At 49.3% G+C, this 69,625-nt stretch overlaps 1 long non-coding RNA gene across 1 annotated transcript; it reads right to left on the minus strand.

Annotated features, from left to right (window-relative positions):
• Window positions 1–4,292: 4,292 nt before the first annotated feature.
• On the minus strand, window positions 4,293–52,697 carry LOC131815143 (uncharacterized). The gene is made up of 5 exons (XR_009347590.1): window positions 52,472–52,697; window positions 12,231–12,404; window positions 9,122–10,141; window positions 8,551–8,741; window positions 4,293–6,486 (listed from the first exon to the last, which is right to left on the minus strand). It is a non-coding gene; the product is annotated as an uncharacterized LOC131815143 (long non-coding RNA).
• Window positions 52,698–69,625: the final 16,928 nt, after the last annotated feature.

The following is a 69,625-nucleotide window of genomic DNA, read 5'->3' on the forward strand; positions in this document are numbered from 1 at the left end:
TTGTGGTTCTGAAAATGTCAAGACCAGTTGGGAGCTTTTTTTTTTTTTTTTTTTTTCCCTCCTCTGGAATGAAGGATGGAGAAGAGCCCCAGAGAGGCATAGTTTTAGGGAAATTGTGAGCCTTAGGGGAAAAGTCTAGAGGACTTCCCTAAGAACAGAGAGGCTTCTGAGTTTTTATGATAGCTCCATTGATTCTGAAGGACCCAAATGTCAGAAGAGAATGAGTGGTCTCGTGTAAGGAACACTGGCTTGGGTGACCCGGGGGAGGAGGGAAGGAAAAGAGGTTGGCAGGGGGCTCCTGGGAGGGGGAGATGTTCTCATCCTTGACCTAGATGGTGGTTATATGGGAGTTGCTTTCCTCAAGGTTTCCATTTGTATTTTGTGCATTTTTATAGATGTGCATTATAACACTTTAAAATAAAGAAGTTTAAAGAGAAAGAATCCGGCCTCAGGGTCAGAATATCTGGCTTCTGTCTTGGCTCTTCTGCTTATTTGTTATGACGTCACAGGGTGATCAATTTCATCTCTCTGGTCCTCAGTCTCTGCATCTATAAAATGGGGTCAACAGATCAAAACGCTCAGGAAGGCTGTGAGGACAGACTTGAGATGTTGGATGTTTTTGGTGCCTTATAAACTGTAATAAACTGTAAAGCATGATTTTGTGTAAAATATTGTTTTGGTTTAGGAAGAGCCAGATCAAGGCAGATATCCCCAGGAAAGCAGGGGCTGCTAATGGGAACGGGGCCAAGGAAAGGTCAGTGACCGTGCTCTGGATTTGGGTGAAGGTTGGGGTGCTAGTTTCCTAAGGCTGCTGGTACATATTACCAAAAGTGCGGTGGCTTAAAACGACAGAGATTTATTCTTCCACAGTTTCTAGAGGCCTGAAATCCAAAATCAAAGTATCAGAGGGACCACGCTTCCTTTGAAGACTCCAGAGAAGGATCCTTCCCCGCCTCTCCCAACTTTCTGGCGGCCCCCAGCATTCCTTGGCACTCCTTGGCTTAGAATTTATCACTCCTATCTCTGCCTCCAACTTTCCATGGTCTCCTTCTTTGTGTGTCTCTGTCATAGGCTTTAGGACTCACTCAAGTCCAATGACTTCATTCTAACTTAGTTATATGTGCAAAGATCCTATTTCCAAATAAGTTCATGTTCACGGGCCATAGGGGTTAGGACCTCAACATATGTTTTTGAGGAACACAATTCAACTCACTGCAGAGGTATTCTGGGTGGAGAGAGAGAGAATCTGGACCCAGGCCCCATATCCACCATTTTGTGGCTTTGAGTGTTGGCTTCTCCAGTCTAAAGGAGAAAGGAAGTAGGAAATGAGAATTGATTGAATGCCTTGTAATGTGCTATAAGGGCATGGTGAGGTTGATGGTGTCATCCCTACTTTGCAGAGGAGGTGGAGGCTGGAGAAAGACATGAAGGTTACTTAACCCCACTGTAATAAGAAAGGTTTCCAGGAATATGAGAGGGGATGGAGTGTGTGTTGACCCCTTTGGGGTTCAAATGCAATACAGTCAAAGTCTTATGATTTCATAAAATACCAGAGAGTTGATTCCTGTCCCCTAGTGAATTAAAGGATAGGAGATTAAAAAAATAAACTGCCGTTGAAACCAGAAACCAGGACTCATACTGCCTTGTGGAAAAGATGAAGTGTGCTAGATCTAAGACAGGATGCACAGCGATGTACCTCCCTCTGGGCAGGGGCCCATGGCAGCGGCCAGGGCTCAGAGCCCCGCTTTGGTTATGTCACATGGACACCAGGAACAGGACAGAGTCAAATCTCTACAGAGGTCCCTCGCTCCAGCCCTGAAGTGTTCTGACCCTTCAGAGCTATGACATCGGTTCCCATCTTGGTGTTTAGTGTTGCTATTGGATTATCTGTGGGTGGTCAGCCTGTCCATGTGTCCCCCTCCGACTGAGAGATCCACAGAGACCATCTGGGAAGCCTTCAGCCCAGCCCACTATTTAGGCACCTTCTAAATGCAAGCACTGTGCTCAGGGTGTAGAAGAGAGATGGGTTTTCCCCACTGGAAGGAATCGGCCCTATTTCCGGAAGACATTTCCTCTCTCCAACCCACTGGCCAGCTCTGTCCCTGGGGCCCAGCTCCCCAGCAGGTGAGAATTGATCTCTTGCTCTGACCCTTTCCTGGGGCCACTGTTGGAGCTGCCAACCATTCTGGTCAGAGCCCCAGGTGCAGGGGAAAGGAAAAAAGCAGTGATATTTACTCATCTAACAACTCTGAATAGAACCTTTCAGAAGGCCTTTGGGCCAGGCAGCCTGCAGAAATTGCCGCTCGGTACACCAACAGCCTCGGAGAAGCTGTCCATGGCAGCAGCTCCCTTCCAACAGATCGTTCTCCAGGGAAGGCTAGCGATGTCCCGGTCTTTGCTCCCCACTGCTCTGGTTGCATTGGACGGGCCCAAAGGAGCCACAGCTGGATTTGGAATTCCAGAGGGCCTCTTGGATCAGTGGCTCCCGAACTTAGATCTGTCTCAGAATCACCTAGGACAGGGCTTCTCCGACTTCTCTGTGCGTCAGTATCAGCTGGAGGGTTGTTAAAACCAGATTGCGGGGGTGGTGGTGGGGGCGCCTGAGTGGCTCAGTCAGTCAGGCATCGGGTTCTTGATTTCGGTTCAGGTCATGATCTCAGGGTTGTGAGATAGAGCCCCATGGTGGGCTCTAAGCTCAGCAGAGAGTCTGCTTGTCTCCCTCTCCCTCTGCCTCTCCCCCTACTGTCTCTCTCTCTCTTTCTCTGAAATAAATAAATCTTTGGGGATGAAAAAAAACAGGATTATGTGGTCCCATCTCCCGCATCTCTAATTTAATGAGTCTGGGGCAGAGGGAGAATTTGCATTAATAAGAAGTTTCCAGGTGTTGATGGCAGCGGTCTGCAGAGTAAGGACACCTGTCTAGAGCCAGGGTCTCAGGCCCTGAAAGGCAGGGGATTCTTAGAATAGAGCAGGGCCCAGGAATCTGCCTGTTTAAGAGGCTTGCAGGTGAGGTGAGGCACAAGGATTAGGAAACCCATGCTTTAGATCTGCATTGTTATATTGGACCCCCAATGACACAATCAGGGATGCTGAGGAGATGGGTTTTGAACCCAGTTACAGCAAGGACAGTGACATAGAGAGAGACATCACTGTCCTTGGCAGCAAGAGGATAAAAGGCCTGTGAAATGAGAGTTCATTGCTGAGAGCCAGCTGGGGCCCTCCGAGGTAAGTGACCATCAGGTGCTTTGCTTTTTTAATGGGGTCAACCTCGGATAAAGCTGGTGGTCCTGCTTATATGCTGGGACTTTGCTCAGCCTGATTAAGGGGTGCTACCCCCTTCCCTTGCCTTTGAGTTCAGAACCAGATAAGACTCCTATATCTTCTTTCTCCCCATGGTTCCCCTCTTCCTGCAATGGCTGATGTCAATTTCCCTCTGAGATTAGGAGGGAAAGGAGCTGGACTCCTTATTAGCTGCTTGGAGCATCTTACCCTATCTGGGGCTTGGCCCGGCAAACTCCCACAGGACAGGGAGACAGAAAAGAGCCACGCTCTGCCCCTGGCATGGCTCAGGCACTTGCTAGGGGAGCCCACCATGGGGACCTGCAGGGGTCTATACTGGCAGGCAGAACATAGAGGGGATACAGCAGGTGATGGGCCAGGGACCCTTAGACCTGGGGGTACCAAGGCAAAAGGACTAGGTTGTCCCTGCAGGTGGGGCACAGGAGACATGGGCTACACAGATAGATGAGGAAGTCATGGCAGCCCATTCGGTTGAGGGGCTTTAGCTGCTCTTGGGACTCTAGGTCTTGAGGAAGAAATGGAAAAAGCAGAGAGGATAAATTGGTGTCTGCTCCCATGCTAGGTCTAGTGGACGGTGGTCACTAACTGGAGTGCTGGGCCAAGGGGGATTTGAGCTCTGGGTTCAGCAGAAAAAGTAGGCAAGAGTGGTGTGCTTGACCAACAACGGCTACCATGGGGGCCTCGGGGCAACATGGCATCTCTGGGCAGGAACACACAGCTCTGTGTAGACTGGTGGAGAGGGGGGTGCCTGGGTGGCTCAGGAGGTGAAGTGTCTGCCTTCAGCTCAGGTCATGATCCCAGGGTCCAGGTATTTAGCCCCACATCTGGCTCCCTGCTCAGCAAGGGGCCTGCTTCTCCCTCTCCCTCCACCTCTCCTCCAGTTGTGTGTGTTCTCTCTCTCTCTCTCTCTCTCTCTCTCAAATAAATAAAATCTTTTTAAAAAAATGCACTGATGGAGACGCTTAGGTCTTCAGGATAGAAGAAAAGGGATCTCAAAGGCAAGGCAGAAAGCTTCTTGTCACAAGCCTGGCCGAGGTCAGGCAAATGAACAGCCAGGGCCTTGATGCACAGACGCAGGGGTCTGGGCTCCAGTGGCTTTAATCCCTCCTGCCCCGGGGCCCAGACCCGGGACCCAAGACTGTGCGTGGCCCCTGCTGAAGTGGAGACCAGGCGAGGCCACCTGTTGAGCCAACCTGGTTGATATATGACACATTCCAGAAAGCAGACAAATGGGTTCCTTGGGGCTCCCAAGTCCTGTTGGTAGTTTTGGCCTCTCAGCCCTAACCTTATCTGCCTAGGCTCTGCTGAGGGACTGGCTGGGCCTGGACAAGTCATTTGGGAAGCGTCTGAGATCAGAAGAAAAATAACAGAGCCAGGATCTGGGAGACACATTAATTTTTCCATCCTGTGTCCTGACACCAGTTTTTCCATAGGGGAAATTGAGGCCATGCTTCTGCCTCCTTCTTGACCTCTGTGGCCCTGGCTGGGCCTCCTGACCTTGGTGCCTCATCTCAACCTTCAGAAGACAGTGTGCATCCGCTCAGGCCAGGCTTAACCCCGAGATCTCCCACCCGTGCTGCCCTTGGGCGTCTGGTTCCTCTGCAACCCTGGGCTGCTGCTTCAGGCCCGTGCACATTCCTATCTGAGGACAGAAGGGGTCGTGATGGGCTCACAGTTCAGTCCTGGAGCTGCAGCCTGGAGCTCGGCAACATGGAGGGCCCAAACGGATGTCGTGCGGCAGCCTGGGGGACATGTCTGGTCTCAGGGTTCCTGGGGTCTGAGCAGGAGGAAGACAGCTCCTTCCATTCACAGCCCCCTCAACCCCAGCAAATAGCAAAGCTGTGGAGAGCAGCCTTGGACCTGCACCCAGACTAAAAATCGCCCATTGGGAGCACTGCCTCTTCCCAGGCTGGTTCCCTGAGAAGCCCCGCATTTCTTCATCAGGGGCACAGGGCCCTGGTCAGATTTTCTCTCCTCCTCCATGGGCCACCGCCTACCCTACCCCAGAGAAGCTTGGGAAGTGGCCTTTCCAGCTCCTCCTCCCTGGCTCCCCCACCCACCCATCTCCAAACTTGGAGGACCTAGGTCTTTCTATTTAAAGATGTCTGCATGCAGAACACACTGGTGGTCCCCAGAGTGGGGGTGGGTGGGCGGACAGGTGAGATGGGTTAAAGGGATCGAGAGCACATGTACCGAGATGGGCACTGAGCACCTGATCTGAACAGAACACTATATGTTAACTCTACTGGAATGAAAATTTTAAAAAACGGGTGCCAATCAGCCAAAGCAGCCATAAGGACCTTATCTGCTATAAAACTGTACAACTGAGATTGTGATCACCCACCTCAAAAATATGGGTAGAAAAAAAGAAAATATCTCTGTGGAAATGGACAGGAGGAAACAGGATCACATATCACATATCACATATCCCCAGCGGCTTTTAAGCCCTTTCTACCAGGATAAAAATAAAAGCCGGGCAGTGGCCGACTCACAGGACAGAGCAGACAAGTGATGCCTCTAGTTCCAACTCATCTGGTGGGAGCAGTGGGGGGCGGTGGCATCTGTGCCTCTTAACCGGACCGGGCATTTCTTGTGATCAGGAACAATGTCCTCACAGCCTGATAGATCCACAGGGTCTAGGGGTGTCAGTCTCATGGTAGAGGTCAATAAGCATTTCACTCCCTCATTCATCTGTTTCAGCAACATTTGCTGAGTGTCCTGATGGGCCGCGTATGGGGACTACAATGACAGGACAGTGGAGTCCCTGCTTTCTAGGAGCACATGACGAGAGAAAGATATGAACATATAAAGTTACAAAAGAGTGTCAAAAATTCCCTGTCAGCTCTGCTGGAGTGGACAGCTAGCCAAGACTTCCCAGGGAGCCTCGAAGGTTCCAGAGGTCAGGTGTTGATGCAGAGAAGGATGGGGCAGGCAGAGAAGGCCGACTGTGCCGTTCCTCAGAAGCAGAAAGGTATTCCCTGGGTGGCTGGACTGAAATAGAGGTGGAGGAGCCATCTCCTTCTTGTCACCCCTCTCTGATCCCTTCACTGTCACCTCTGGGTAGTGTGGCAGGGGCTGGTGGCATCTGTCTCTGGTCCTTCCCTGGGAGAGACGGAGCTCAACGGTCCTTCCACCTTCGTCTTGTTGGCTTTTGTCCGGCCTCCTCCTCTTTCAACCCCATGCTTACTGGAGAAACAGAAAGGTCCAGTTAGGACAGGGCGAATATTTGGTATCATGGCTGAGCGCAGAGACTTTGGGGCAAGACTTTCTGAGGTCGCTTAGCAGCTCTGTGATCAGAGGAAACTCCTCTCTATGCCTCAGTCTCCTAATCTGTAAAATGGGGAAAACAGTAGTGCCTACTTCATAGGGTTCCTGTGAAAAGGAAATCAGATGTGAAACCCTCAGCAATAGCAGGCGGCACGTGGGGAAGAGCCAGCAGGTGCTCAGGCCATCGCCACGCCCACTGCTGCTCCTCTGGTTGTGGAAGTCTGTGGAAGTCTGAGGGTGCTCTCTGCGAGGCGCTCGCAGCATCTCTCCTCACAGACTGTAGAACAGACTGCCCTCAGGCAGTTGTTCTCAGACTTCTGTGCACACCTCGATTCTCTGGGGGAGCTGTCCAGGCAGCCAAGGGGTTGCTATGACAGGAGATTTGAATCCAGGGGCTCTGGCTTGGGGTCCAGGACTTTGTAATTATAACCACCTCTCCAGGGGTTTCTCATGGACATCAAGGACTGAGAGCTTTGCGGAGGCCAAGCGTGTCCCCTTTCAGGTTCCAGGACGTGCCCTTCTGGGTCTATCACTCCTGCCACTCGGGGCTGGATTAACTGGGGCTCTGTTCCCTAACAGAAGCAGACCTGCGGGAGGGACTTACACGGTTTTTTTTGCATTTTTTTGGCCATTGGGGAGGGATGGATCCAATTTGTGGTGATGGGGAGGGTCAAGGCAAATGATCTCCATCAATGTGAACTGGACGCCATGACCTCAGCTTTCTGTGCTCCAGTCTCGGTGGAGGGGGTGGCCGAGGGAGAAGCGGAGGCCCCTGACCAGATTTCTTTATCACTTTGATAAGACCCCTACCGCCTTCTGGCTGTACTCCTTGCCCTCAGCAGCCATGACAGCCCCGGCCCCCCGTAGCAGGCTGCTTCCTAAAACATAGCTGTCACCCACGTCACCCTTCAAGCCTCAGTGTTGCCTAGGTCACAAGGCTGCCTTGTGGAGCCTTTTATGGTCTGCTCCTTCTCCCTGATCTTACAGAGGACAGCTCTGCTCTACAAATCAACCAGTATCAGCTAGGTGAGTAGAAGCTGAGCGCAGAGGGGTAAAGTGGACAGGGAAGGGGGACCAACATCCCAAGGGCGACAGCGCTGGCCTTTGAGACACAGGCTCACTAGGGAAATAAACATAAAATGATGCCGTGGGGCGGTCAATAAACGAACTAATGCCACCTGCTCGCACCTGTGAGCTGGTCCCGGCACTCAAGAGCCCTCAAGGCCTCAGCATACTTCTCAAGAGAGCCACGCCCACATCCTTAGAAGTGACCTGGAGGGGACATCTCATGTCTCTCCTGTCTAGAGAAGTGAGTGAAGCAGTTGAGGTTCTCTGAACAGCAGACCCTGCCTTAACTGGGAGCCAGTAATGATGTGGCAAGCAAAATATTAAAGTGAGGGGTGCAGGGATGGGAGACAGCTCCCTACCCATGCCAGCCTCCCTGGGGAGGCCCCATGGCCACGTGACTGGGTTCCAGCCAATGCAGTGAGGAGAAGCACTACTTGGGGGTCTGGCCCGTAAAGGTCTCTGGTGCCTAGACCTGTGTGACTTTCCTCTGGTCCCTAGAGAGGCGGGGGCCGGAGGTGGTGGGATTGTAGGATGGAAGGAACCTGGATGCCAGCCACGGCTCAGAGGAGGCCTTCCTGCTAGTCCAGAAGGCCCTTTTTGGACTTTACATGAACAAGAAATATATTTCCACCAATTGGAGCCATATGTATTTTTAGGTTTATTTGTGATAGCACTTAGTGTTATCTTATGCAATGCAGGGAGTGAGGGTAGGACTTCCAGGGGCCCCAGCCTGAGAGACTTAAAGGTAAAAAGAGGATGCAGCAAGGTCTAGGTTGTGGGGGGATGTCCCTCCTCATCCAGGAGTCTTGGAAGAAGGGGAGGAGCGGGACTGTTAGGGTGGGAACGGAGTAGCGGTATAGGCTGGCCCAGAGCAGGACAGGGGAGGGGAAGAAGTGAGAGAGAGAGATAACACACCTGGGGAGGCTGAGATACGGGTCCTGGGAGGGACAGGGCGGCCCTTCCACTGGCTTGTCGGAACTCCCTTTTTCTCTGCAACCTCTCCATTTGTCCCCTTGTTTGGCTCCTGAATTTCCTCCCCCCCTCTGAGAGGACAAGCTTGCCTCTTCTGTGGAGGACCAGAAAAGTCCTTCAAGAAATGCCAACCCCTAGAAAGCAATAACATCAATGGATTCAAATGTTAGCTAATTCAAATATTTGCACCAACAAATGTTAAAAAGCCAGTCAGTCACCCTCAAAGTTACTCCTAGGGGTGGAGGGGCGGGGCGGGGGGCCTGTGATCTAAGGCCAGGAGGTTTAGCTGAGAGTTTGGAGCATTTCTGGGAGGAGAAAACGTTTCGTTAAAAGCCTAGTGCTGATCTGAAAGGAAACAGCCTAGGAAACTACAAAGTCACTTCTGACCTTGGGAAAACAGAAGGCAAATCGCAGCCAGCCCCCCCCTCCCCACGGCCCAGAGGGAGCACTGAGCTCATCGCCTGCAAGGTTCTGTTCACTCCAGTAAGATGGTATTTAAAGGTTCAGTGTTTACCAAGTGGTGGGCTCTTAGGAGCCTGGAAGTTTTCTAGAAGGGACTTTGGGGGCCTTTGTGGTATGTTCCGTGACTGCCTCCCTCTGCTTGGCTTGAGCTCCTTCTCAGTCCCAGACTGTTGGGAGGAGGGTTCCCCAGCGAAGCCTTGGCTTCCTTGGAGCCTTTCCTGACAGAAAATTCCCCCAGGCTTTAGGCCAGGCCCTCCCTCAAAAACAAGCACACGCGTGTTCTCTTCACGAACGTGCTCGGACCTCAGGAGAAATAGCTAAGGCAGGAGGACATAGAAGAATCAAGAACAATGGCCGGGAAGGGAATTCTTGAAGTACGATGGTAGATCTGGAAGTAGCTGAGAACTACCAGTAATAATCCAGAGGAAGAAGCATGAACCCTGGAGTCTGACTTCTGAAAATGTCTTTATTTCACCCTCGACTGGGAATAATATTTCTGTGTGTGCGATTGCAGGTTGAGAGGGTTTTTCCCCTCAAGATGACTCCACTGCCTATGGCTTCCATCATTGTTGTTGGGAAGTCTGAGGTAGTCTACGTGTCACGCCTTCACTGGTGATTTCGCTTCTCTCTGTTCTTGGTGGCAAGATCCTCTCCTGGCCTTTCTTATTCCTTGAAATGGGTCTAGTGTGAGTTTCTGTGTGTTCATTCTGCCTGGTACATGTTGTAATCCTCTCTGGATTCATGTTGTTCCTCGGTTCTGGAAAATTCTCTTCAAATGTTCTCTTTCCTCCATTCACTCTCCTTTCTCCTGGGATTCTTGTTAATGTTTATTCAGTTTTTTCATTCTATCCTCCATTCTTGCTTAATGCTTTTCATATGTTCTCTCTCTTTGTTCTGTATTTACACTTCACTTGTTCTCTCCACAGCGATTTCTCATTTCCTGTTTAAACTCTTTAGGGTGTTTTACCAAGGGGTGCCTGGAGGGTTCCATCAGTAGAGACGGAGTTGATCTCAGAGTTGTAAGTTCAAGCCCCATGTTGGGTGTAGAGATTACTTCAAAAGAAAATATTTCCTAAAAAAAAATAAATTATATATATATATATATATACATATATATATATGGTGTATATGTATGTATATAATATATATATATATATGGTGTATATATGGTGTGTGTGTGTGTGTGTTTATATATATATATATATATATATATATATATATATATATAGTGTTTCACCTACAAAATATTTTTTTGGTTCTTTTCTCAAACATGCCTGGTCACTTCTGGTGGTATGTAATTCCCTCCTTTGTCACTCCTTTTTCAATTTCTTTTAATGTTTTTTATACCATGACTTTCTATTCTGTATCTGATTGTTTCAATACCTGAAGCCCTTGTGGGGAGGCAGGGGTCTATGCTTGCTGTGGTGGTTTATTGCTTATGTGTTTGGTGATCTTTGATTGTGATCTCCTAGTTGGCTGATTTAATTTCTGGAAAACCTGCAGAACTAACCTGAAGATGCTTTCCTTAGTGAGAATTTGCATTTATTCCTGCTGGAAGCAAGGGCACTCCTGACCAGGGTTTCTGTTATCCCCGGGGTCCTTCACTTAACCTCAGCATCTTGGGTTCAGCTCCCTAATTTGTTGATGGCCCAAGGCTTGGTCTTCTACAGTTCTATTGTTCATCTGGACAATCTTCACCTTTAACTTATGCTCAACATTCCCAGTACTGGTTTTAGCTCATGGCTTTTAAGGCCTTTTTCAGTCCTTATAGAATCATTTACTATGAACCTGGCATTGAAATAATAATTATATTTTGTGCAAGATTGGTTGTGTAGTTGCAGAAGCCTTCAGAATTTCTAGCCCATCAAACTCCTGGAAGGTAAAGTCAAGATCTAAATTTTTATCCTGTTTCTGACATGTTCCAATTGCGAATCTTCGGCAGGGGTGGGTCTTAGCATTTTGTGTCTCTGTCAGACTCCCTGTGAAACCACCTATAAGAATATCCACTGTGATTCTCATCTGTTTCCCACTGCCACGTGCTGCACTTCGCAATAGAGGGCATTCACATGAATGACATGCCAGATTTTTATCATACCCAAGTCAATGTGGCAGGTAAGTAAAACACTACTGTAAGGGCCTACTTAATAAGAGGGAGCCATTTTGTTGTTTATGCAGTAAACTTAGATTGACCTTATACAGTAAACTTAGATTGACCCTGCCCCTCCCAAAGGAACTTACTTGCAAAGCCCAGATACAAGGGCGGGTCAGGCCAGATAGAGACATCCAATCAGTGGGGCACGCATATATCTACTAGGGTGAACTGTAATTCAATTGGCCGCCTATGTGTGACCTTACATGACTGTGCAGTTTTCTTTGTGTATTGCAATCTCATTGGCCACCGGTGTATAGCCCGGCTAAACTACCTCTATAAAAGTTAGTCTGTGAGGCTGGGAGGGGTTGCCTCTTTGCAAGAGACGGCCCTTGACCGGTCAGTTTGATTCTCGATGCTTGGTACAAAATAAAGCTTTGCTTGACCTTCACTTTGTATCAGTCTCGCTCCTTTGATTATGGACCCTAAATACTACAATAATCTGTGTTTGTCACAACTCTTAATGCATGTGAGATGTGGTTGTTGCAGACATAGGTAAGATACAGCTCGTGTTCTGTGACATTTTCCTACTTTCCTAATATTTTCCCCCACTCAAAATGGCATTTTAAAACACAAATCAACCAAAGACTTATTATGGGATAACATCAATTCTGAATTCTAACGATATAAAAAATATGGACAATTTGAAAACTTCGGAATTCTAAGCAGGCCTTTAGGTTGCAAAGAGATCACTTAAGCTGCTTGAGGATAGGGGCTTATGGTGGTTCTGAAACCAGAAGGCCATTGGGATTCAGCCACATTCTGTTTCTGTGTCTCTCCATCGTCATCATCATCATCATCATCTCTCTCTCTTTCTCTCCCCCTTATAGCCGTTGTTCACTCCCAGTTTCTGCTCCCTTGTAATCTCAGTTTGCACATGACCTTCATGGCCATTCCCTTCTTGGTATATCCTAATCTTTCCACCTTAACTTGCATGGTTAACCCCTTCCTTTTTCTAATAGTCACTAGCTTGGATTCCTGAAAGCGACCTTAAATGAGTATCTCAGTTCACCTTGTTAGCCTGGGCTGGCCCTTCTGTGAATTGGCTGCCACTGGGTCACCTTTGCCTCAAGGCAACTGTATCCAGGGAGACTGAACCACAAGCTTACAGGGGCTGGAGGCAGGGCAGTTTTCCTTAGAAGAAGTCCGTGTCTTGGGAGGCTTTCATGTAAGACAGACTTTTCAGCTGTGGGGGAAACAACAAACAAAGGGTTTGTTACTAAGGGTTTATGGCAAGACCTGGTGACTGAGAGATGCTGGTCATTGAGAAAGACGAGGAGCTGAACAGCTGTTAGATACTAGGGGTTCCGTACATGTTAGTTTCCTGCCTGCATAAACTTCCCAACCTCAACCCATGAGGACAGGTGACTTGCCAAGGTTCCCTTCCAACTTAGGGTTTTCATGGCATGAACGCACACATCTGAAAGCTCTCCTGGTAGTTGGGAACCTTTGATGTCTGCCTGGTTTAGCCTTACGCTTCTGGATGTGAGCACTAAGAAGAGATGGGGACTTCTCTGAAGTGACACAGAGCCATGGAGCTGAGTTGGCAGGACTAAGGTGGCCTAATGGCTACCAGCATAGACTCTGGAGCCAGACCACCCGGGTGTGAACCTTGGATCCATCGTGTAATCCATTGTTAACTCCATGACCTTGGCCACATGTCTACCTCTTTGCGTCTCATTTCCTCTTGTGTGAACTAGAGGTAATAATTACCTTTATACAGTTGTGGTGATTGAATGACTTGATACACACAAAACCTTCACTCCATGCTGCCGTAACAAAGGCCCAATAGACAGAACTTATTGTACTGTTCAAACTTCCAGAGGCCATCCTCCTGATCGCATGCCTCTCCGTGACCCTCCTTGTAATTCACATCATAGAGCAATGAGTCTCCTCTTAGAATCTTCTGGAGGAGATGCCACAAACACTGCAGAAAATCTCATGGCCCTTAAGAAGTAGACATTCTTCCCTGGTTCTAACCTCATTCTGCTGCAACATGATTTCAGGTCGTCTTTGTGTTTCCTTGTCCTCAAAAGGAAGAAGGGTATGGACCCCTGATCCCTTGCCCATGTGCCAAATGGATCTACAGCTGGAGACCAGTTCCTTATCTTTACAGTGGGAGGAGGCCCAAAATACTTCAGAAACAGCTGGTAACAGCTGGAAAGAAGCAAGGGAAGCCTGCTACATTGAAACCTGCCCCTTCAGGGGCCGTGGCCTCTCCTCCTTCCCCTTAGGACTGACCCTCTAAAGAACTTCCAGCTTAAAATGATGAAATCTGTCCCTGGAAAAGATCAAATACCAAATATTTGGTATTTTCTAATAATACATGCGGAGTCTTTAAAAAGAAATATGTTTGGGTGGGTTTTGTTTGTTTGTTTTTAAGATCTTATTTATTTATTTGACAAAGAGAGAAACAGTGAGAGAAGGAAACAAGCAGGGAGAGTGGGAGAGGGAGAAGCAGGCTTCCCGCCGAGCAGGGAGCCTGGTGTACGGCTCCATCCTAGGACCCTTGGGACCATGACTTGAGCAGAAGGCAGAAGCTTAACGACTGAGACACCCAGACGTCCCTGGGTGTGTTTTTATTAAAAGAAATCCTTTCTTCAAAATGTTACAGTTCCTCTATTTTTAGAAGATGGTGGCATTCTCCAAGCATTTGAACGAGGTTTGTGGATGTCACTGGGCTTCCTGCCACACACACACGTGATCATGTCTGCATACACAGAGGTGCGGGCAGAGGAACTCACAGCTGCACACGTTGTTCTGGACACGTTTAAACACCAACACCTACCACATGGTCCTCACATATGCTCATCTACACACATACCCCTGTCTACCTGTAGATATTTGGGTTCATGATGATGACTGCCCTACACACTAACACGTACATACGAACGAGTAGAAGCTAGTAAATCAAGCTTTTTCTGCAGGTCGTTGGCATGTCCTAGCATGGAGCACATGTCCATAGGGTGTCTTTAGTGTGGCTAATTCACCAACAGGTTTTGGGGTAGAAAAGACAGCTGTGTATTTATTTTCCGGGACGATCAGAAATCAGAATTCCCAACTTGCTAGGTTGCCCCATCTCTTCCCTGTCCTATACTTGGCCCTTGAGTGAAATGACTGAGCTTTGCATGGAACTGGGGCTGGAGGGTTGTTCTAATTCAGAGCAATGGGTTCTGGAACGTGGGCCCTTGAAAGAGTCCCATGGTGCCTAAGCCATGTCCACGACGGAAGGAGAAGTAAAGAGCTCACTACTGGAAACACGTGTCCAGAAGAGAGCAAGTTTCTCCTGTCCTAGAGCCAAGGAACAACCAGGTGCCGGTGGCGTCCCTGGGGAAGAGGGAGGGCAGTGCAGGCACAGACCGTGTCCTGTGAGAGGAAAGAGCCGGGAGGGCAGGATGGGAGGAAAATCTGAATTTATAAGTTTGTTTTTTACACAAACCAGACTCATAAGTTTGCTTTATTTCGGCTGGAACTCACATCACAGCCACCCTATTTACTGACCTACCGGCTGCATTCCTTAGAACTGATTTTGTTCCCATTCAAAAGGAAACCAGGCAGAGCTGGGAAAATATTTCCTCAGCCAGCTCCTCAGAGCACTGCTGTCTGAGGGAGACCATCTGGCCGAGATGCCCTCCAAGTAAATGCAGCTTTGTCCCCTCCCTGCAGAGAGGAGGGAGTGGGGAAAGGGCAGAAAAAAATGGCAGGGCGGTGTGGCAGTCATTCTAAGGGCGCTTCCTCGGGTCCCTGGGGCCCCTGGAGGCCAGCAGTGCGACTCCAGCTCTCTGGGGACCAGGGGTGTGAGCGCTGTTCCCCACTGCCCCTTTGGAGCTGCCAAAACTGAAATCACTGAACACGGAGTTAGGGGGGAGATGCTCAGTGGGGCTCCAACTTCCAGTATTTCTGCCATAGACATACAACCCATGTATATAAACTCAAGAGCACAGATAATAATAAAACACAGTAAAATAATCAGTGCATGATGAATTTTCATTATTTCTTATCTTTGTTACTATCTCTCAGGATTTATTATCTTTGTTTTTTAATGTGATATTGTCACATTAAACTCCTATAACTTAATTCCAAATGATGTATGCCTTTAACAAGCAGCTCACAAGGTCCTGAAAATTGGACAGTTCAATCTTGTGAGCCAGTGTGGGCTGGCTTCAGAGTACGGGGCCAGAGCTCCTTTTTCACTTAGAGTCTGGGGATAAATGCACTGGTGTTAGAACCGCTCCCATTAAAAGCCATGGCCACACCACCAAGGGAGGCTTAGAATGGGCTCCATTTCCTTAAGGAGATTGTCTTCGGACGGTGGAATAGACACCCACTTGAGAGAGAAAAGAGGTTGAAAAACGCTTTTGGAGGGCGCCTGGGTGGCCTAGTTGGTTAAGCAACTGTCTTCCTTTCAGGTCATGATCCTGGAGTCCCGGGATCGAGTCAAGCATTGGGCTCCCAGCTCCATGGGGAGTCTGCTTCTCCCTCTGATCTTCTCCCTTATGCTCTCTCTCACTGTCACTCTCTCAAATAAATCAATAAAATCTTTTAAAAAAAGAAAAAAGAAAAACACTCTTGAGGTGGGGGGGAGGTGGGGGGGAGGGTAGTCTACTTACCACGTGTAGTTGACCAGCATAGCTCAACACACAGATCAGGAGTCTCCACCTTCCCCAGCCAGCTCTAAATCCTATGTGCTTCAGCTGACGCCATCAAGATTACATGACAACTACTGGTTTTGTTCCCTCGAAACCCTTGTACTCTAAGGATGGTTCTCCACTGATCTCGGAAGCTAAGTAGGGTCGGGCCTGGTTAGTACTTGGATGGGAGGATGGTTCTCTGGTGGGAGCTCCCTGATGTCTCAACACTTTGCTCCCTGGGTCTCAACACTTTGCTCCCTTAGCTGGAGGGTCCTGGAGGGTCTGTGACTATTGTGTCTCCCTCTTATTTCCTGGACCCCACCTAAAGGAGCCGGGATACTATTTGTCTCCCAAAGCTCTGCTGTGGGAAGCATTTGCTCATGAGAGGGAGAACATGTTCCCCAGCTGGGGTTGAGGGGGTCTACGCCTCTACACCCAGCTCCGACTTTCTGAAAAATGACTGAGCTTTATCGAAGGCACACGGATCCAGAAAGGGCAGTGTGCAGAAAAAGAGAGTATAGGGACTGAAACCTGAGGGAAAAATCCATTGAGTGGCATTGCAGAACCAACAACAGAGCTATAGTCACAGCTCTTGCAATTTGTTGAAGGACATATAGAGTGTGCCAGAAATAGGAACATCAGACAATAGACAGTGGGAAGCCTCTGAAGGGTTTAAAGGGTAGAGAGGTAGGCGTGAGCAGTGCTAACGGATTTGTGTCTTCCATTTGAGGGTCATCTGTGATGGCTGCTTATAGACACAATCAGCCCCATGGTTCTTCATACTCATCAGGACATTTGTGATGTTGGCCCTGTGATTTGGTGTCCCTCAGCCCCCTCTTGTCTTCATCTCCCTCCTGCCCCAGGTGGTTACTATGGGTCTTCAGTGTACTCACCCCTTGTGCATGTCCCTGTCTTCCTCCATCATATCTACCCAGCAAAATCCAAACCTTGGTAGACCCAGCACTCTGTTCTGTACCATTCCCAAGCAAGCAGACATGAACAGAAGAAAACTACCCCTGCATAGCCTGGTCCTTTCCTTAATGCAAGACAACTCATCTCTAAATGAGGCTCAGTACTGCCGGGGTATCAGCTACATTTCCCCAGTCAATTCACCCCCAAGTCCCAGCTATGGGTTGAACAGCCTGTTCTATTGGGACAGGTCCCTTCCCTGAGACATTGGGTTGATCCCTTCTCCTCCTGTCTACTCAAGACCTTCACTACTGTGGTCTGCCCCTCTTTCTCCTGACACATCAATTCTTCCCTGTCTAGGGGAACAAAACTCTAAATTTCATACAATATTAAGACTTCTCTCTCTCAGTCCTGTCTGCTTCAGGCAGGAAGCTGCAGGGGCAGGAGGGATGGTGGTCCACTTGTCCTGTTTCCTTGCCTTGTTCATCTCCTCATCTTCCCTTACCTCACTAGGCTGCCCCTTGGTTCCCCAGATCGTTGCTCGGAGAGGAGAAAGATGGAAGAGATAGAAAGGTCTTACTTGACTGTTGTAGCATAGAGCTAGTGATTTCTGGCCTTGGTGGGTACTTAGAGCCGCCATTCTTCTCTGGGATCTGATGAGTGTTTCTTGGTGATGCTCCTGTTGGGTTTCTCTGATGGCAGCTTCCTTGATGCAGATCATGCCTTTCCTCCAGCTGCCCATTTACTATTCCATTTACTTAGCTCATGGGCATCCTGGGGTCCACACCACACAGATTCTTTCTGGGGCCCTGAAGTTCCTCTGAGCAGTCTTCTTGGGAAGGGTCTCTTTATGGAGATGCCCAAGCCACCATCCCTATTCCAAGCTCCTATCAGGATATTGGTCCTACCATCATGAGGGAACGGAGGCTTCCCAACACAGCTCCCTCTGCTCCACTATGCCAAGGTACTAGCCAGTCACAGTATCTTGCCTTTTATACCTTCATAGGCATGGGTCCTGCCTGTTATATATTCTCCATATGGTCTCCATATTCTCCTCCTCACTTGGTTTGGGGCAAGGTCTCTTCCCCTCCTAGGCAACACTCCTATAGCTTTCTACAAAAACTTAAATCCTCTTTTTTCTCTACCTCTCTCTGTCTCTGACTCCTCCTCCCCCAACTTCAGTCTCAACCCTTCAATACCCTCTAGGGGATTGAGGTACTTAGGGTTGCAAAACGGGTTTTCATTTATCTCCTTTGCAAGTCCTGCCTGGCGGCTTGGCTCCTCACTCTGCCACATGGGGTTGCTTTGCACCTATTGTTTTGTGCTAAACTTTTGGGCTCCCATCAAAACTGTGGGAGAAAGAGTCGTGTTTTAGCATCTTGCTACTCATATCCACATCCATCTCTGAATCTCCATGGTGTAGCCTGGAAAGCTGTGGCTGAACAAGAAAAGAGGACCTGGGTTGAGAAGCATAACTGTAGAGTAACTGTCTGGGCTGCTGAAACAGAATCCCATAGACAGGGTGCCTCAGTAACAAACATTGATTTCTCATGGTTTTGTAGGGTGGGAAGTCTGAGATTATGGCACTGGCAGATCTGGTGTCCCATAAAAGCCCACTTCCTGGCTCATAGATGGCCAACTTCCTGCTGTAGACGGAAGTGGGAGGGAGCTCTCTGGAGTCTCTTTTGTAAGGGCACTAACACTGTCTGTGAGCGCTCTCCTCTCATGACCTAATCACTTCCCAGAGGGCCCCCTCCTAATACCATCCTATCAGAAGTTAGGATTTCAACCTAGGAATGGGCAGGGGGCACACAAACATTCAGTCTACAGTAGTCATTTTCGTGGTGGAGCACCAGCGCAAAGGCCTATGAACATCCTCCAATTTTTGTTTCTAGTAAGACCTGGCCATTCATCTCTTCCTGGGTTCTTGTGCATATGTGACCCTGCTGAGGCAATGGAATGGCCCTCTTTCCCCTGTTTCCAGAAATACCCAAGAGCTGGGTAAGAGCCTTCCGGGGGATTGTGAGGCCAAAGTAGTGTGGTCTCCCCAGGCTCTCCTCCCAGGAGGCATGCCTCAGATGCATGTTCACTTCCTGAGTTGAAGGAGATATTAAACTCTTTCTTTAGTTTTTCCTTTGGGCTCTAGTTTCTCCCTGCAGGCCAGAAAAATATGGTTTAGCCCTTGGATCTTTTTCTACTTTTGCTATTTTCTTCTTTTTCTCCTTCTTTTGGTGACATTGCCCCCGACTCAATTCCATGTTCTTTAGCCGTTTTTGTCATTTTGATTCTTCTTCTTGATGGGGAAGTATACTGATGTAAATAAACTGCTTGCTCATGTCTAGCTGTTTTGTTCTTGTTTGTTCATTAAGACACTTTATTTTTGTATACCTTTCCCCTCTGGTGGTTTTTTTTTTTCCTTTGAAACTCTTAACTTTCATTTTCCATTAATTATTCATATCTATTACATTTTATACATAACTTTACTTTGTTTCCTTGTAAATTATGTAATTATTTTTACTTTAAAAGATGCTTACATACCTTGTTTTAAAAATAATTATTCTGAAGGGTTTTTGTTTTTCTATTTTGTTCGGCCATTTGTCCAAGAATCTCCTTTACAGCAAAAGTATCCAGTTTGGAATCATGTGTTGCATTTTGCTGCTGTATCTCTTTAATCTCCTCCATCTGGATTGGTTCCTCAGTTTTTCCTTGACTTTCATGACCTTGACACGTTTGAGGATCATAGACCAGTTATTTTGTGATGTCTTTCACTGTGGATTTATTTTGATCCCTTTTGATTTGACTCGGGTTATGAGTCTTTGGCAGAAATATTATAGGAGTCATCTGTGTCTCATTGAAACCTACTAAAAGAAGCTCAATTTACATTGAGCTTACATCACCCCTTGCTGAAGGGTCTTCTCCAGTCACAACAGTTGAGACCGGATAGGCTTCTCCACAACTGTGATTTTCCTTATTCCTTTGTAACTAGTAAGTATTTTATGTAACTAAGAAATACTTTGAAACTATTTAGATATACCATTCCTCTTCAGACATGCAATTTATTTCTTTATATTAGTTTAGACCAGAAGTCAACAAACTCTGTGTTTAAAGGGCCAGATAATAAATATTTTAGGTTTTGCAAGAGGCAAAGTTGAGGATATTATGTAGGTACTTTAAAAAAAAAATAAATCAATTAACTATTTCTGGGAGAGAGCGAGCACTGGCAGGAAGAGGGGAGAGGGAGAGACAGAATCTCAAGCAGGGTCCACGCTAGGTTAGAGCTCGATGTGGGGTTTGATCTCAGGACCCAGAGATCATGACCTGAGATGAAATCAAGATTCAGATGCTTAACTGAGCCACCCAGGTGCCCCTTATGTAGGTACTACTATAACAAGAGGGGCAAAATTTTTTCTGCAGATTTTCATTGATGAAATTAAAAATGTAATTATTGAGTACTCTTTTTTTAAGGCAGGTCTCCTAATGAGAATGGAATTCTACCCTTGGTTGGGGAGAGATTAGATTTAATTGTTAAATCAAAGTTAGCGTTCCCTATTATCATACTAATTACAGGTGTTCCCCTATAAAAACCACTCTTGTGGCCCATACAAAAACAGACAGCAGTCTGGATTTGATCCATGGCCATAGCTTGCTGACTCATGGATTTGCCTTTTACTCGATGGGTTATAATCTCTTACTAACATGTATCTGGATGTTCAGATTATCCAAGGCTCTTCAAGCTGGCTTCTGTGCCCTTTTGCCTCCATCATTCTTTGGGCCCTTCATTGCCAGTCTCGTTTTGTACTTTCTCTGCTCCTGCCTTGAAAACAGGCATTTCTTCCAAGAACCGTAGTGTCTTTCAGTGGAGAGTAACACTCAGAAGCTGGGATCTGGGAGCCACATGTGCTCAGAGCTACTGGGCTGTTGCTCTTCCCAGGCCCTCTCAGTGGGCAGAGCTAGAACATGAGCATGTGTTTACAATGCTCTTGAATCAAATCTAATACTATGGGATAGTTTCCACTTTTCTCCCTTCCCATGTTTGCAACAGAGAGAACCCTGGCTTTCACTATACTTGAAAGACTATCTCATTTGGTCATTCACCCCTATAGTCAATTTTCCATTACTGTTGCCAACCCTGCCCCTTACTGACACCCTCTTCATCCTGCTTGGCCTCTGATGTCCTTCTCTAGGCCACCCTGCATGTGGACATCTGGTCACCATGCACGGGCTCTGAGTCTCCATGCAAGCTGCTTTTTTACGTGGCGCCTCCAGGTGCCCTGTTTGGACTGACCCCTCATGACAGACCCTCCCACTCATGAATGCGTTCTTCATGCCCCCTCCCCTGGACCCCAACACCTCTTTTGGGCTGTCCCCACATGCATATCCCGCCTTCCTTCTACCCATGTGAACACCTTCCTGCTCTGCTTGGACTCCAACACCTCATGCGGGTCATCCCCTGCTCCGTGGATGCCCTCCTTACCCTGTCTGGGCTCAGACACCCAGTACTTGGCCTTCACCAGGCACAGATGAAAGCATTCCTCACTCAGTTCAGGCTCCAACACCCCCGCCCCCATGGATGCTTACCTTTCTCTACTTTACCTAACAGCTTCAGGACTGAATTGTGCAGGAAGGGAAAGGAGTAATACTGCTTTCAAAACTCTTTACCAAGTTACTCAGATTTTTCTTAAGATACAGTAATAGCTAATGCTCGTGGTGCTTACTAAATGCTAGGCTGTGCTAAACAGTGTGCATGGAACCCAGATAGTCCTCAGAGTTTCTACAGGAGGTCATTTAATTATAATCTCTAGTTCACAGATGAGGAAGTTGAGGCACAGAAAGGTTTAGTAACTTGCTGAGGTCACACAGCTGATAAGTGATTGAACCAGGACTTGGGTTACTCAGTTTCTAGAGTCCACGCTGTTAACCACTGTGCTGTACTGTATGCAGACTGCAAACCAAACTCAACGGCTAGAGCTAAGCTTCACAGGGAGGAAAATCATTGCTAAAATAAATATTTTGTCTTTTTATGCAACGGTGCGAGTTTCTTTAGAATACGTACATAGCAACGGAATAAGCTATGTGAACCTTCAACTCTGCCAAAGTATTTTTCCAAAATGGTTTTACTAGTTTGCATTCCAACTAGGAGAATACAAGTTCATATTTTTTTCATTTCCTTGGCCATGTCCAGTGTTGTCAGACTTTTGAATTTTTCCAGTCTGATGGGTGTGAATAGCCTTATTAATTTTCAAATTGGCATTCTCTGATTACTAGTGAGGTTGAGAACATTTCCACAAAAATACAGAATTTGGGGTTTTCTCTTTGGTGAATTATATGTTCATATTATTTGTCTATGGGTTTATAATTTTCTTACTGATCTCAGGACATTTTAAAAAATATATAATATGGGTACAAATCCTTTGTTCAGTTATATATATTGCAAATAATTTCTCCTATTGTGTGGCTTGTTTTTCCTTTAATAGATGGTTTTCTTGTTACACACAAGATTATAATTTTCAGGCAATCAAATTGATTACTCTTTTATGGTTTATATTTTCCACTGTTTCCATTGTTTCCAAAGTCTTCTCTACACAGAAGGCATAAAGATACACATTTATACAAAAGGCATACAGTTATACATTTTTATTTTCTTTTCAAAGTTTTAAAGTTTTGCTCTTGCAACATCTAGGTATCTTCTCCACCTGAAATTTATTTTTGTGACCATTTATGAAGTGAATATCTAATTTTATTTTTTTCCATATGGATACCCAGTTGTCTCTGCATCATTTCTTTAGAAGTCCATCTTGTCCCTCTCGATTTAGAGCTATCTCTGTTGTTTGTCAACTCCCACATGTGTGGGTCTGTTTCTGGGTTTTCTAATCTGTTCCACTGGACTGTCTGTCTCTCCCAATAGGAACACCACACTGTCTTAATTGTGGTAGTTGGTTTTTGTTTTTGTTTTTTGGTTTGTTTGTTTGTTTTTAAGATTTTATTTATTTATTTGAGAGAGAGAGGCAATAAGAGAGAGCATGAGAGGGGAGAAGGTCAGAAGGAGAAGCAGACTCCCTGTGGAGCTGGGAGCCCCATGCGGAACTCAATCCTGTGACTCCTGGATCATGACCTGAGCCGAAGGCAGTTGCTTAACCAACTGAATCACCCAGGCGCCCTTGTTTTGTTTTTAAAAGCAAATCCTCCTATCTAATTAGGGCAAAACTCTCCTGTTACGGCTGAACTTGGCTCTTTGCCTTTCCATATTAATTTTATAATTGGCTCGTCAAGTTTTTTTGTTTGTTAGCTTTTTGCAACTTCACTGCGGTGTACTTAATGCACAAAAACTACACTTTTCACATGTAAATTGGGTGAGTTTCAAAATAGGTATATACCCATAAGTCCTCAGCACAACCCAGCCATTTCCTTGCAACAGACAGACTCTGAGATGGCTCTCGATTTTCCCTGTCCCCTGCTAGCCATGCTCCCAGGTACCCCTGCTCTGGTCTGAATGTTGGTGCGCCTCCCCCCAAACTCACAGGTTGAAATCCTGATGCCCAAAGAGGCGGTGTTAGGAGGTGGAGCCTTGGCTGTGTGACTAGCTGAGGGTGGAGCCCTCAGGACTGAGATTGGTGCCATGAATGAAGGGGCTCCAGAGGGCTCCCTCGCACGAAGACTTGAACATGACCTCTAAGAGCAGCCTTATTTGCAGTAGCCTGTGGTAGCCTGGTTCTCGTCCACTTAATTCTATCATCTCTGTCAATTCTGTGTCTGTTTCAAATATTTTTCTTTTCATTAAGGGTCATATTTTCCTGCCTCTTTGCATGCCTGGGAAGATTTATTTGGATGCCAGACATTGTCAATTTAACACTGTTAGTTGCTGGATAGTTATTCTAGGATATGGTTAAGTTGCATAGGACTAGCTTGATTCTTTGACTTGCTTTCAAGCTATAAGCCAATCCAGAATAACCTTTTATTCTAAGGCTAATTTGGCCCCATTCCTGAGGTGATGCTCCTCTGAGGTGACGCCTCTCTGTGCCCTGTGAGTTAGGAGACCTTTCACTTCCGGCTGGAGGGACCCGGAACTACTTCCTTGAGCTGTGTGAGCAACAAGGATCATTCCGCCCGCTCTTCTGCACGGTCGTTTCCTCACACGCATGCGCTGATCAGTCTTAGGGGGAGACTTGAGGTGAAGGCTCAGGAACTGTCTGTGGGTGCAGCTCTCTCCTCTCCAGCACTCTTCCCTGCAGAGCCTGGCCAACTTGGACTTCCAAAACTCCGAACTCTGGCCCTTAGTTCGGAGATCACTTTGTTTCCCTTCTCTTAGAAGTCATTATTCTATGCTGCTGTTGTCCATAGTGCGAAAACCATTATTTCATATATTCTGTCTGTTTTTGCTTGTTTTAGTTATTTAAGGGAGGAGGATAAATCTAGCCCTTGTTACTTAGTATGGGCAGAAATGGAAGTCTTTATTCTCTTTTCTTGCCTGCATGTCTACCACCGCAAGTACTTAGAAAATATTTTAAAATCACACAATATATATTTTCTGTAGATGTGATAAAATTCTAATACATTAATACATAAAGCAACATTACTACGTCTGGGACCCACCCTGTTGATTATGTTCCTAGGGATGGCCCCTCCTCCCGGGAGAACTGGGTGAGGTATGCAGCACAAGGGTTAGGCTACAGTGAGGGATAAACTTGTGCCTTTCCATTCAGCAGATCCTGCCTGACTATGTAAGTACATGAGTGTAATGTTATTGTTGAGGTAGAGTTGAAATGGCCCCAAACCCTATAATACCTCCCATTTAAAAAACAAAACCTAAAATCTCTCCCTGATTTCACATTTCTACTTGTAACTATTGCCCCATTTCTCTGTCCTGTACAATGAGCTTCTTCAAAGAGTTACCTAAATTTGCTCTCTCATCTTCTCCTTCGATTCCTGTCTGGTTGGGCTTGGACTTCACCATTCCACTGAAGCAGTCGTCAGGGGCCCCAGTGTCCTCCACACTGTTGGACCCCACAGCCGTTCCTTATCTTACGTAGCTCCTCAGATGCACTAACCCACCATGCCTTCCTTCTGGAAACCTCCTTTTCCCTTGGTCTCTGGGAAGTCACTCTCATCATCTCTCTTCCTACCTCTCTGGAAGCTCCAGAGATGGATCTCTTTTCCTAGTTCCTCCTCCTCTTTCTGACCTCTTTCCTATCTATAGTTACTCCCTTACATGATATACCAAGTCCATGGCTCTAAATATCATTTCTATGTTGATGACTTCCAAATCTACCTCCCCATCTCCAACCCCTGCCCTGCATCAGACTCCTCTTTTCAATGACCTACTTATCATAAATGGATATTATAAACTTAAGTCTCATACTAAACTTGGTTTTCCCTCTCAAATCTGGGTTCTCTGTAGCCTTCCCCATAAATGACGTGTTCACCCTGCCTGCCAATCATTCAGGTCAAAAATTTTGGAGTTAATCTTTCCTTCTGTTACATTTCACATGCAGCCCAACAGCAAAGCCTGTCAGCTGTACCTTTGAGTCTAACCATTTATCACAGTCTCTAGAAGGACACTCCTGTCTGAGCCACCACCAGATTCTCCAACAGCTTCTTAGCTCACATGGCATGGATGCAAAAGGCTCACGAGGCCATGCACGATCAGTCACTCCTGCTGATTCTTTGGCCTCATCTCCTGCTCCCCCCTTTTTTCTTTCTTTCTTTTTTAAAAAAAGATTTTATTTATTTATTTGACAGACAGAGATCACATGTAGGCAGAGAGGCAGGTAGAGAGAGGGAGGGGGAAGCAGGTTCCCTGCTAAGCAGAGAGCCTGATGTGAGGCTCGATCCCAGGACCCTGGGATCATGACCTGAGTTGAAGGCAAAGGCTTTAACCCCCTGAGCCACCCCAGTGCCCTATCTCCTACCCTCTTTCTGATTCAACCACCTGGGTGCCTTTGCACACTCCCTCTTCATTCATTTGTACCTGCTGTTTTTTTCTTTCAGGAGCACACTTCCCCCAGCTAGCCCCATGATATCTTCCCCCTCTTCACTTGAGTCACCTTATAAATGTCAACTTACAAAAGAGATTCAATCACCCTTCTTGTTCCAGTCATTGTTCTATTTAAACATTTATAACCACTTACCATGTTATTAGCTCATTACTTCATCCACACCTCTCACCCCCACTAGAATGTGCCATGGAAGCATGACTGAGAACTACTGCCATCGGTTATATAATAACATTATTTTTTTAAAGAAAAAAAAAAAAGCAGAAGAGAGTGACCCATAGAATCCAATGCATTAGAGATGTCCAAACTAGTAAGTACTGAAAAATGTCTATCTGGGTAGGCAGTTGAGAAGACCAGCCACCTGGAGAGCAGCTTTTTGGGCTGCTGGGTGGAGATGACAGATTGCAGCGGGTTGAGTATCTCCTCTCCCCCACAGTCTCCCGATTCTTCCCTCAAAAAACTCTTTGTCACTCTTCCCCCCCCCCCTTTCAGTCCTCATAATCACACAGTCATACCTATATGCTAACCATTCCCCATGGGGCATTAGCAGCCCTTGCTGTCCAGCAGGGCACAGTCTGATGAAGGAGGACTCAGCTCAAGGAGCTCCTAGTCAGATGGAGAAGGGAGGAGGTGTAGAAATAATGATTATTTAAAAACAACAAAATACAAAAGCAAAACAAGAATGCACCTACTGTCAAGGAAGTGCATGCTAAAGCCATGCCAGGGACAAGGGGCCGATCAGGGAAGGAGAGGAGGCAGGGACACCCTCTCTGGCTTGGGAGCCCTGGGACCGAGTGGGATGTGACATCCATAATTCACAGCCGATCAGTCCCGCAGGACCTGGCGCTCTGACCCCTTCAGAAACCCCTGTCTTCTCTGGCAGCTGAGCCCGTCTCCTTGGAGGCCTAGGGCAGGAAGGCTGCTCTGGGAGATGGACTCAGAAGCCCCACAGCCAGGATGACGGATGAACAGGCAAGGGCTGTTCAGGGCGGTCTGAGCAGAGAGAGAAATGCTGTAGCAAACAGGGCTCTGTGTGTAGAGATCGCTGAAGGCCGAAGGACAGGACCCGGCAGAACAGCAAACTCGTAAGAGCGGAAGTAACAAGGAGGGTGCACCAAGAAAGCTGAGAAGGGCTGTCAGTGAAAGATGAAAGAAACAAGAAGCCAAGAGAGAAGACAGCTTTGCCGTAAGTGGAGGGTCACTGAGAGCGATGGGCGAATGTTCCAGAAAACTCCCTGCTGTAACGCCTGGGGACACCTCCTTTGGGTTTGGTCCTTAGCAGGTCCCTGGGGGAAGCTGGGGAGAGCAGTATCCCTGGAGAGGAGGAGGCAGAAACCAGGTTTCAGTGGGCGGGGCTGCCCATGGAAAAGCAAGGAAGGGGATCCCGGTCGGTGGGATTGCCAGATTTAGCAGAAGAAAATTCGGAATACCCTGTTAAACCGGAATTCATTAAAAATTTTAGATAAGCAATTATTTATTTATTTATTTATATATTTTGAGAGAGACAGTGCACGAGCAGGAGGGGGAGGGGCAGAGGGAGCCAGAATCTGAGGCCGCTTTCATGCTCAGCACACAGCCCGACCTGGGGCTCCATCCCACAACCCTGAGACCATGAGCTGAGCCGAAATCAAGAACCAGATACTAAACTGGCTGAGCCACCCAGGTGCCCCCTGATAAACAATTTTTAAATAAGTCCGTCCCGCGTATTCATTGTCTGCAATTCAAATTTAACTCGGTGTCCTGTGTTTTGTGCAGACAGCCTACCGGAACGGCATGCGGACTTCCCCGTCAGGCCGCACGGCTGGGAAGAAAAGATGAGCACTGAGGGCCAGTGCTGGAAGGGAAAGCTGTGGGGAAAGTTGTGTCTAGGCAGGATCATCCGAGCGTGTAGAGCAGACAGCAAAGCTTTCTGTCCCCTGCGTGGAGGCTGAAGGGAAACACTATAGTGGCAGAGGCTATGGCACTGAGGGGGAGTAATTGATTATTCGAACTCTGGGCTTGTATCCAGACCAGAAATCATTTCCTTGGACCCACCCATAAGAAGCAGACAGTCCCTCCCTGACCCTCCTTCCTGCAAAAAGCTCAGAAAATATAAATCACCAGTTTTAATTTGCAAGTCGATTGCTGCTGCTTTGACATTGTGGGGTTGTGGGTTAATAAGAGCTCTCGCCAGTAAATTTTTTTTCTCTTGTTCTTTTTCTTGGTGTTCTAATGGACCACCATAGTGGCAAACATTTTTCTAAATGGAGCAATCCACTTTGCCAACGTCAACATTTCTTAAAACCCCATCTCCAGAGAGAACCGCGTTTGATAGCTGGATGCCTTGACCAGTTCAGGCCCTCCGCCTGGGTCTTTCCAAGCAAACGAATCAGAGATGTCCTATGATCAAGCCCCTCTTTCCTCTTTCTGTATTTTAACCTCCCTGGGAGTGGCGAAGCTGACAAAGCTCATTTGATGATGAAAGAATGTTTTCATTGGGGTCCCCACATGACATAGTCAACAACTGTTTCTCTCCTTTCTTACACCCCATTCCAACTCACATCTGGTTTGAAAACCGGAACGCTGGTGTCCTATGCCTCTAATTCCTGAGATTTCTGGCAGACTGGTAGCCTTCATCAGTTTTCTGTTGCTGTGTTTGTGAGACAGACAGAAAGAAAGAGATTCCTTTCACTTTCCACAAATACCCTAAATCTGTTTTGTTTTACTTTGTTTGTGGGGAGTCCACCCTACTGCGTGTAGTGCTTTGCTGGGTTAGAGGCATGTAGACCCCACAGCAGGAGAAGCTCTGTGGCTTCTGCCGCCCCTCCTAAGAATGTCCCTGGCAGCGGGGGGAAGGGGGGGCAGCGGTGGGGGGGGGGGCACGCCTGGGTGGCTCAGTGGTTAAGCATCTGCCTTCGGCTCAGGTCACGATCGCAGGGTCCTGGGATCGAGTCCTGCATCAGGCTCCCCACTCAGTGGAGAGTCAACTTCTCCCTCTGAGTCTCTCCCTTCTCACACTCTCTCTCAAATAAATAAATAAAATCTTTTTTAAAAAATAAAAAAAGAGGGCTCCTGGGTGGCTCAGTTGGTTAAGTGACTGCATTCAGCTTAGGTCATGATCCTGGAGAACTTGGATTGAGTCCCACATCAGGCTCCCTGCTTCTCCCTCTGACACCCCCCTTCTCATGCTCTCTTTCTCTCATTCTCTCTCAAATAAATAAATAAAATCTTTTAAAAAAATAAAAAGAAAAAAAGAAAAGAAGGAGAATATTTCTGGTCACTATGTGCACATTAGCAAACATCTTCCTCCTTCATAGGGTACTATGAAACTTCCAGTAAGGAAAAAAAAATGACAATATAGGGCTGACAAACTCTTTTTCTTCTGAATTGCTTATTCTATATTAGCTTCAAAACAAGTGTTTGGGGGCGCCTGGGTGGCTCGGTGGGTTAAGCCTCTGCCTTCAGCTCAGGTCATGGTCTCAGGGTCCTGGGATCGAGCCCCGTATCAGGCTTTCTGCTCAGCGGGGAGCCTGCTTCCCTTCCTCTCTCTCTCTCTGCCTGCCTCTCTGCCTACTTGTGATCTCTGTCTGTCAAATAAATAAATAAAATCTTTAAAAAAAAAAAAAAAACAACCCAATAAGTGTTTGCTCAGTCGATTAAGTGTCTGCTTTTGGTTCAGGTCATGATCTCAGGGTCCTGGGATCCAGCCCTCGGTCTGGCTCCCTGCTCAGCGGGGGGAGTCTGCCCCTGCTCTTCCCCCACCCCCATCCCAGCTCATGCTCTCTCTCTCTCTCAAATAAATAAAATCTTTAAAAAACAAATAAAAATTTAAAAACCTGCAAGTGTTTGCCAACTGTTTTTTTTTTTTTTTTTAATTTTGGAAGACTTTACTTATTTATTTGACTGAGAGATAGAGCCAGAGAACACAAGCAGGGGGAAGGAGCAGAGGAAGAGGGAGAGGCAGACTCCCCACTGAGCAGACAGCCCCATGTGGGGCTCCATCCCAGAACCCGAGATTATGACCTGAGCCAAAGGCAGACGCTTAACCCACTGAGCCACCCTGGTGCCCCATTTGCCAGCTTCCTTTCCAAGAAAGCACCACGGAGTGCCCCCAGTACTGCTGGTTCTGTTCCCAGCTTTGACAGAATCCATATAAGTAGAGAACAGTTAGTTTGAACAGACAGTCTCAAGATAATCCAGAATTTTGCCTTTTGCTTCCTCTTAGGTGCAGCGCTCAGGCTAGAGCGAGGTCTTCTGTGGTACGTGTTCAGGATCTGGTGCAGAGAGGAGGTTATGCTTGGGGCCTGACCTCAAATAAAATAGTTCCACCCAGTTAAAGAGTAATTTAACACTCTTTCTGTGGCATCTATCCCAAGAGGTGGACAAGTACAGAAGAGCTAGAGCTAAAGTTGAGGCCAGGACAGGAAAGGAAACTTTCTTCATAGATCAAAATATTTGCTGAGCCTCAAGCAGGCACGTCCTGACAGGCCCGTCTGGATGACTGCCCTCTTGCGAGGCTAACCAGGGCGCCGGGGTGGCGTGGCCCAATATTGGGGCGGGAGTGGGAGGAGCATGTGGCCTGAATCACCTCATCTGGAGGCTGAAGACCTTAGACTATTTAACCCAGAAAGGACTTTGAGTTCTTATAGTCCAGAAACTCCTCGATTTATATAATTTCACAGTCTCTCACAACCTGCAGCAGGAGCGGGAAACATAATATAAAAAAATAACGGGCTATTAGTTATTATTTTGCTAGTTAAACAAATAAAACCCTCCTCTGTCATTTCAGGAAAGGACACTTTAACATAGACAATATGAAAAACTTATTCTCTCACTCTTAACATGAAAGAACTATCCCAGTCCTTTCTGAGAAAGTCAGCGTTAAACTTACGCAGCATCACAAAGATATTTTAAAATATGTGTGTGCACACATCTGTATTCCTATGTGCACACATTTATCTTCCTCCCGCTCCTTACCTTCTTCTTATCGCCCAGGCAGCCCTGGTGGAGTGATGTGGCTCCTGGACTCTGGACCACAAGCCCGAATTCAAATCCAGGCTCTGCCACTTGGGATCTGAAGAACCTCAGATAAGCTACTTAACTTCTCCGAACTTGTTGGTTTTATTATCTATAAGTGAAGGTCATAATAGTAGGACATACTTGGGGCGCCTGGGTGGCTCAGTTGATTAAAGCCTCTGCCTTCAGCTCAGGTCATAATCTCAGGGTCCTGGGATTGAGCTCTCGGGCTCTCTGCTCAGCAGGGAACCTGCTTCCCTCTCTCTCTGCGGGCCTCTCTGCCTACTTGTGATCTCTGTCTGTCAAATAAATAAATAAAATCTTAAAAAAAAAAAAAAGAATAGTAGGACATACTTGCCCTAAGTAATCGTGAGGATTCAATGAGTTGATATGTGAAAAACGCTTAGCGCACAGAAGTAGCCGGTAAATGACAGCCATTGTTATAACAGTGCGGGGACTGGTGACGCCTTCCTAAGCTGGTCCCTGGGAGCCATTGATGGAGCAACCCTTTTCTCTTTGGGGGGGTGGGGTTGGGGGAGGTGGGGAGACTGAAGTCTGAAGCAGGCATGATGTCTCCCGCTAAGGTCTGTGAGTGAGCAGGACAGGAGAACCCAAGTCTTCTGACAGACCTCTGAGGATGTGCTGGAACCATGAACATGGCCAGTGGCTGGGGTGGGGCCGGGAAGCCATGGGCAAGTGTGCAGGTGTGGTGGGGGCAGGAGTCCGTGCTGTAACAGAGCACGATGACCTGGTTGGGAGCCACCAGCGACCAGGGGATCTGCCCACCATACTCTCCTTTCTCTGTCCTTTAATCAGAAGAAGATGAAAATGAGTAGGTTACAGCCTGGGGAGGGGGGATGGACACGGTGGTCCCCATGTGGGAAAGGAGTGGGGGAGTAGCATCACCCCCTGCACCCCTTCCTCCCCCCTTCAGTCCAGCCACAGGACCCCCCCGCTGAATCCCCATCCTGCCTCCTCCCTGTCTGGGGGCTGGACCACCTCTGGGGACAGAATCTGTTGGGTGGAGGGCCTGCCCTCCCTGTCACCAGTGGACAGAGGGGCCAGGGCTGGAATAACAAATGCCCCAGCCCTCTGACGTGTTTCTTTTGCTGCCGTGCCCCTGGGAGCTGCACCCTACTTCCTAAGCAGACACTGCCTGGGCGCAGGCTGCTGGCTCAGGTGGGATGGCTTCCTGCGGCCACTGCTGGACCCACATTGCTGGGGCTGCAGGCTGATTTCACGGGAACCAGCTGCCCGAGGTAGGGTCCTCCAACCCGGCTGCCCCACCACCCTTCACACCTCACTTCAGCCTCCCCACTGCTTGCCGATCACCTGCTCCAGGAAGGAAGAAGAAAAAGAAAATGACCCCAAAACGGAGGGGGGTCTCTATGAGGAAAACTAGACTTTCCCACAAACCCTCCAGCAGCTTCTGCAGAGTCCTCATAGGTTGGAGCTGGGCCACGTGGCTGATCCTACCTACAAGAGAGACTGGGAGATGTCATCTTGTCTCTGGGCGACAGACTGTGGTTTCATTAATAAGGAAGGAGAGAACGGATATTGGGCAGAAACTGTCGTCTGCCAGAAAAGTGTAACCAGAATAGACTCGAGTCTTTTCACTTCCCTTCTGCTCCAAAGCCTCGCTTGGCGGGCTCCCATGTGACAGGACCACCAGCCCTGCTCCAGCAGCCCGAAGGGCAGTTCGGGTCTATACTGAAAGCCTTTTGCACACGGGTAGTGGATCACGGCACACACCGGCCCCGCCAACCTCTTTTATGAGTCTCTTTATACTTCCCTCTGCCTCCTCTCAACAGTGGCCCCGATCTCCTGTTCTCTTCTTGCACAACCAAACATACCAAGCCCAGCCTGGCCCCAGGCCTCCGACCTCCTCTTGTGTGTTTCCACATTTTCCCTCATTCGTCCACAGGCCCTTTCTGTGGAAGTCCATTTGGGCCCTGGGCTCTTCCACGTCTGGGCCTCCCTCTGTCTCCCCTCAAAGCACAACCAAGGCTGAAAGCAAAGAACCCGGAAGATGATGTTAAGGTTTGGAAAACACCTTCTTCTCTGTCTCCTGCTACCCAGGTGACCATGGAGCCAGCATAAACCAGCCTCGCTCACACACGGCCAACCCTGCACACAGCTGTCAGACACCTGTCCCGGCCAGCGAGCGCCGGTCCTGCCTGGTCCCCTCAGCTCCCTGCTCTCCTGCTCCCAGTTTTCCACAGGAGGGTCCTTTTCCACTTGGATACCTGCTCGTTTCAGCCAAGTAATTTCCAGCGGCTCCTTGAAGGCCACGTAAGACAGACTCTGAGAAGGCTCCCGGTTAACCTTGTCCACTTCCAAGCTAGGCAGTCCAGGCCCTGAAAATAAGCACCTGGCTTACATTCTTCGTATCTGATGTGGTATTCAACCTTTCGATCCCATATTTTCTTTATATCTGTTCTTTCTCTGCCATTAGACTGGGAGCAAGTAGAGGGTATGGGCCTCGTCTCCTCTCAACCTCTGGACAAAGATGACTCCTCCCCGCCCCACCAGTTGGAGCGTTTTGGGCAACTTCCACATGTCAGGCACTGAGGTCGGTGCTGAGGAGAGAAGACAGACCCAGGCCTGGCTTCCCTCAGGATCGGCCTCCCCTCCTTTTCCTGCCCCCAGCACAGTGCTCGGCCCAAGCCACCGGATGACGGACCACTGTCTTAATGAGGCAAGGGGTTGAGATTCAGCCTTGAGATGACCCCCCTCACGGTCTTCCCGGGCGCCAAGTTCATAGGGCCCTGGCGGTCCCTCAGCGGGGTCCCCAGGCCTCCTCCTCCCAGCATCCCGGCATCCGGTGTTACTGTTGGCTCAGCCTCCTGCCACGCGGCCAGAGGCTGAAGGAGCTTTTATTCCAAACGAGGGCAGTCAGCTGAGTTTCCAAATCAAAGATTTTTCCACTTCAATTTTTCTCCTTTTCTCTTTTGCCCAAATAACATTCATTCTGTGGAAAGGGGATGGGGCAGTCTTCCATCCAGGGGTTAAAGACTTTATGAGGAGTCCCTGGAGGGGATGGCCAGGGCTCAGGCCAAAGCCCTCCTCGAGTCTCAGGCGGGGGTCGGGGAGAGGAAGCAACAGGAGAGGACTCTCCAGGCCCCGGGAGGACAGGGGGATGAGATCAAACCTAGGAGGCCAAGCCTTTTCTCCTCCCGACCCCAGCCTTAACCCCACTCCTTCCCTCTCTTTCCTGCCTGTTCTCTCCCCTCCTACTCCTTCCTCCTCACTCCTGCACCCATGCATTTTCTCAGCTGCTGCTGTGTGTCAGACTGTGCTGGAAGCTCAGAAAACAGAGACAGTCCAGGCTCGAGGCTCTTAGAATTTGGGCTCGTGGGAGGGGTGGGGCGCACAGGTGACAGGCCGGGCTGAGGAGTGACAATGGGCAAAGACAGTTAACTGGTAAGTCTCCAAGTACCTTCAGAGGCTCAAACGGCATGTCGAGAACATGGGAAACTCTGAGACCGAGGACATTAGCCTTAGAGGACCTCCAGGGCAGCCTGACTCATTAAGGTCTCCTGTCCCATCTGACGGGGGGCGCCTCGGCGGGTGAGAACAGACCGTGTGAGCAGGCAGCCCCTATTCAGAACCCAGCCCACCCCTGTCTGTGTGATCATAACAAGGCACTTCATCGTTTTATTTTTCCTGGTTGTTTGTAAAGTAGACCTTTTCTGGAGCAGTTTTAGGTTCACAGCAAAATTGAGCAGCTCATACAAAGAGCCCCCCATCACTCCCGCCCCCCCCCCCCGCCCCGCCCCATGCACAGCCTCCTTCACTCTCCAGGTCCGTGGACCCGCACCGGCATATCGCAGCTGCCTAAAGTCCACAGTTTACCTTCAGGTTCACTCCTGGGGTCTGTCGGACACTCTCCAGGGTTTTGGCAAATATTTAATGGCCTGCATCTATCACTACAGTATCATTCAGGATAGCTCCACTCACTGCCCTAAAAATCCTCTGGGCGCGCCTGGGTGGTGCGGTCGGTGAAGCATCCAACTCTTGGTTTCCGCTCAAGTAGTGATCTCAGGGTCGTGATCTCAGTGTTGTAGTCTCAGGGTCGTGAGATCAAGCCCTGCATCGGGCTCTGCACTCAGCATGGAGTCTGCTTCTCTCTCTGCCCCTCCCCGCCCTGTTCTCCCTCAAATAAATAAATCTTTAAAAAATAATAATAATAATCCTCTGTGCTCTGCCTTCTGCCTTCACTTCAACTTCTTATTCTCAATTCTTTCTCCTTTGAAATGGGAGAAATCACTGTCTCACAAGGAGATCATGAGGCTAAAACGAGATGGGCTGCGTGAGTGTTTTGCGCTAGGTGTCTGTTATTTATGTAATAATCCAGTGCCCTCCCACAGTGGTCCCTGACTGTCTTGCATGCTGTTGGAGGAAAGAGAGAACCTCCTGGGGGGCTCAGGAGATCTTACTCCAGAGTAAGGAGATCTTAGTCCCCTGCCTCAGTGGGTCTGGGTGGTGGGCCACCTGAGGAACCGCAGTGGGAGGAAGAAATGGGGGCCCACGGGATTCCAAAGGCCCTCTGGACCATTCCCTGCTCCTGAAGTAACCCAACCAACTTTATCAGAGCAGTCCTCTGGCTGCTCTTGGCAGAGGCTCTGAGAGCCTGCGTGAGTCATGTCCACGTGGCTGATGTGGGGAGGGAGGGAAGGAGGGAGCGATGGGGTGGGCTCATGCCCAGGCTGGGCCACGCTGGCTTGGAGACATTGTTCCTGAAAGTCCCTGGCAGGAAGTGGGCTGCTGTGGGCTGTTAACCTGCCATGCAAATAGACAAGTAAACACTCTTTAATGAGAATCCCAGATGCCTGCTTCATTCCAGAGACCCAGACACTCCTTCTGGCCTCCAGGTGGGGACCAGCTCTAGGGAGCCCTGTGCGCAAGCTCGTCAGGGCTGTCCCTCTCTCATTCCTCCAGTATCCAGACAGGGATCTTGCCTGGGAGACCTCGGTCTCCTTCCAAACCCAGACAGGCAAGGTCTACACAGGAAGAGGGAGACCCGGCATGACAGTTGGCACAAACGTTATCGCCCTTCGGTCAGACCGGAAAAATCATTCTTGGGTCGGCCTCGGCTGTCTAGACAAAGCAGATGAGCTACACTTTGGTGCTAGAGACATGGGTGGGCTGTGTGGTAGGCTCGTGTGGTCTCCCCAGGCTCCGCCTCAGTTGGGTCTGTCCCCAGGCAGGCACCACTGGGCTTGGAAGATGCCAGGTGCTTGCTGTATACATAGTCAGAATTTATTGCCCTGTGGTAAGAAGGGATGGGGAGGGAGAGGATGGAATGGAACACATCTGGTGACCTGATTTTTGTTTTCCTGTTCTCTGTTAAGGACCTTGGCTGTGTTAGGGCTGGAGAAAGAAGTCAGGGACAAGGCGCAGGGGCAGGGGGTGCACATTACTTGGCTGGGCTCAGGGAGAGACGGCTGGACCCATCTTGGGAAGGCCTCTGCTCCTTTTGGGGTAGGAGAGGACTCAGTTCCCCTATGCAAAGATCCAATGAGGAAGAAAAGTATGATCTCATGAGATGGTAGCTACCCTTGTGGTGAGCATAGCGTAGCCTACAAACTTGTCAAATCACTGTGTCCTACACCTGAAATTAATGTAACTTAGTGGGTCAAGGGTACTCAGAACTTTTTAACAAGTATGATTCCATGAAATTTAGCAGCATCTCCAACAAGGACACAACATGCAATCACACCCATACATAAATCCAAAACAAGTGCATGAACAGGCACAGCTTTGGTACGGTTGCAACCACAGCCCTGAACTCTACAATGAACGCTTGCACTTCTTACACACACACTGCAAACAAAACACACACAAACTTGTTCATCAAGACCAGAGAGTCACGGTGACCACGAACATCAAGGCAAGCATCACGTGAACCATTACAGTCCCTGGGATTTTGCAAAGCCTAATGACCATCTCAAGCTTTCTGCAAATTTCCATAGGGTGCTCCTGAAGTAACCCAACCAACTTTATCAGAGCAGTCCTCTGGTTGCTCTTGGCAGAGGTCTGGTTTTGGTGAATCATTCAGTCTGGAGTCTTCTGGTCATTCCTCATGACTGTCCCTGCTCGCCACCACCCCCCTATAGATGGAGACCATGGCAGAAAGACTCACAAGGCTTCTGTGAGGGGGTCAGCTTGGGAAGATTTCAAGAAAGGAAGAAATGATTGACATGGTCTTTGAGGACACATAGGAATCCAGGGACTCCCTGTAAGAGCCACCGGCTAGGAGATCACTGAGGTCCAATCCTATGTTCCACAGTGCCCCGTAGCAGCCAGTGGAGCTGTATTTTCCATCCCGCTCCCCGGCTGGGTTCTAATTTCCAGTGCCAGGAACTACTTCATTTCCTTTATGAAACACAAGTCTGTCCAGATGGCATGCTCCTGCTGGCCTGAGGGCGTATTTGCCCTGGTGCTGCCAGTCCTCCACCAAGGCAGCCTTCTTCCACCCAATCACCCCTCCCTCCTCATCCCAGGATGGAGATGTCTCACCTTAACCTTCATCTCAGCTACCCTGCTGTGCCACCTTCTGACCTGGCAAAGCTGGGCACCCTGAACCAGGCCTTGATCCTCATCCACAGGTAGCTCCATCCACTGCTGGGGAGAGAAGAGCAGAGACTCCCAATCCGGTCAGTTAAATACCGTCGGGGAGGAACCAACATGCTGTTGGGGCACGGGATGGATGGGGGGAGCTCATGGAGGGGAGGTATTACTCGAGCCAGGGCCTGAAGAATGAAGGACCAAAATCAGGACAACATTCAAAGATAAGGGCCACAGAGAAAGGTTGGGCTGAGATGAGGGAGGGCCAGGCTGTGCTGGTCGGCAACTCAATTGCCCAACAACTTCATCTAAGGGATCCTTCCTTCCCTCCCTTCCTCACTCACTCCTCCCCGCCTTCATCCCTCCCTCCCTCCCACCAGTATTTATTGAGCACCTTTTTCTGTGTCAAATACCTTGTTAGGTGGAAGAAACAAGTATGACTAAGACATGTCCTATCTTGAAGAGCTCACAGATCAGCGGCAAGACAAACATGTAGAACTTGTTCGAGCTCCAGGTCCTGCAGGAGGGGAAGACCCTTCAAGGAGACATCCTCTGGACCCCAGACCAGAACCTCACTTGACCCCTCATGACATGGGCAGCATGCCGCCAAGCCTCAGAGCCACCTCAACCACTCTTCACCCCAGGCCCCTCTTATAGGCTGGTGTCTGCCTGTTGGTTGAAGAGATACCTTGCATCTTCTCAGCTCTGGGAGACCTAGAATTTTCTGACCTGAAGGCCAGAGACTGGACCAGACGACCTCTTGTGTTCCTTGAGTCTATGGTCTATAGGGGATGTAAGGAAACCTCTGAACACGCCCTTTCCTCACACAGCAGTCTTGCAGAGGATAACGAGGGGGGAGACTCTCAGGAAACCATCTGCTCTCCTAATTTCGCTCCTTAGAAGAGAAGTGTGTGTGTGTGTGTGTGTGTGTGTGTGTGTGAGAGAGAGAGAGAGAGACCCTCCCTCTCCCTGTGCCTCATTGCCTTGGAGGATTCCTGGCCTGGAGATAGACTGAGGGACACATCCAGGGGGCATGGGCAGTTTGTGGAGAGGCCCATGATGGGATCATCATGGAATAGCCCTCAGTGGTGCTACAGGTCTGGTAGATCTGGAAGAATCCAATGCCTAACTGATGCTGCTCAGCAATCTTTACCAGGGATCTCCTAAGTCAGTGCTACCACGGGGGGGGGGGGTCCTGGGGAGAGGAAGACTCACTCCTTGCCCCTCAAAGTGCTCCCACTGAAGTTGCTGAGACAAATACGCAATGAGCATGTTCAGTAGAGTAAGCTGGCTTCCCTGGGAGTAGTACGAAGAGCCAAGTGATGCCATCAAGGAAATACAAATCAGAACCACAATGAGATACACCTTATGCCAGTGAGAATGGCTAAAATTAACAAGACAGGGAATGACAAATGTTAGCGAGGATGTGGAGAAAGGGAAACCCTCTCATGCTGTTGGTGGGAATGCAAGCTGGTGCAGGCACCCTGGAAAACAGCATGGAGGTTCCTCAAAAAGTTGAAAACAGAGCTACCCTATGACCCAGTAATTGCACTACTGGGTATTTACCCCAAAGATACAGATGTAGTGAAAAGAAGGGGCACCTGCACCACAATGTTCATAGCAGCAATGGCCACAATAGCCAAACTGTGGAAGGAGATGAGATGCCCTTCAGCAGATGAATGGATAAAGAAGATGTGGCCCATATACACAATGGAGTATTACGCAGCCATCAGAAAGGATGAACACCCACCATTTACATCAATGTGGATGGAACTGGTGGGACTATGTTAAGTGAGAGAAGTCAATCAGAGAAAGACAATTATCATACAGTTCTACTCATATGTGGCATATAAGTAGCAGTGCAGAGGACAAGAGGAGAAGGGAGGGAAAACGGAATGGAAAGAAATCAGAAAGGGAGACAAATCAAGAGAGACTCTTGACTCTGGTAAACAAACTGAGGGTTGCAGAAAGGGAGGTGGGTGGGGATGGGGGTAATCGGGTGATGGGCATTAAGGAGGGCACGAGATGTGGTAATCGGGTGATGGGCATTAAGGAGGGCACGAGATGTGATAAGCACTGGGTGTTATACACAACTCACGAATCATTGAACATGATATAAAAACTAATGATAAACTACATGTTGGCTAATTGAGTTTAAATTTTAAAAAAGAAAAAATGAGCAAAAAAAGAGGCAAAGGAGCTCAGAGGTACGAAAGAGCCTACCCAGTGTGTGTGGGGGTGGTGGTTAAAAATGCAGGGAACGGCTTTTTTTTATTAAAATTTTTTATTAAAATATAATATATTAGCCCCAGGGGTAAAGGTCTGTGAATCGCCAGGTTTACACACTTCACAGCACTCAGCATAGCACACACCCTCCCCAATGTCCATAATCCCACCCCCCCTCCCTAAAACCCCCCATCCCCCCACCCCAGCAACCCTCAGTTTATTTGTTTTGTGAGATTAAGAGTCTCTTATGGTTTGTCAGGGAACAGCTTTCAAAATGAGCCTTTGCATCACTAAGGACTGCCTTTGGCTAGATGTGACAGAAACCTGACTACTGAGGTTTAACAAAAGGGGTTTATTTTTCTCTTGTAACAAAAAATGTGGAGGGAAGCCAGTGCCGGCTTCAGGGACATCTTCAAGAACCCAAGCCCTTCTTTTCTTTTTTTTTTTTTTTAAAGATTTTTTTTCTTATTTATTTGAGAGAGACAGAGTGAGAAAGAGATAGTGGCAGAGAGCATGAGCCTGGGCGGTGGGAGGGGGGAGGTTGGTGGGGGTCATAGGGAAGGAAAGAAGCAGGCTCCCCGCTGAGCAGGGAGCCTGACACAGGGGCCCATCCCAGGACCCTGGGATCATGACCTGAGCCAAAGGCAGATGCTTAACCCACTAAGCCACCCAGAAACGAAGCCCTTCCGTCTCACAAGCCCATATGTTTCACACGTGGCCTTTATGGGATGCAAGCTGGGTACTCCACACTCCGGCATCACGTCGTAGACTTTCCAGGGAGCAAGACAGAGAAAAGCAAAAGACACAAGCCAGACATGCTCCAGCTCTGCCTTCACCTTTTCAGGCAAAAAGAATTCATGTTACTTACATCTTGTTGGCCTGAACTGTCACATCATCACTCCTAGAAACAAGGGAACCTTGAAAAAATCAATATTTTTAGGAAGGCACATTGATCTCCCTTATCCTAGCAAAATCAACATATTGCTAATGAGGCGGCAGAGTGGGTAGAGATCTGGCAATCAGCTGTGCTCCCCAGAGTCCGGAAGCACGAGCAGAATCAGTGTGGCTGGGGTGTGAAGGGTATTGGGGCAGGGAAGCAGCAGGAGCAAAGGGCTGGGCCGGGAGGGTGTCGGGAATGTTCGGGAATCACAAACAGTCCGGTTCAGCTGGAGCTTAGGGTGGGCAGAGCGGTGAGAGAGGATGGGGGCAGCGTGCATCGCCCAGGTTTGTGGGATCGCTCTCCCACCCAGACACACACTCTGCGGTGCCATGGGCCAGGCAGGGGGACAGGTGGCAGCAGACATCAAGCAGCATCAGGGAAAATCAAGTTCAGTTGCACCAGGAGACAGTGATTGCAGTTCACAGGTAGGCAAAGGATGACCAGTCTCGGGGCAGCCTGGCAGTGACAGCCAGGGGCAAAGGGATGCCCTCAAGCCAAAGCAGACCCTTCAGCGAACCCTAGTGTCCCTCACCGTGCCCTGAATAAACTGTAAAATTAAATACATGCGTCGGCCTCCCGCCCGAGTTCTGTGGATTACTGCCACTCAGCCTCGCCTCCATCTCTCCTCCTGGTCTGGCCCCTCCAGACTGTATGGACGGATCAGCATGGAGGATGCTGACTCCAACCCGAGGAGGTGGTTCAGCCATTTGCTGGATTCTCCCCAGAGGTTCCAGACAGCGTCTCTGCACACAGTGTGGGGGCAGGGACGCCGCCCTCCTTTGCTGAGTTTGGGTCATAGATCCTGGCTTTTTTGACAGGGAGGCACTTCAGTCCTACCTTCCTCTTGTTACCGTTGAAGCTCTTTCCTCCTTCTGGCCTCTGGGGAGGCAGAGAACAGCGGCTAATGTCCTTGAAGATGCCTCAACTGTCACAGGGCTCCCCGGGCGCCCGTCGGCCTCCCCCTTCCCAAGCAGAGCACTTCCCCATCTGCCTGGATCATCTTCCGATCCTTGTGTCCTTTGTGTCCCTTGTTGGGAAGCCTGTTTAGTTTCCCACCTTCTTTTAAAGGCCAAAACCCGGGGGTGGGAGAGGGCGGGAGAGGGCGCTGTTGAAGACATGGGGACTGAGGCTCTGGTAGGACTTTGACCAGACTCATTCATCAGTTCTTTGGTTTCCTGAATAGGACATGGCTAGATTCACAGCGGTGTTGGACTACAGAGCAGATGTCAGGATTCCCCCCCGACGAAAATTGCCAGAATGGAAGAACCAAGCCACCGTCACATCATGTAGCGCCCATTCCCCACCTATTTGAGAAAACCCTCTACAACGTCCCGGCCGGAGGTTGGGCATTTCCAGGGACAGAAAATTCCTTACAACTCAAGCCTCCCCGGTGCTCTTACGCAGTCATGGGCAGGCCTTACTGGTTAGAGGAAGCATCTCTCTCATGTTATAATACCAGGCACCCCAAGGCACAGTGGACCCCTCCTCAACAGCAGGCCCCGTATGGAAAGACCCCCCCGTGAATGGCACTTTGACCAGCAAATTCGGCTCTGTTATCCCATTTCACAGATGAGAGTACTGCCAACAGGACTGCTTGAGTCCCTTGCCCAAGGTCTCAAGTCCGGCACTGGAGACTAAAACCCAAGCCTGTGTTCTTTCCACAACATTGATCTGGGCATTTTGGCATTAGGAGCTGGAGAATTCTTTGTTGAGGGACGTCGCTGAACACTGGAGGCTATAGTGTGGCACCCCCCACCGCTGCCCACCAGATGCTAATGAACGCCCCCCCCCCCCACCAGCTGTGACAAGCGAAATCAGCTCCAGACTTTGTCAAACCTCCTCTGGGTGGGAAGCGATGTCACCGCTGGTTGATCTGCCCACTCATCACCTGCTGTCTCTCCACGGAGCTCAACCTTTTCCCTTCTATCCACTAGCCTGCTTCTCTCCACGGGAGTCACACGGAGCTCCCGATTCGTCTTTACATTGCCCATCAGTCCAAGTAACAATGAGGTGCTTCCCTATCTCCAAGACTTCCCCAGGTCAGACCCCAGGGCTCCTTCTTTTCCTGATACGCTGTGCTTTCTAGGTCTTTTGCCACACTGGCAGCAAGGTACAGCTGAGCACCGCTGTAAGAACACAAGGAAGACAAAAGGTTAGACAAAAGGAAGAACTTCCTTCCTTCTCCTCCTGGACTCCATTATCAGGAGCAGCTGGGATGAGTCATCACTTCCTTTGCAAAGCGATCATACCCGTCATCCGCACAGGCTGCCCACGCTGGAAGCTGTATGGGGGACGGTGTGTAACGACAGCACGGAGACAACATTGGGCGTATGGAGGTGATAATGCTTGGAAAAGACGGGAAGTGTTGTACAATATAAGGGAGGGTGTATATTTCTTCTCTGTCCTCCATCTCAGCCCCTCTCCCAGAGTCCTCTCCAAGACAGACCAGACTGGCAGAGAAAATTAACCACGGTTTGTTTGAGGAATGGGAAACTTGAAAAAGAGGATACTTTCTAGAACTGTTATTGTTTTTTTTTTTAATCTTTTTTTTTTTTAATTTTGTTTTATTTATTTGACAGGCAGAGATCACAAGTAGGCAGAGGAGCGGGCAGAGAGAGAGAGAGAGGAAGAAGCAGGCTCCCTGCTATGCAGAGAGCCCAATGTGGGGCTCGATCCCAGGACCCTGGGATCATGACCTAAGCCAAAGGCAGAGGCTTTAACCCACTGAGCCACCCAGGCGCCCTTAGAACTTTTTTTTTTTTTTAAGATTTTATTTATTTATTGGACAGAGAGACACAGCAAGAGAGGGAACACAAGCAGGGGGAGTGGAGAGGGAGAAGCAGGCTTCCCTCTGAGCAGCAAGCCCAATGCAGAGACTGCCTGGGATCATGACCCGAGCCGAAGGCAGACGCTTAAGGACTGAGCCACCCAGTCACCACCCCCTTCCAGAACATTCTTTCCTAATCTTTAGTGAGGGCTGATTGCTCCAGCAAGGGTTAATATGTGGTTACCAATGTTAGACTCTAATAGGAGTCGCCTCCCCCACTCACTCCTACTTATTTGGAAGACTGCTTGTTAGGGAAATTCAATTCTCCCTAGAACATACCACCTGGAAAAATACCTCACCACACGGAGAACAAGGAGTGCATTAACCGGGAAAGGAGACCGGTGGTGGGCCCTGGACCAAGGTGTCCCCCAGTTCTGGAATCTGGTTAAGTCTTTCAGTTGTACCAAAGGCATGTTGTGTCTGGCCCAGACAGCAGCCACACAGGCCTGGTGTCCGACAGTGTCCCTCTCTCCCTGATCCCCTGGAGTCTGAGAGGACCACGGAATCAATGGGCCATTGCCTCCCTGGCCTTCTAGGGTTGGCTCTCTTTGCACGCCTTTGCTAAGTGACAGGGTCACCTTCAAGTTCAGCTCCCTTGGTGAGCAGAGCCCAGTAGGTGTTGGGAGAGCGGGAAGAGAACTCCTGAGATAGACAGCTCTGCCCTGGGAGCTGTCAGCCTGATGGCAGAACCTCCCGCCCCCAGGAAGTTAGGAAGAGAGATGCCCCCAGAAGAAGGCTCCTTCCTGCGTGCAGCTGAGTGGGAACCTCAAAGCTACGCACCTCTGGTACGATGAGATTGGCTCCAAGGTGGCGACCAGGGCTTTGGAAAAGTTCAGAGGAGAGAGATGAATCGGACGGAGCACAATTCCCCAACCAACATGGAAGAGGTTGTTCTGATCAGTAAAGAAACAGTACATGTGTGTGTTGGGGGGCAAGTGTGCAATTAAACTCAAGGGCACCTGAGCACACCCCCGCACTATGCAAATAAGACAGCAAAGAAGGCTTTATTGGGTTGGACATCTCTTTCCCTCTGGCCCACACCCTTCTCCGATCTAAGGTCAGAGAATGTGGCAGAGAGGTTTGGAAAGAGATGGGACCATAAGGGAGTGAGTGGGCTTTTTGGAGAGAGAGGGGAGCTGTGGCCCAAGCCCTAGGTCCATGATACCGCCCCTCTGCCACTGAAAGGTTTTGTCCCTCTGGCCCGATACCTAGAAACCCAAAGCCAGCACTTGACTTGGGAGAAGGGACCAGGACAGTTGTGCCAGAACATCCTCAAGCCGAGGCAGTGTCGGGCTATCACCCCAGCTCCATCTCAGCCCCAGGCTGCGCCTGCCTCCACCTCCCCAGGCCAGGGACCACTCCCCAGGAGGCAAGAGAATAGCAAAAGCAGCCTCCGTAGATGCCTCTGTGGCCACAAAGATGAATTTAATGTGCACCACGGGGCCTCTCTCCATCAAAATTAAAAGGTAGCTGACAGGCCAGTGCCACGGGCTGCGTCTAACAAAATAAAATTTAACAGGGATAAATGTCAGGCCCTGAACTTGCGTTTCAAAATCCAAGTGCAGGAGCGCAGAATGGTGGAGGCGGGGCTGAGGAGTGGCCTGTGTAGGAAAGCTTTCAGGCCTTAGGGGCTGATGAGCTTGTTGCGACTCAGACTGCCGGGGAAAGCAAGTGTTTGTCCCTTGGATGTAGGGCGGATGTTTCCAGAGTGCTCAGTGCAATTTCTTGCCAGCCTCAGATTACCCGATGGGAGGAGCACTACTCTATTATGACCATTTTGCAGAGGAGGAAGTGGAGGCACAGAGAGATTTCAGTAGTTTACCCAAGAGCCCACGGCCACCAGGTGGTGGAGCCAGGAGCCCTCCCGATGCAGACGGTGTATGCTGGGGGATGGAAGCCTGGAATTTAGGGCAGGGAGGCGGAGTCATTTTCTGCTCTGTGCTGAGAAGAACCCATTTTCCAGACTCTTCTGTTTTGTTCTAAGGTGAACACTCCAAGTCTTTCTTAGAGGCAAAGGCATGTCCAGAAGAGAGTGTTCGGGAACGTTCATCTACCCAGGACTCCTGCCGCAGTGCAGGGAGTCAGCCTCAATACCACCCTCAAAGCCATCCCCCTGCAGCCTCCCTGCAGTCGGACTCAGGCAAGCTTAGCGGTCCCTGATGCTCTGCAGGCTTTCGGCACAGGCCCCGCCTTCTAGCTCCATCCATCCACAGCCCCTTCTCTGCCAAAGGCACCAGCATCTCCCATCTCCGACCATGGCTGTAGAACCCCGCCAACCGCTCCGTCTTTGCTCCTGCATCACCAAGCCTCTCCACACCTCCCGCTGTACCGGGAGTTTGGCCCAGCCCTACCTTGGGTCCTACTAATTCTCCAGCCCTGTCCTTACAGGGCCCTCACACGTGCTGTTCCCTCTGCCCAGAACACTCTTCCCTGCCGTCCAGCTCTGGCAGCCGCTCCTACGGATCCCTCAGGTCCGGGCTTGATGCTGGGCCAGGGAGAGTGGCTCATGCTCGCCCGCCCACACCAGGGCTCGCCCCTTGTCCTTGGGTGCAGCACCCACCCCTGCGCTTCCTGCGCTGCCCACGCTGATTTACTCCTCTGTGCATTTGCTGTCAAGTCCATGAGCGTGGGGCCGTTTTGTCTTGTTCACACAGCGCACAGAAGGCCAACCCCAGAGGCACGTGGTGAGCGGACAGTAAATATTTGTTAAGCAAACCACGGGCCGGGGAGGAAGAGTTTCAGGCCTGGAGAGCTCCGTGCATAGAGGGGACTGTGGTCCGTGCGAGCCTGTGTTTCAGAATCGCGATCCACTTGTTGAGCAAGTGCTGACTACTGGGGCGCCTGCCACTTCTGGTATCTTCTACACGGTGATCACTTTGCCCTTCTTACAGCCCTGTGGGGCGGGGGCTGACCCTAGCACTGTTTCACACACAGGGAAACTGAGACCCGAGAGGCCCACTAACTTGCCAAAGGCTCTATGGTCACCAGGGGGCCAGTCATCTGGGCCCTTGGCCAGACAGATTCTGAACCTGGGCCCATGCTCTCAAACACCTCAATAGGAGGCCAGTGTGTGGAAGTTTCTGGAAGTCCTGCATCTATCAACAGAAGGCACGCTCTCCAAGGAGGTGGTCCCAGAGGCAAGGGGCAGATGCCAGAGGCCTCCTGAGCCAGCATGCTGGGAGGGCATCAAGCCTGGACGCAGCCGACCTCTGCGACCTCTGACGCCAGTCTCTCTCCTAACTCCCTACCCAGGGCTGCAAGGGGGACATTGTGGATTCGTAGAGATGAAGGTGCTTTGGCAAAGGTAGAATGTGCTCCCAGAATCCAGGGTCGGGCCGTTGCCCACAGTGGCCAGGACTGAAATAGCAACACGGCCTTCCAGTCAGACTGCAAGTCGAGGGGCACAGCCAGGTAGGGACCTGCCTCCTGCCAAAGCAGCCCATGACTTCGCTTCAGGCCCTTCTGCCTGCCCTCTGTTCCTGACCTCCCCACCCCCAGGATGGGGAGGAGGGAGGCAGTCAGCCCAAGAAAAGACAGGAGACTCTAAAACAACAACCAGAAACTGCCCCCTGAGTGAGGAGGTTGGGTCCGTGCTCGGAGCTTTTGGCTTAAACCAAAACCCTTTGGCCCTTCCTGTGGTGGCTTGGCATCTGGCTGGTTTGCCTCAGCCTGCCCTGGAATCTTCTGGCAAAGGGGCCAGGGCAGCTCAGGGAGAAGGGTCTGGGGCAGGGAGAGGTAGTAGCTCCCATCTCGTGGAACGCTCGGGGGGCCCTGGGTAAGTCTTGTGGCATTTTGTCACAGAAGCGGAGGGAGAGGGGAGGTCTCATTCCCCTTCTCCCGGAGCAGGCGGCTGGGTGAGAGAGCTCCCGGGGACCCTGTCTGCAGACTCCTGAGAGTTGTTCAGCATCCCTCTGCCCTCACTGCCTGTCACAGGAGCTGTGTGTGGGGACAGCAGCAGGCGCTGAGCGGGGCCGAGACACCTGGGTCCGGTGGGATGCTGTGGGAGGGGGCTGTGCACTGGAAAGGTTGTGTGGGGCCGTCGAGAGACACAGGGTGGGGCAAGGGAGGCCAGCGAGGGCGACGGGTTAGCTCCTGAAGGCCTGGGAAAGGGGCAAGGGAGGGTAAATTAGGACATCGGAGAGAGAATCAACACGCAGAATACGAAGAGGAAGGAGGAAGGGAAAAAGAGGGCTTTGCTTCCTTTTGGAGGCAACATAAGGAGGAGGGCTTCATCCCTAAACTGCAGGAGGACGTGTGGGGTTGGATCCCCAGCAAGCTGGGCCCTACCTGCCTGCCCCTGCTGGCACGTGTTTATGTGGCAAGGAGCTAGAGGGGGACGGACTGTACGGGAGAGTAGGCCACAGACTAGCAGAAGCCCTTCTAAGTGGTTATGGTTTTCTGGGAGCCAGGGAAAGACAGAGAAGCAAGAACAATTCCCAAGAAAAGGGAGAAGAATACAGAGCTGACACTTACTGGGGACCCTGGGTCTGCCAGCATGAACTCACCGAGAACTCACACGCCGGCCTCAGTCGGTACAGATCTCGCTTTCAGAAGAGCACGATTGGAGAACTGCTCAAGGCCAAAGAGCGATGAAGGAGCAGAATCACACCAATGCCCACGATTTTTCCACCAGGCCACTTCTTGGGAAAGGCAACAGAAGGAGGCTTAGTAGCGGTTGAGGTAGACAGCCTGCTGTAGTAAGGAGACCACCGGTCCTCAAGCACCAAGGTCAGGCATGCGGATTGACGTGCAAAAGACGTAAGATGTCTTGTGACCTTGGACAAATAATTTCCATATTTGAATCTCAGTTTCCACTCTTACAAGGTGAAGGCTTCGGCTAAGTGGTCTCTGAGGCCTTTTCCGAAGCTGAACGTATTCCATTGGGGACTTGCTTCCCATCGAATGCCATAGCCTTTCTTTTATTATTTATTTATTTTAGATCTATTCGTTTATTTGTAGAGACACAGAGAGTGGGGAGAGGGGAAGAGGGAGAAGGAGAGAGACAATCTCAAGCAGACTCTGAGCTAAGCACAGAGCCTCATGTACGGCTTGATCCTGTGACCCTGAGATCATGATCTGAGTGGAAACCAAGAGTCAGACACTTCACTGACTGAGCTTTTTTTTTTTTTTTTTTTTTTTTTAAGATTTTTAAAATTCATTTTATTTGACAGACAGAGATCACAGGTAGGCAGAGAGGCAGGCAGAGAGAGAGGAGGGAAGCAGGCTCCCTGCTGAGCAGAGAGCCCAATGTATGGGCTCGATCCCAGGACCCTGAGATCATGACCTGAGCTGAAGGCAGAGGCTTTAACCCACTGAGCCACCCAGGCACCCCTGACTGAGCTTTCTTATTCCTCCTTCCAGTATTATGCTCTGTTCTGAGCACATGCTCTAGGTACCGGGCCCCTGCCTGCAGCCCATTCAAGACTGAGAGCTGAGCTTGGAAATTATGACAACACCTTCTTTAAGAGGGTATAATCGGTTAATGAGCCAAATAAGTAATCAGTTATTTCTGAAGCCTACTGTGTGACTGGCATGGCACTTAAAGGGGGAGTGAGCCTGGACCTCCAGCAGGAGCTTGCAAGCTAATGGGAAATCCATCTCCACAAAGACAGTTTGCCAAGTGCAATCAGAAATCGTTACCGCTTTATGGAAAACCTCTGGAAGCCAAGGCCACTTGAGACCAGGCTCTGGCACTTGGAGACGAGAAGGAAAGATCCACGTGAGTCAAGGTCGGGAGTATCTGGGACGCACAGTCTCTGAGAGGGCGGCTGCACATGGGGTCCCTGGGTGCCAGCTGCCTGGGACATTGAGGTCTGTGTTGCTGGAGTCCTGGTCGGCTATCTCTGACCTTGGTGGGCAGTCTCTGGGGGAATATGGCAACTCGCTCATGGCCGTGAGACCCTGACAAGTGTGAGCTTGGGGCTAGCGTGGGGCGAGCACGGAGCTGTGTAGCCACACGAGGAGGACCGGCTGACCTGACTGGGAAGGGAGTTCCCTAGGAGCAAGGGACCACTGACACAGGGGCAGAGGGTGACAGCCTTCTGGCCAGGGGACATGAGAATGATGGCAGGCCTGGAGGAGAGAGAGCAGGAAGCATGTTTCATGGGCTACAAATAAACACTTGAGTCAGCTCGAAGGGAGATACAGAGACACTAGTCAGAGACAGAGATCAGAGACAGTACCAAAGGGGCTGGAAAAGCTAGCAAAGGGGCTTGGGAGGGACACCGCACTGTATCCTGAGAGAACAGAGGAGTCCAGAAAGTCCCTTCTGTGGACCGTCCCCTTCCCTGCCTTTCTGTACAAGGCTGCCTAAGATCAATTTCCTTCTGCTTGGCCTGGTCCAATCCTGCCCACCCTCCTAGGCACTATTCAGATTCCCTTTCCTCCAGGAAGCCTTCTTGGACCACCCCATTTCATTCACTCATTCGTTGGTTCATTCATTCCATGCTGAGATGTGTGTTAAGCTCCTCCAGTGGGGAAGGCACTGTGTGGGGCACTGGCCAAGAACAAGCAGCTATGGTCTCCAGCCTCGCGCCGCATATGCAATGCAGTGTTCTGGAAGCCTCGGTGACATCTCCTTGAGGTGCCCAGCCAGTGAGATTTTCAAGGACCCTTCCAGAAGCACAGTTTCCCCCCTCCTAGCCAGAGAGCTCCTTGGGGCAGAGACCAGGCCTCTTCGTGCCTTTATTCCGGGGCTGGTGGGCATAGGGTTGGGCCCTCAGGGTGTTCAGTCTGTATTTTAGAGACGTCTGGCTTTCCAGCCACGCTAAATAAGGCAGAAAAGTCCAGCTGACACCCACCTCTTCCCCTAGTCTCCCCAGTTCCAGTGCAGCAGCTCCACAAGGAAGAAAGACAGAAGTGCCATTGAACCTTTGGCCCCAGGATGCAGAAAACAAGCAGAGAAAGGAGGGCCCGGGGGGGGGAGTTTCGCGCCTGGGCAGGATGCCAGCTCCGGAAGCTTCAGGCCAAGTGGGGATTCGTGGTCCTCTACGTTTTGGAATGTGACAAGGGCTTGCCAGGGCGCCTTGGAGCGGCTCCTCCCCGAGCCACTCACTCCTCACCCTGGACAGAGCCACGCTGGCAGCTTGTCCTGGGCCCTCCTCACGGTGCACTGGTGCCCCGCGGTGGACAGAAAGCAGGCCCTGATCTCACTCCCTCCTGAGGCTTCATGTCCCAACGAGAGAGGGCTCGGGCTCATGCTGTTCCTCCCTTGCAAGGGGTCTGCCTAGGGTACGGCCCCTGCACACTCTCACCCCTTACCTGGTCTCAGGGTTTTGCCTGATCCCAGCCCAGGAGTCGACCTTCAAATCAGGCACCGACGCGCTCCCTGCGGTGGGCATATTTTAGTGCAATCTCAGAGACAGAGCCGGGCTATTGGTCTGAATGACCGCATGGGGCCTGGGGCACCTTATGCCATCCTCCCACCTTAGGCCTGGGGGTGAGGAGACTGGAACCAAGGCTCTGCCAGCCTGCAGCTGACTGTCCCTCTAGGCAAAAGTTGGAGAGCAGAGTCAGAGGGGATGGCAGAAAAGCCCCTGAGCCTGGGGGTACAGGGGTGCAGGGGAAGGCTGGTAGAGGATGGAGTTGACCTGGGGCTGAGACAGAGCCCTGGAATGTTCTGGAATATAGGAGCATCTGGTTGCTGGTTTTTTTTTTTTTTAATTTTTAATTTTATTCCTTCCCTCCATAATAAGCTGTGTTCAGTTGCTAGAAGAAGATGGGTGTTAACCCTCCAGAAGGCACTGTGTAAACAGTCCTATCCTTAGGGCTCATCTCTGGGTGCTGTGTGGCCCCTCATATTCCAGGCCATGAGCCTCTGGGAGGGTCATTGCCATAGTTCTATCAAGCGGACTAAGCAGAGCTAGCAAGAGAAACTCTACAAAAAAAGGGGCCAGGGAGCAATAACCGAGCCTGGACAATGTCAAGAGGAAACAGAGTGAGAGCTATGGAGGAAAGAGCGTGAGGGCAGCTTGAAGAGGTCAAAGCGTAAGGAATGGTCAGATCAGCTGCGAGACGGGGGCAGGGACTGAGCTCACCCAGAAGAGGAAAGGGAGATCTCAGCACTCCTGAGACCCATGTACAAAAGGTAAGGCCAGGGGCTTGCACACCCTTATTTCCATGGCCCCACGTTGCTGCGAAACCCCGCCTTCTCTTACAGGAGCCTGAAACCTACATAAGTCATCCATGTCCCTTACTTGTGGTCCCAGGGTAAAGGGGTCGAGACTTGCATTTGAATCCAGGTCTATCAGATCCCAAATGGGTTCCTAACATCTGAGTTGTTCAGCTGAGGGAGGAGGCACCGTGGGACCAGAGAGAACCAAGGCCTTAAACTCCAGGATTCAAGAACTTTAGCAACTAAAATCCGGATCACGGAACCATGCGATCTCTGCTCTTCCCTCCCTTCCCTCTCCGTCCTGTTTGCCCCCTTTCCTCCCTCCCTCCTTCTCTCCCTATAACGTGGTTTACTGGGCAGTTACAACCTGGCAGGCATCAGGCTAGTGCTAAGAAACAAACAGGAATAAGAAGCTACCCTTACCCCCTGGAAAACTCACAAGCCCTTGGGAAATTCCAGAAAACGGAGCAAGCTCTTTACATCCCCCCGCCTCCCCAAGAGGGTTTTTTCCCTCCCTGTCTTTACTTCTGAGTTCCTCACGGGGGCCCAGCAAACCTCCCACATCTCCCTCCTGCCCTTTTGCTCCGCCAAGTCCCTCCTCCCAGAGCTGCTCCAGGGGCTACTGCCAGAGCGGCCAGTGACGCCACGAACAGGCCTGTAAAAACCCTGGGCCTTTGAGCTCCGCGCACACATCTGGACACAGCTGGGCCTGGGGCAGCCCACATTCTCCAGGTCATAAGTCACGCTGGAACAAACGAACATTTCCCTGGCTTCCAGCCTCCTCCCCTCGCGGCCGCCGACCCAACGGTCTCCTCCTCACCACACCCCATTCCCTTCTGCTCCGAAATCACAGCGCCACACTTCGCCATCACCCACATGGTCCATTCTCGCGGCGGCTGCCATCAAATAAATGCAGTCTGGCAACCAACACATGTTTCAAAATAACTCAAGCTGTTTGTGCAAATTCTCAAATACTAGGAAGCGGACGCAGTAAATCGGAACTATCCTTCTCGAAATCCTGTTTTTCCTCCCCCACGTATTTCTCTACATACCACATCAGATCCTGGACCTCTTCTCTTCCACATTCCTGCTTCCCAAACTCCTCTTCCGGCTGTAGCCACACACCCCTTCTCCTTCTCTCCGCGCTCCTCCTGATTCTGCAACACCAGAGCCCACACGACACACTCTGGAGAAAGGGTCGGGAAGCAGGTGACGTGGTAAAGCCCCTCTTTCCCAGGCAGGAGAGAATGGAAACATTCATGCAGCAGTTGTTTATTCCCTGTCACCTGTGAGCTGTCCCCATAGATAGCCCTTCCAGATCATGCCAAGTCCCAGCAGGGCCGGGCCGTTTCCAGACAAAATGACCATACCGACCTGACTCTTCCAGTCAGCCCTGATCTAAATATTTTGTTCTCACCCCAAGCTACAGTGAGCCACCGTTAGTCAACTGTCCCAGTTTTGAGCCGAGAAAATATGGTCACCAGATTTCTGACCCACCCTTCTTCTTAGAAGAATCTTAGAATCATATACTCTGATTATATTAAATACTTCCCGTATTGCTATGGACTGAATGTGTGTGTCCCCGTAAAATTCAGATGTTGAAATCGTCACCCCCCCCCATGTGATGGTGTTTGGATGTGGGGCCTCTGGCAGGTGAACTAACACCCTGTTCTGTCCTCATGAATGGATTAGGGGTGCTATGAAAGGGGCCCCAGAGAGCTCCCCTGCTCCTCCTGCCATGTGAGGACTCAGCCCAAAGACTCAGGAAGTGGACACCAGGAAGTGGTGTCAGGACACCCTGACACCAAAGCTGCTGGTAACTTGATGACAGACTTCCCAGCCTCCAGAACCTGAGAAACAAATTTGTGTTGTTCCCAAGCCACCTCATCTGCTGTATTCGGTTACAGGAGCCCAAACAGATTCACACATGTATTGCAGTTGATTCCATCAACGTCTGCTTGGTCACCTGGGGACTGTGAGTTCCTTAAGGTCCCAGACTATATTTATTCTCTTTCTGGGTTAAGCCTCAGGAACCGGTGTGTACTTGTTAGCTAATGCTGCATGACAAAGCATCTCAACTATGAATGACTAAAACAGTCATCATTTCTTAGTTCTCATTGTTTCTGTGGTTCCAGAGTCTGGGAGTGGCTTGGCTGGGGGCTTCTGGCTCAGCTCTCGTGCTATTGTGTGGTCAAAGAGCTGCAGTCTCTGAAGGTCTGCTTGGGACTGAAGGATCCACCGCCAAAGGTTACCTCTTCCCACAGCTGCCAAGTCGGTGCTGACGGTTGGCGGGAGGTCTTGGTTCCTCTCCCACTGGACCCTCCCTGTGGCCTGACTTCTCTACAGTGTGCCTGTTGGGCTCCAAAGGAAAATCATCTTGAAACAGAGAGAGGTGGGGTACCTGGGTGGCTCAGTGGGTTAAAGCCTCTGCCTTCCGCTCAGGTCATGATCCCAGGGTCCTCTGATAGAGCCCCACATCAGGCTTTCTGATCAGTGGGGAGTCTGCTTCCTCTCCTTTCTCTCTCTGCCTGCCTCTCTGCCTACTTGTGATCCCTATCTGTCAAATAAATAAATAAAATCTTAAAAAAAAAAGAAAAGAAAGAAAGAAACAGAAAGAGGTAGACAGAAACTGAATCCTGTTTTATAACCCAACCTTTGGAAGTCATGTCTTGTCACTTCTGCTGTCCCCTACTGGTCAGGGGACTGTTAAACCCTGCCTCTCAGTGGGAGGAGCTCCAGCGACGTATAAGAAGAGCTCGAGGAATGGCATAAATACACAGGCATGACCCCGTTTGGAGAAGACAGAGCACCAGAACATCTCCAGCCCTTGCGAGCCCATAACAAATGCTCCCTGGTGAACTTAGCACCCACTGGCACCTGAAACTGAAACAGCTCTCCCTGAGATAAAGAGGGAAATACATCCAGAGTCTTAAGTCTTTACCCCTTCCTGGATCCACAACCCTGCCATGAAATCTTAGCATGTCTTCCCTACCCTGACTCTGGCCCCAACCATATGACTTGTCTTGATGGTTGGGCTGTTAGCAGATGTGGGTCAGACTTTAAATGCGCTCGTGTGTTTCTCCTGGGGTTTCTGCACTTCAGCCTTTGATGGGAAAATAAGCTGGGCTGGCCCATTGGAGGATATGAGACATGTGGAAAGGAGCCGATTTGCCTCAGTTGTGCCAGCTGAAGAACACCAACACACAAATATGGGAGCAAGACCAGGGAAGATGAGAAGAGCCACCCATCACCCCGCGGGCTTGTGAGCTAAATGAATATGTATAGTTTTAAGGCCTCAAGTTTGGGAATTGATCATTTATGTGCATTTTTAAGCAATATGTAAACCCTGTAGCCTCTCCTCTTACTCTTGCAGAAAACACCTTGTGAGCTGGGAGCCTGTGTTCTAGGTCAGGCTTGGTATCTCTAGAAGGTGAGATAATAGCTCCTCAATGGCCATATCCTAATTCCCAGAGCCTGTGGATATGTTACCTTATGCAGCAAAGGGGACCTTACAGATGGGATTAAGAGTCTTGAGATGGACCAACAAGCACCCGATCAAAGAGCCTGTGAAGAAGCTCTATGACATTGACACGGGCAAGGTCAACACCCTGATCAGGCCCAATGAAGAGAAGAAGGCATAGTTTGGCTGGTTCTTGACTCTGCTGCTTTGGATGTTGCCAACAAAATTGGGATCATCTTGGGGTATCTGGGAGGCTCAGTTGGTTAAGCCTCTGACTCTTGATTCAGCTCAGGTCATGATCTCAGGGTTGTGAAACCGAGCCCCACCTAGGGCTCAGTGCTGGGCATGGAGTCTGCTTACGATTCTCTCTCTCTCGGAGCACCTAGGTGGCTCAGGGATTAAAGCCTCTGGCTTTGGCTCAGGTCATGATCTCAGGGTCCTGGGATCCAGCCCTGCATCGGACTCCCTGCTTGGCAAGGAGCCTGCTTCCCCCCTCTGCCTCTCTGCCTGCCTCTCTGCCTACTTGTGATCTTTGTCTGTCAAATAAATAAGTAAAATCTTTAAAAAGGGGCGGGGGGATCATCTAAACCAGGGCACCTGGGTCACTCAGTTGGTTAAGCATTTGCCTTTGGCTCAGATCATGATTCCAGGGTCCTGGGATCAAGCCCTGCATTGGGCTCCCTGCTCAGGGAGGGGCCTGCTTCTCCCTCTCTTGCTCCCCCTGCTTGATCTCTTTCACTCCCTCTCTCTCTCTCAAATAAATAAATAAATAAAACTTTTTAAAAAAATAAGTAAACTCAGTCCAGGTGGCTAAACCTAAATGTAACTTTTTTTAACCATAGAGAACATAAATTAAAAGATCTTGAGATGGGGTAACCATCCAGCATTATCCAGGTGGATCCAGTCTAATCACAAGGTCAAAGTCAGAGGGGAGGTGTGAAGGCAGAGCAGAGGCTGGAGGAAGGATGGGCCAAGGAATGCAGGCAGACCCTAGAAGCTGCCAAAGGCAAGAAAACAAATTCTCCTCTAGAGCCTTCAGAAGAAACACCATCTGTTGAAACTTTGATTTTCACCTGTAAGACACTGCAGACTCCCAGAACTATAAGAGAATAAATGTGATGCTATAAAACACCAAGTTTATGATAATCTGTTACAGCAGCAATACAAAACTAATATAGTAACTACCAACAGTATGACCTAGAAGCAGTCAGGTACCACTTATGGACGTCACTTATTCCTTCTGGCAAATGAGAATGTGTGGTATGTTAAAGATGGATACTCCCCCTTTTGAGAGCTGGGTTGGCCTTTGTGCCTTGCTTGACCAATAGAATGTGGCAGAAGTGATGTTCTGGAATTTTCAAAGCTTGTAATAAGAAAGCTTGCAGCTTCCAGCTAGATCTCTCAACACTCTTTGGAAGCCTAGCAGCTAGTCCCCATCTTAAGCCAGGCTTGTCTCCTAAGCCGCTGGTTACCCTTGCTCAGTCTTTTACCCGGAATCTCTACCCTTCAGAATGCTACCAACCACCTTCCCGACATACACACATACACACACCCCACCCCAGTCCCTTCAGAATCTTCAGAGAGGTCGCAGGAACCAAACTTCAGATAGGTGTCCACAGATGGTCTGGACAGAGAATCCAGCTTCCCACCCAGTAATAGCTTGGCTCTCCTCCTCTCTGTATCATGCCTTCCATTGGCTTCTGGAGGCAGAGCAGGCTTGGCAGCTTCCCTTAGAGCTGTCATCTCCGGCCGTCCCACCCTGCCATTTTCTTGGAAGCTAGTGAGTTAGGCCTGAAGTTTGGTGGGGTTGGACAGGGTGGGGAGTATGGTTCAGCAGAAGGCCTGGGAGTTAGAGAGCTGGGGCTTGGAGTTGAGCTAGGACAGGGAGAACGAGCAATGCCTTTATATGTTTTCTGCTTTTCAAAAGTACACGACTTCACTCTGGGGGATTGTGCTTTCATGAACAAAGGTGACAACTGAAAGTGGGGTGCAGTGTAGGGATCCCTGAGAGAGGCAGTATGCACCCCAGAGCAGCAGCGAGAGTGGGGGACCCTCACCCAGCTCCTTCCCCAGAGGGGAACTGTGCTCAGCACCTCAGCGTCCAGGCACCGGCGGAACTGTGTCTGTGAGCATTGCTGCCTTATCTCCACTTGCTCTGTACACGTGTTAGCAAGATGTGGCCTGAGGTATCAGAAACCCTGGGAGAGGTCATTTTGGGGTCTGGGAACACTCAAGATGTTTTCCATGTAAATTAATGGCAAGTGCGTCTTTGTTTTCTGTCATTTCCTCTTGCAAATGTTTTCAGAGGAAGGATCTATTTCCTGATAGTGGGGGAAACCTGTATTTGGAAGATGTTGGTACATTCCAAACCTTCTAACTCATTGACTCCGACTTCTATTGTCTTACAAGTTTTGTGCACCCATGGCCTCCATGTCTATTTGCCAAGCACAGGAACAGGGTTACGATTTTCAACAACAGAAATTTCAGCATTGCCCCAAAGACATCGTCTATAGTTTTTGTTTGTTTGTTTGTTTGTTTTATTTAAATATTTTATTTACTTATTTGACAGAGATCACAAGTAGGCAGAGAGGCAGGCATAGAGAGAGAGGTGGAAGCGGGCTCCCTGCTGAGCAGAGAGCCCGATGCAGGGCTAGATCCCAGGACTCTGGGATCATGACCTGAGCTGAAGGCAGAGGCTTGGAGTTGAGCCACCCAGGTGCCCCGACATTATCTATAGTTTTAAAATAGATTTCGCCCCTCCTGTTATTTCATGCACTAGTCTACTTATCTCCGGGCTTTCCATATGTCATGCATCCCTCCATATCCTTTCTAGGAAATGGTAGATCCCAGGAGTCAAGATCCTGCTCTAGAGTCAGAGAGACCTGGGTCCAAACCCCAGTCTGCCTCTTAATGGCCATGCAGCCTTTGGTCAGTTACTTACCCTCTGCACACCTTGTTTGCTTCCTTCCTTCCTTTCTCCTTCTTTCTTCCTTTCTTTCTCTCTTCTCTCTCTCTTTCTTTCAAGATTTATTTATTTATTTTAGAAAGAGAGGGAGCACATGAGCAGAGGGAGGGGCAGAAGGAGAGGGAGGAAGAATCGCAAGCGGATTCCAAGCTAAGCACAGAGCCTGACGTGGGGTTCAATGCCATGATCCTGGATCATGACCTCAGCAAACCAAGAGTCAGACGCTCCACTGACTGAGCCACCCAGGTGCCCCTCGGTTTTCTGAAAAATGAAGTTGATAAATATCTCTACTTCCCAGGGCTTTTGGAGGAATTCAATAAAGCAGACCACATCAAGGGCCTGGCAGAGAGTAAGTGCTGAAAAAATGTTTAGACTCTCATTGCTTGGTTAGCTCTGAATAACACATTACACAACTGACTTCATCCCCGGGTCTTTATCTAGGAGACAAGATGCTGGGAGATGGGGAGACAGGGTGACCGCCTTGACGTAAGGCATTTCTGTTCTCCATTCCCATAATGGGCGAGATTGGAGGGGTGGGCTAATGAATTCAGAGATATGCCTGAATTCGACAAGAGTCTCTGGGACTAGGGGGTGGACTGTTATCCTCTCTGTCCTGTCCATTTCTCTGCTCTAGTGACAGCCTTTAAGCCTTGGTGTCTTAGTCCACAGGGTAGGAGAAAATTCTTCAAGGCAAGGCTGAGGGAGAAAAGCCCGGTTGAAGGACTGACGCACCATTGAGAGAACTTGGAAGTAAATCTGTTGCTTGTGTGTGTCTGTGGGAATATTTAAAAGTGGAAGTTTCTAGGGGCACCTGGGTGGCTCAGTCAGTTAAACATCCAAGTCTTGGTTTTGGCTCAGGTCATGAGTCGGGGTCGTGAGATTAAGCCCCGTGTCAGGCTCTGTGCTGATCGTGGAGCCTGCTTAAGATTCTCTCTCTCCCTTGCTTCCTGCCCCTCCCCCACACCACCTCTCCCCGTCCTGCTCGCTCGCTCGCTCTCAAATAAAAATAAAAATTAAAAGTGCAAGGCCCTGTAAAAAACACAAAACTGCAGGATGGCATTAAGTGACAGAGTCACCCCTGCTTCTAGGCAATCTGAACAGATTCCCACCATCCCAATTTCCCTGGGGGGACATGAACCCACACTTTTTGGTACAGATGATCTGGAAAGTACTCCCTGACATATAACATAGGTCCCTCTGCCTCTGCTGCCTGCCAAAGCCCTTCTCTCCCTTCTCAGGGGTCCCCCTCTGCTTCAGCAAGAATCTTTTCCAAGTGCACGTTTGCAGCCCAGCCTAGTGGGAAGCCCCTGAAGGCAGAAGGTTCCATGACTCCACCTCACAAATTGGTGGGGATGGGCGGGGAGTGCAGGACTTGCCAGGGCGTCTTCCACAGGAGCGGGTGAGGCAGCTGTTCCAGACATCAGGGCCGCCGGGACATTAAAGACGTGAAGGTCAAAGGAGCCAGTGTCTGGACTCTCCTCTGGGCCGCCCTTACCAGCAGGGACCCAAACACACGGTGTTCATGACCCGTTACGCCACCCGAGGTGGCGACGGCTATGAAATTGCAAAGCCTTTTCCATCTCCAGCCCCTGTTCTGGTAACTTCACTGTTCATTGCTAATTCTTCCAGTTTTTCCGTATTTGCCTGAGATGAATGAATGACTAGATTCAAGAGGGGTTTTTTTTTTCAGTCAAATGTTTGGAAAGTGGCTGCTAGCACTACAATGACCCTCTTTCTCCTTTTCTTTTTTTTGAGAGGAGTTGGAATAATTTCTCCTTCTTCATTTAAAAAGCACCTACGTAGCTGCACTTGTGGTGAGCATATATAACGTATAAAGAAGTCAAATCACTATGTTGTATACCTGAAATCAATGTAACATTGTGTGCCAACCATACTCAAAAAAAAAATTTTTTTTAAAGGCACCTTAAGATTCAGTTTTATATTATACAGTGATCCCTGCCTGACATCTTCCCAGAAAGCCTCAGTTTTTAAAAAGGCAATTTGTTAAATCTGTATGTTGATATGATTGAAGTTTTATGAATTGTTCGCAAAGTCATGTATATGAGAAGTGTGACTGCCTTGTTTTCTTTAATTTCTATTTTGACTTTTCATTCAGTTGGATTGGCAGAATCTTCAAGAACCAAACCCTTTCCCCAAAGGGGTATCTAATGGATGGGACAGAGGAGGCCCATGTCCCCTGTTTAAAGAAGCTTCCTCTGGGACCTCCATCACCCCACCTGGTCTTGGTGGGTAGATGCTCTTTGTTCCTCCCCTGTGATCCCTTCAGAGTGATGGTGATGGCTCTCTCTGTTACCTCTCTGCCACCCAGAGATGACTCTGGAGCCCCACCATGTGTGGAACATAGAGAAAATTCCATAAGGCCTTCACCCGCCTAGACGTCCCATGTAGCCTGTCTCCTCCCCGAGCTCCTAGCCACCTGGAGCTGTCCCCATATAATATGGTCCAGACCTCCTGTTGGGAGATCCCTCTTATCTCCCTCTCTGGGGCTCAGCGTGGTCACTGGGTGAAGAAATGAGTGCAGAGTCAGCTTCTCCAAAACTTACTCGAGAGCAGGCATCATGTCTGGGTCACTTCGAATCCCCAGGGCATACAGAGCAGTGCCAGGACTGAATAGCACCAGCGAACCCGGACGTGGTGTTCACCGTGTTCCCAGCACAATTCCCAGGTTCTAGGGGCTTTACACGTCCTGGGCCATTCAGCACCTCACAATTCCCCCGTGAGATACTCCACTCATCCCACTGATAGATGAGGAAATATTTAATGAATGAATGAATGAATGAATCATACTTTCTAGAGAGCTGATTGGTTTCGAGAAATATGGATGTGAGTCATTTCATAAACATGGCTTTGTCAGGGGCGAGAAGTGTCTCACTCTGTTCTGATCATGTCTAGGGAGGGGAGAAGGAGAGACTCCAGGAACAGATGTGATTGTTTTCTGGAAAAGAGAGCTTCCTGTCACATTGTGGCAGAACCAGAGCAGGTCTTCCAGAAACCCACTCATGAAGCCCCAGGCCAGTCCAGCCTCAGCCAGCCTCCTCCCAAAGATGAGAGGGTGTGACACAGGACAGACGCAGGGAGTGACTCCACGGCAGGGAAGATGACATTCTTACTTCCCATCTCCTTCTTCTTAGGCCACCAGCCCCAGGACCCAGCCTCTGGCAGCCGTTGGCTCTCTTGCTCAGAAAGTGACAAGGAAAATAGTTTATATCATAAAGTAATGACAAGGCCCCTGCCTGCAAAGAGGGCAGGCCACCGGGCCCATTCACTGCTACCCTTAAGCTGAACAAAGCCTTTGAGACCCCAGAATCCTGCCCTTTGCCACAGAAGGAATCAGGGGATGATCCCAGCCCTGGGTTTGTTTGGAAGAGCCAGTAGGATTCAGAAAAAAATAAATAATAAAATAAAATGCAGAGGGGTCAGCGAGCAGGTCTCCAAATCACACCACAACCACAGCACCTGGGGTGGCTCCTATCCTCAATCTCCTCCCATGTTTCAAGACTTTATCCTTCGGGCACTACCCGTTCCAGAAGACTTTCTGGAAATCGCTTACAGGTCTCCTCTCTTGGGCCTCCGCACACAGCTCAACACCGGGGCTCTTCCTCGTGCTGATGCTTCTCTCTCGCCAGCCTGCGAATCCTAGTCTCCACAGGGAGCTGTGGGCCTCCTGCATCCAAACCTCCTGGCGGAACTGGCACCCCACAGGGCTCGAGGGGTTCATTAGACAGCCTGTCTGTTCCACTCACAAATACCCCCTCCCCGTGAGGGAAGCCCCAGCTGTCAGCCTGAACGATCTGCCCTTCCATTTTGAAGTACATTTTCGGATGCTCCTTAGCACCATTTTCCAGAAAAGGGGTATAGCAAGAGCTTACAAGGGTCCTGAACTCTAGACCCAGACTTCTTGGGCTCAAATCCCACTCTGCCACCTACTAAATGTAAATTCACAGCGAATTCCTTAACCAGGCTGTACCCGGTTTCCCTGTCTCTGAAGTGGACATAGAGCCTACGTCACAGAGCTCCTGTGAGGGGTGCGTGAGTCAGCGCGCCCAGAGGGTGAGGAGCAGGGTCCGCCACACAGCAGGAGATTCAGTAGATGTTGTTCTCACATGGTTTCATGTGATTGTCACAACCGAAAAGTAGGTAAAGAAACTTCCTCTTTGCAGAGGAGGGAAACCAGGCTCTAAGAAGTTAAATGGACTTGCCTCAGGCAGCACCACAGGGTTACTCAAAGCTAGGATTCTGAGCCCCACAGACGTGGCATAGAGACACCCTGAGCTCTGGCATCCCTACCACCCCGCCATCTCCCCTCCTTTGGCATTCCTGTGGCTTCCCTACACGTTCTTGAAGTTTTCCAGTTAACAGAAGGCGCTCCCACCCCAAAGCCACCATGGGCCCGGGGAATGGTGTCCCCTTCACCACACTCCTGCCTTTCTGGTCTCGGGCAGGGAGCCCGGCAGGAGCCACACTGGGCTCCCGTGGCAGTGCTGGTGGGCTCTGTGGACAGGCAGAGAGCCACGGCTCTCCCAGGGCCCAGGGTGCACAGGGTCCTATAGATTATCTCCAGGCATCAACCTGTCAGACTTCACGGACCGAGAAGCCCAGGGCCCAGGCCAGGGAAGCCCTGTCCGGTGGGGACGCCACAGACCCTCAGACTTGACCACTGGGTCAGCCTAGTAGACCAGATGTGCCGGAAAGGGGGCTGAGTAAGGGTCCCTGGACAGGCTGAGAACCACTCTGCATAGGAACCAGATGTCACCTGAGAGACAGAGGCTGTTACACAGAATATCTGGGTGGGATCCTCAGGACCAGCCTGGACAGAGACAGGCCAGCGACCCCTTACGAAGTGCTTATATGAATTGCCGTGACTGTCCCTTCGGAGTGTTCTAGGCTCTGCAACCCACACCGTCCAGTCACAGATGTTGTTCCACAAACGCCTTCTGAGTTGGTATTGATAATATCTCCTTTTACAGATAAGGACTGAACCTCAGAGCTTCTGCTTCCAATTCAGAGGTCTTGCTGTTAACCTTGCTGTCGGAGGGCTGCAAACCTAAGCTGGGAGGCAGGCATTCCGGGCTCGCGAGTGACTGAAGCGGGCCGGGATGGGGTGGGGACAGGACTGCGGGTCGTGCTCTGTGCCTGATGATTGTTGCCAGGTGGGAATGCAGCCTCAGGATTGCGAGATCTTTGGATTTTTCCAGAGAAGCTGAAAATCTGGATTTTTTAAAATGCGAAATTTCCCAGTTTTAAGTGCTGGAAACTGATTTAATTTTGCTTAAAATATCTAGTGGCTAAACAAGACACATTCTTGGGCTGGACTTGAGTGCAGGCTGCCAGTTTGCAGACTCGGGCCCACGCGTAGTTCTCCAAGATGCCAGTGAAGCTGGGATTAGCCCCCACCTTCCTTGACAGAATTCAGACATTCAAGTGCCCCTGGGGTGGGTCACACAGGAATGTCAGGTCTCATTTTGGGGGGGGCGTGTGGGATACAACTTGACAAAAGCACTCTCATGAAGCTTATGCTATTCTAAGTGGAGTGACATACCGTGAAGATAAACGTGTAAAATTTTTAGTGTCTTAACAATAACTGCTAAGGAGAAAAAGCAGGGAAGGCACTTAGGTTTTGTGCCAGTAATTCAGTTACAGACAGGGTGACCAGAGATAGCCTCACCGAGGAGAGGAAATGTAAAGACCTGAACGAGAGGAGAGGAGGGAGTCATGTGCCTATCTGCAGGAGGAACGTCCAGAAGAGGGGAATAGCAAGTACCAAGGTCCTGAGGCCCAAGGAGACTTCTGGGGTGGTTGAGAGGCAGAAAGCAAGCAAGAGTGGCTGGAAGAGGAGTAGTAGTATTAGAGGTCAGAGAGGTAAGAAGAGGGGGGAAGGGGAAGCCAAAGTGCCTGGGGCCTTGGGTTTTACTCTGAATGGGACTGGAAGCTGTTAGAGGGACAGGATCATTCTTGCTGCTGTGTTGAGACTAGAATGAAGGGAAGCAAACAATGAAGGGAAAAAGAGCCTTTCTGAGGCTCCGGCAATAAGCCCATGTCTGGGGCCAGGGTGGTGCTGTGAAGACAGTGAGAAGTGATCCAACTCTGGGCATACTTGGTAGGTAAACCCAGTGATGTGCTGGTAAAGGCCTAACAACCGGCTTGTGGGGTGTGTGTGCGGGGGGCGGGGGTGCTTGGTTTCCGTTGTGTAAATATCCTTGATGTGGCTGATTTCAAGCCACCTAAGGGATGTCAACCGGCTCACAGGATGGATTCCTAACAATTTTACAACGGACTCTTACAAGCCCATACAGACCAGTGTCCACACACTGCTGGGTAGAACTGTGAGCACTTGCTGATGGATTGAATATGAGAAGCAAAAGAAAGAGACACAGTGAATTCTGAGATTTGGGCAACAGATAAAATGGAGTCGCCATTTGTTCAGATGGGGAGGAGTACCATGGGATCGGGTTTGAGGGAAATAGCAGAGATCTCAGTTTAGACGTCATAAATTTGAGAAACCCATTATGCCTTTTATTTTTAAATATCACAAGACATTGTTACTGTTTCATAAAGTCAATGTTCATTTAGATTTACCACCTGTTTCCCACTCTCTTTGCTCTTTGTTCATTCTTGCCTCTCAGACTTTCCATGTGGGCTCATTTTCCTTCTGCCTAAAGGTCAGGACTTCCCTTCGTGAAAATCAGCTGGTAGCAAACACCCTGTTTATATTTTGTTTGTTTGTTGTTGTTTTAAAGATTTTATTTATTTATTTATTTGTCAGACAAGGAGAGATCACAAGCAGGCAGGGAGGCAGGCAGAGAGAGAGGAGGAAGCAGGCTCCCCGCTGAGCAAGGAGCCCGATGCGGGACTCGATCCCATGACCCCAGGATCATGATCTGAGAGGAAGGCAGTGGCCTAACCAATAGGTATCCCTTGTTTTGTTTTTCAAACAAGATTTTCTTTCTTTCTTTCTTTCTTTCTTTCTTTCTTTATTTGAGAGGGAGAGAGGGAAAGAGAAAGAGAGGGCATGAATGGGGTGAGGGGCAGAGGGAAAAGCAGAATCCCCACTCTGGGCAGGGAACCCATGTAGGACTGAATCCCAGGACTCCAGAATCATGACTTAAGCTGTAGGCAGACAAATGACTGAGCCACCCAGGCACCCTTTTTTTTTTTTAACTTTATCTTCTGCAATGTCTGCATTTCACCTTTGTTCTGGAAATGTATTTTCACTGAAAAAAAGAATTTTAGTTGGGCAGCTATTGTTTCTCAGCATACTGGAAAAAAATTTTTTTAAGATTTATTTATTTATTTATTTGTCAGAGTGAGAGAGAGAGAGAGAGCACAAGCCGGGCCAGCAGCAGGCAGAGGGGAAAGCAGGCTCCCCACTGAGCAGGGAGCCCCATGTGGGACTCTATCCCAGGACTTTGGGTTCATGACCTGAGCTGAAGGCAGTTACTTAACTGCACCACCCAGGAGCCCCTGAAAATAATTTTGAAGACTGTGTGTCTTTCATATTTTCTTTGTGTGTTGATATACTAAAGTTTCACCATAACTTGTCTGGCTTTAGATATCTGTTTATCGTGTTTGACTTGCCATTTGTCTTCTTTTCTTTTTTTTTTTTAAGATTTTATTTATTTATTTGACAGAGAGAAAGAGATCACAAGTAGGCAGAAAGGCAGGTAGAGAGAGAGGAAGGGGAAGCAGGCTCCCCGCTGAGCAGAAAGCCCAATGCGGGGCTTGATCCCAGGACCCTGAGATCATGACCTGAGCTGAAGGCAGAGGCTTTAACCCACTGAGCCACCCAGGCACCCCTGCATTTGTCTTCTTGAATTTGTGATTTGTTGCTATTGTTCTTCAGTTCTGAAGTGTTATCAGTTGTGATTTGGTCACCATGCTGCCCCCAGTCCGTTTAGCTCTCTTGTGTTCCTGGGACTCCAATTAAACACGTGTTGGTTCCTCTCCCTCTGTCCCTCTACAGCTCTTAACTTGTCTTTAGTAGTATCTGCCTTTTTTGTTTCTCTGGCTAAATTTTGGGTAATTTTTTCTATCTTGTAGTTTATTGGTTCTCTCCAAGTGTATCTTTTGAGCTTTTATTTTCATTAATTGAATTAATTATTTCTGGAAGTTTGAGTTGGTCTTTTTCCAGATATAAATTGTCATAGTTTCTTATTAACTGCAAATATTTTCAAGCATGTCTTATCTAAACACAGTAATCATACTTGTTTTCTAATCTGGGCCTGATAAATATAAAATCTAACCTTTTTGCAGTTTGGTTTCTTTTGTCAGTTGTATCTGCACTTTCTTACTCATGGTGCTTGTTCTCTGGTATATTTGATTATTTTGTGTTTGCTGCTCACTATGCTAGAAAAATAATTTGGTGAAATAGGTTGACATGGAGGAGATAAGACTGCCTTCCTGCAGAGAAATGTTCTTGTTTGTTTCATTTTGGTTTTTTGCTTTTGGCATGCACCTGGGGGCACTGATCTGGAACCACCTTAAATCAAGTTCAGGTTACTGAGTTTCCCTGAACCAGACTGTGATGAGAACTCTGTGAAATTGTTACCAATATGGTTTAACTTTGGTTTACTTTTACTCTCAGGGTGTAGTCCTTTGTCATCCTTGCTTATAGAGGAGAATATCTTCCTATCTTCTTCAAGACCCAAGCTTTGATTTGCATCTGAGATAAGGTTCAAATGTACTGGGATCAGCATTGCCCTCAGGGCAAATCTTCAGTGTCTGTCTCTGGAGTTTCTGTATTTCCTCTTCAGTTTGGCCTCATTGTTCATTCTCTATTACCAACTCTATTCTCAGCTCTTGTTTTTTAGAGAAAATAATTTAATATTTTATCAGTTTTACTTTATTACAAAATATTTCTTTATTTTTCAGAGAGAGAGAGCACAAGCAAGGGGAGCAGCAGGATCCCCGCTGAGCAAGAAGCCTGATGCAGGACTCCATCTCAGGACCCCAGGATTATGACCTGAGCCAAAGGCAGACACCTAACATACTGAGCCACCCAGGCATCTCTCAGTTTTACTTTTTTCCCAGTGATAAAATTAGTTCAAATAACTTAATCCACCATTACTGCAGATTGGTAATCTCACCGAATGGTTTGAGCGGTAGTGGTGACATGACATGGAATTTTCCAGGCTGTTGGAAACATTTTACATCTGATTGGGTGACGGTAGCCACAATGAGTATGTACATTGCCAAAGTTCATCAAACTATATGCTGAAAATGGGTACATTTTACTCTAAGCATAATACAGCTTAAAAAGTAATAAAAAATATCTTTTGTTTCCCATGAAGAATGGATTATAGAGTAGCAAGCAGCCCTGCACAAGATCCTTATGAGACAGTAAAGACTGGGCACTGCTCACCATCCCAGTCATCTGTGAGCCTGAAGTCTGGCTATGGGGAAGGTGGGGTGAGGGGGGAGTGAAATGCTCCCGGTTATAAATACAGCGCTAATGAGTTTGTAAGGTGAAGACGGGTTAGTAGGTAGCACATGAGGTTGAGTGGCTCATGAGGCTAAATCCGGAGCTACGTGGGAATGGATCTGGAGCACCGGAGGGGCCAGAGATGGGTGGGATCAACCCAGAGATGCCTCTTGAAGAAGGCAGCCTTGTCTTATAAGAAGAGAAAGGCCTAGAATGCCTTATCCCTCTTCTTTTATGGGCAGAGCTTGAAAGAAGGGAGGGTAGGTGAAGAGACATAAAAGTGAAGACAGTGGGGCATTCTGGGACATGGTTGGCAAGACCTAGAGAGCAGGGTGGGTCTTCTCATGTTTCCTCAGGTGCCAAGAGGGGCATGAAGGCCCCTGAGGCAGAGCCTTCCGAGTAGTAGGAAGCCTGTCAACCCACTCTTCCTGGGTTTAGCAGGAACCTGGGGCAGAGTTGTCCTTCCCGACCTGTCCGTCCCCATCAGCTTGGTTCCCCAGCAACTTTTGTGGAATCCTGGGACCCCCTCCCATGAGATGATAATGAAATAGAGGACACAGATCTACTACAGCTGCCTGGTGGTTTCTCACAAGTTATTTAATCTGAGTCTCATTTTCTTTTCTTTTCAAAGATTTTATTTATTTATTATATATTATTTATATTTATTATATATTATATATTATTTATTTATTATATATTTATTAGTGTGAATGAGAGAAAGAGAAGAAGAGAGAGGGGGAGCACAACCAGTGGGAGTCACAGGCAGAGGGAGAAGCAGACGCCCCCTTAAGCAGGGAACCCAACACGGGACTCCATCCCAGGACCACAGGACCACAACGTGAGCCAAAGGCCTATGCTTAACCGACTGAGCCACCTAAGCACCTCTGAGTCTCAGTTTTCTTTTATTGAAAATGGGGATAAAAATTAAACTGAGGTGATATAATAAGGTTCTTAACATAGCACCTGGCACCTAGCAGCCATTTAATGCATGGAAATTATGATTATTATGATGAATGAGACAAGACTAATACAAGGCAAACAAATGAGAGACTAATTTAGGACAGGATATAATTAAAGATATTTTTAGGTGGTAGAGACCAGACAGCCTTCAGCTTGGAAGCAAGTGGGGGCAAGAAATAGTAGCTAATTGTAAAAATTGTAAAAAATTGCAGTTAATTCCTCATACACTACATAGATGTGGTAGGCACCTCCTGTGTACTCTTCCCTGGCCCTTTGAAGCACTACCTATGACCTGGCCACTTATGATGTTATGCTATTGTGTCTATTTTCTTTTTCGTCAGCTCTGTGGATAGATGACTGACAAATAAAAATTGTATGGACGTTGCTTTTACACTGTGATCTTTTTATTTTTTTATTTTATTTTATTAAAAACTTTATTTATTTATTTGACAGAGAAGCAGGCAGAGAGACAGGGGGAAGCAGGCTCCCTGCTGAGCGGAGAGCCCGATGCGGGGCTTGATCCCGGGACCCTGAGATCACGACCTGCACGGAAGCCAGAGACTTAATCCACTGAGCCACCCAGGCGTCCCAACACTGTGATCTATTTAAAGGTGTTTTATTTTCTGTTTCTCGCATTAGACGAGCTCTCCAGGAGGGCAGAGACCATGTCTCTTTGACCTCTTCAGAGCATCACACAGCACCAGCCTCAAAGTAGGCACCCAAGAAACATCCGTGAACAAGAACAAGAAATATCCGTGAACAGCGCCAAGCCTGTGCAGGGTGCTGGGGACACCGTGAGCCTCACAGAGCTGTGATCTGAAGGGGACCCCAAGTGACTTCAGTTCAGTAATTGTTCTGAAGACAGTCTCAAGAGGTGAGCAGAAGGTATGAGGTAAGGAGCCTCGAGTGAAGAGAGAAGGACAGGCCCAAGGAGGCAGGTGGCAGCAGGGGCAGGCCCAGGAGCCCTGACGGGGAGGCAGAGGGGTACCGGAAGATGCGTTTAGGACAGCCGGATGGCAGGGTGGGGGGCCTAAGAAAGGGCCCAGCACTGGGCTTAGAAAGCAGAGTCGGGGGGTGCCTGGGTGGCTCAGTGGGTTAAAGCCTCTGCCTTCGGCTCAGGTCATGATCTCAGGGTCCTGGGATCCAGCCCTGCTTCGGGCTCTCTGCTCAGCAAGGAGCCTGCCTCCCCACCTCTCTCTCTGCCTGCTTCTCTGCCTACTTGTGATCTCTGTCTGTCAAATAAATAAATAAAATCTTAAAAAAAAAAAAAACGAAGAAGAAGAAGAAAGCGAAATGGGGTCAGGAGGAAGGCTGAAAAGTGGCCCCTGTGCCCCCCTGCGGTGGTGGATGGGGAGGAGGGTGCTTGGATGGGGAGGGGATCC

Source organism: Mustela lutreola, chromosome 14 (assembly GCF_030435805.1).
Source record: "Mustela lutreola isolate mMusLut2 chromosome 14, mMusLut2.pri, whole genome shotgun sequence".
NCBI classification, from domain to species: domain Eukaryota; kingdom Metazoa; phylum Chordata; class Mammalia; order Carnivora; family Mustelidae; genus Mustela; species Mustela lutreola.